A 72,089-nucleotide genomic window follows, 5' to 3' on the forward strand; every position below is an offset into this window, starting at 1 on the left:
GATAATGAAACAACTGGTTGGGAAGTGATTTCAGGCAAAGGCAATTCTTGAGAGCAAACTGCAGATGGAGCGTGGTCTATTTGCTAGGATGAGTGGGAATAGAAACAATAAGGAAAGGTGGAATCCAAGTGTTTAAGTTAGTGGAACTGGGATGAGAGAGAGTGTTGTGCAGGGAGGTGTATGGGAAAATTGTTTCATCAAAATTGAACATGGCGAGAAACATAGATTCTTGATGTAGAGGAGGGGTCAAGGTAGAGATAAAAACTTTGAGATAATGAGTACCCCAAGAAACACACACTATTTAGATCATTGACTAAGTTTGTGAGAGACATAGGGGTGAAGCCAAGGGTAATATAAACATTTGAAAACTCGGAGTTTAGAGTTATTGAGACTTTTTGTGGAAAATTAATTCATAGGGAGAGTAAAAAATTAGTGTAGTGGTTGGTAGTCTGTTAATTAGGTAGACAACAGTAGCAAAGGCTTGAGGCTAGAAGGTGGTTGGAAGAGAAGCATGAGAGAGTAAGGTGAGGCCGGTTTCAACAATATGGTGGTGTCGTCTTTCAAAGTAGCCATCGTGTTGAGGTGTATGTGGTGGAGTGGTTAAGTGGAAAATGCCATGGAGAGAAAGATAATCTTGAAGTGCCATATATTCTCCTCCATTATCAGAATAAAGAGTGATAATTTTATGAGAGAAATAATTTTCCACAATGACTTAGTAACGTATAAAGACTTTGTGAACTTCAAATTTTCTTTTAAGAGGGGGTAAAACCATATGTATTTGGTGAAATGATCAATGAAAGTAACATAATATATGAAACCATCTGGTGACACAATAAGAGAGGTCTATACACCGAAAAAAATTATTTGAAGTGGTTGTGTTGAGTTAAGAGATGAAATTGAGAAAGGTAGTTTATGACTTTTATTACTAAGACATGCATTACATGAGAAGCCTTTTGGTAAAGGTGAAGAGGAGGCTAATTGATAATTATAAATGACATGTTTTAAAATAGGAAAAGCTGGAGGTGATACCAATTTGATGATGTAGTTTTGACAAGAAAGAAGGCTAGAATTCAAGAAGATCCAGGTTGTGTGTGTAGTTGGCCACTCGTACACTCCATCCTTAATGATGCCCGTTAAAAGAATTGCCCCCGTGTGAATATCCTTCACATGAAAAGAAGATGAAAATAATTCAATAGAGGCATCATTAGTAGCATGAAATTGAGAAATAGAAATTAAGTTCTTTTTCGTGGTTGGGACGCATAGACCATCATCCAAGGTAAAGATAGTGGTTGATGTGGGAAGAGAAGCAAAACCAGTACGAGATATGGATAGACTTGTACCATCACCAATCATAACATCATATGAGCCACTATATGGTGTATAAAGAGATAGGTTGCTTAAGTCAATAGTGACATGATGAGAGTGGCTAGTGTTGGTTGGATGTGGACGCCAGCCTATGTAACTTATAAAAGAGAAGTGATTAGGACACTAGTTGGTGTTGGTCTTGTGTTGCCGCCAATTTGTGTTGATGATATTTGTCTTCTTTATAGGAATAACAAGGATATGAATATGTATTTTTGATTTGGTTGAGAGAGAGGCTTCAAAGGATAAGATTTTCTCATGCAGTTCATCAAAGGTTATTAATGTGTCACGAGCTTGAACAACATGAACAAGCTCGTTTTATTCATCATCTAGTCCATCCAAGATTTTTTATGTAAGATCTTCTTCATCCATTGGCACCCCTAGGATGGCCAGTTCATCTGCACAAGCTTTGATAGAGTAAAGAAAATCAGTGACAATTAGAGTGCCTTTGGTGATATTTTTGATAAGGTTCTTGGTTTGTTTGATGCATCTATAAGATGGTTTGACATATGCATTTGCTAGAATAGTCCATGCCTCACGAGAAGTCTTTGCTCAAGCAATGAATGAAATAATAGGGGGTGATAACGAACCGATGAGAGCATTGAGGATTAATTGATCTTGGCGAACCCAAATGTTATAGACAACATTTGGTGTGATAATATTGTTTGTAGTTAGAGTTTTGGGTGGACATGGTTTGGATCCATGAATATACCTAAGAAGATCATAATCATAAGAGTGTTTCAAATTGGATTTTCCATAAGAGATAGTTGGAGGATATAAGTTTAAGAAGATCTTGTGCAACTGTGTTGATTGTGAGAATTTAGGATTAATTGTTGTTGGGGAGAATGTGTGAGCTAGATGGGGTAGTCATCACAGTATGTGAGGAGGAAAAGAAAAGGAAAAAAAGAATTAACAGGATAAAGGAAGCAACTCTAATACCATATAGAAACTTATGTTTATGAATGAACAACTTCAGAATTTCCATTAAAGGGAAATAAATAATACAAAGAGTACAACAAAAGATAGGAACTAACACTTATATCCCAGCAAGGATAAAGTTAGCCTATCTTCTTTGAATTACATTCAAAATTCAAATATGATATACATCATATCGTAACAACTTCTATAGTCTAAAACCGACAATCATGAAAGCTTGGGTAGGACTTGTGAGAATCTCTCTTTTTTTTTTATAATAATTGAATTTTATAAATGATTACATAACTCCATTAAATATATAAAATTTTGCACGATAAAAACTTTGAAAGGAGACATGTAATACTTTGAAAGGAGACATGTAATAAAGAAAAATATTTACAAGGCAATAGGGAAGTTGGGCCTAAAAGGAAATAAAGAGTTTGTCCCTAATGAGCTAAAAGTTGGATGTCTTAAACAACAAGGAAAAGAACATACAATAATTAAAAGAACAAACAATAATTAGTTTTTGGCTTAATAGAGTGGTTTCATGCTTGCTTGAACTTAAATTTCTTCAAACACAAATAACAAGGAAAGAGAACGAAAGAAACACCATGATAGAGGAAATAGGTGAATTAAAAAAATCAGTACACATACCAATAGCTTAGTCGTTCATCCATTATCACATTTAACAGTTTTTTCTGATGAAAAATTATGTTGATGTTTGCACTAATATACCGTTGGTGATTATTTTACTGATAGATTCATGAACAGATACCAGTCGTCGAAAAAAACCTCATCGGTAATTTATAGTCCATCGGTAAATCCGTCGTTAATAAAAAAAAATTACCCATTTCTTTATACACAAACAATGCACGCCAAAACAAATACCCATTGAAATATACCGACAAAGTAATTTTGTTAGTGAGTTGTAGTGGCATTTGCAGTATTTCCTTTCCAACTCTGGAATATACCGATGGAATAATTATGTCGGTGATGTAACAATTATAGTGGTATTTGTAGTAATTTTTTTTCAATGCTCTAGAATATACCGATAGAATAAGTTTGTCAAAAACCCCGTCCGTAATAATTTAAAAAAATATATTTTTTTAAAATCTATTGAACATAAATATAAAATAATGAAAAAGAATTAAATTTGTATAAAATTCAAGTATTTAAAAATCAATTATCTTAATATAAAAGCCAAATATTTATTACAATGAAACTAGAACAAAGGCGACGTTAGAGAAGGAGGAGGAGGCTAGTCGTCCTTAGAACCATAAGGCCAATAAAGGGGTGCACATATACCACATATCTATGATTTAATATCCATGACCATTCAGTGGAGTTCTTCATAATCCGCATAGAGTCATTCATAATTTTCATTTAGATGGGATGTACGTTTTTACACTCCTTGATCTAACAAGGCCGGGAACTCCGGATACTAAGTGCTTGAGACCGATTGCAAGCTTCTAATGGTTGAAACACTATGGACCATCCATAAGTTATCGGTCATAGTGTTGGAGAGTTCGTACACCCGATTTCTATCAGGTCCATTGGACGATCCTGCCTCCAATCATAAATTCAAAACGAAATCCAGGTGGGTCAAAGGATCATCCTCGTATCTCTCCTTCAACTAGCTGTTATATGTCTCTTGGAAATAAAAAATTGAACAACCTCCACACGACCCCTAGATTTAGTTTTCAATACGGATAACTAATCAACTCTTGAACGATCCTTTCTAAAGGAAGGGTTATATTGTTAATAAACTTCCTGACATTGCTTGGCGAAAACAAAGACATTGTCGACATTGCGGGGTCTAGCTTTTGAATTAATTTCGACCAAATCATGATGGGGATCTACTCTGATTCCTCTGTCAATGGTGTTATACCAACATAAAAATACTTTATTCTGCTCACTATGATATTGCAATTTAATTACCTCTTTTAATTTCCTATAATTGTCAATTTCAAACTCATTAGAAGTCGATCCCTTAACACAAACTCCATTGTTATATGTCTTTTGTACCCTGCCCATATTCTTCAGTATGAAACACGTGTCCATTAACAAAATACTCATTGTAGCACTTCGACTTTCTTTTAGGACCTAGACTTAGTAAAGACAATGTAACACTAGCCTTCCAATTTATAAACCTAGTACATAAAGCACAACAATGAACAATTAACAAAAAATATGTAATGAAATTAAGTATCCTAATAGATAATGATAATTAAACAACACTTACATGTGTTCTGAACTACGTGAAAAATTATTCATCTTGTAATCAAAAGATTTGAGATTCAGTCAGCTGTGAGTTTTTAAATAATAAATATTGACGATGTTGTCTATGAGGTATTCAAAAATGTATGAGTTTGTGATATTACAATGGATAAATAGTCCATTTACAACAAAGTTTAAGTAGTATATATACTTACTGGATAAAAGGTTTCAGTTCATTACAGTTAAATATTATATAATTATGTGTTTGTCTGAATTCTATTCAGACAAATATCCTCCCCTGATAACATTTTTTGGTGAGGGTCACCCAGGATTGGAGAATATTGACAAGTTCTAACTCAAAAGCACTTCACCACCATCGTCATACCTTGAAACGTGATTGATTTTTGTTTTCAATTGAGACTCGAAATAATATGAGATAAATGTTGAAATCTCAATTGAGGAGATTGATCTTTCAATAAGAAAGCTCCTAGAAATACTTCACTTTCCCCAATTGTGGGTTAGACTAAAACCAAGAAACTTCTGCTTATCAGATTAGAAACCAAACACAATGTCACCGTACTCTGACACCACGTCATACAATTCTTCACCTAAAAGATACGACAATGCAACATCCTTTTCAACTCTACCAATAAAGAAGTCCTTTCTGTTCTTTATGTAGTTGTAATCCATTGGCAAGAACCGTTGGTGACAATAAAAAAAAAAGACATTTTACTATCGTTTATTAGCGTGAATGCCTTGTTATTTTCAATGTAGTATGGACATGCCAGTTTTCTATTCATGCTCCAACCAGAAATCATTCCATAAGCTGGAAAATTATTGATAATCAACATCAAAGCTGCTTTCATAAGAGAATTATTTTTCATCAATACATCATAAGTCAAAACCTCGAATGACCACAACTGCGTCAACTCATCAATCAACGATCGAAGACAAACATCTATATTTCATCCTGGACTATTTAGGACTAAGTATGACCGTAGATAAAAACATGAACTCTAGTTTCAAACACATCCCCGATGATAAGTTGTAAACAATGAGTATAACCGACCAACAAGAATAAGGAGCACCAAATGACTCAAATGGATTGAATCTGTCTGTGCATAACCCAAGATGCACATTCCTTGATTCAGCTGAAAAGTGAGGATGCGCACTATTAAAATGTTTTCATGCCTCACCGTCAGAAAGGTGCACCATCACTCCATCCACCATGTTATGTGTTCGGTGTCATGTCATGTGTTCAGCAGTCTTTGGTGACATGAATAATTTCTACAGTTTAGGTGTGATTAGAAAGCATCTATATTTTTCATGTGCGAATAGAGTCCCCCCCTACCAGTTCTGGGTTTATAACAGGAATGTCCACATGTTCTACACTCGGTCGGCTCAATATTTTCAAGGTAGTACAACATGCAGAAGTTTGGACACATGTTAATTTTTTTGTATCCTAGATCGAGGGGTTTCATCATGGACTTAATAGTATAGAAGTTTTCTTTCAGCCTATTCCCTTAAGGTAAAATGCTTCTTTCCTATTCAACAATTCTATCATAACTGGCTTCACTCAACCTATGATCCAACTTGATGATGAACACTTGTGCAACGGCCGATAATGTACTGTGATTTGTGCAACCATCATTTAATAGTTTGTCAGAATCTTTCAAAAAATAAAAAAATTTGGTTGCGTTTGCATTAAGTTCTTCATCTACGATTGGATAATGACCGGTATGACCTTGATTCATTATCATCGCATCCATAACCATATTCTTATAAGGATTATTATTGTCATCTACAACTCTATACACGCTGCTAGCACTAGAAGTTGATCTAACCATCCTTTCTATCATGGTTTTGTGAGGAACAAATGGTTCTTCGTGTGCATACCAACATAGGTATTCCTTCATAAACCTTTTTATATATAAAAGATGCATTCTTATAAAATCTAGAACGAAAAACATTTTTTTCTTACATCTCTTATATGGACACGTAATACCGCATCTGTAAACCCCGAGAATAAACTTTTATATAAAAAAATAAAAGGTGGGGATAAAATGTGTGGAGAAAATCAAATAAATTCAATTGCTAAGGGAGATTTTAAAAAAATGAGAAGAGGTACAACTCAAATTGTAAAGAAGAGGGAAAAATAGGCCAAAGTATAATTAAGAAAGAATACGACTATAAATACCCAATTCTCTCCTCCATGTGGCCGGCTGCATTGAGATGAAATGGAGGAGGAGATTACATATTTTCTTCCATCAAAATTGTTAGGGCTATACAAACTCTAGATTACTAAGTAGAGAAAACATCCTTTGGCAAAGGAATTAACAAAGAAACAAGTGAAGAAATTGTGAGGGAAAGAGAGGGAGAGGGTTAACTATATGCAAGGGGAGGAGCTAAAAATCTTCAACCAAATTAGAGTTGAGATCCAAATTTTCCTCCAGGTAAGGAGCCTAAACCTAATTGTGAAAACCAATTCAAATTCAATTAAGAATTGTGCTCCAATTTTGAAACTTGAAAATTAGGGTTCTTGAGTAAAATTTTGGGGAACGAAGTATTATAAGTTGACTTAACATGAAATGGTATGATGAGTGAGGGTAGGAAGTGTTATACAACCTTAACAATTATTTTGATCGACGATGTAAATCATAATTTCCAAAACAATGAAGATAAAGTGAAAAAATAACTAAATTATAGATGGGTTTCAGTATCTTTTTTCCTTAAATAAATCATTTACAAATAAATAAGTTTGACTCTTTCTTATTTCTAAGTTCGAAGAATATTTTTATTTGCATTTATCTCTTGGCTTCTCAATTTAATTTTTTATTTGCATAAACTTTTTAGTTCATAATAAAAAAATTTCTTCAAGCTAAAAACTTTATATGACTGTGCTTGTAAATTTGTTTTTTTAAAAATAATTTTTAATCCATCCGACAGCATATCAACAATAGATTTGCTAGCACTTGAGGGTCTAGCTCAGTGGTCAACAGGTGAGGCTTGCCTTGCCCCCCGTCCCGAGTTCAACCTTTCATGTGCATCCTGTCACCCCCGCGGTGTCTTACCTGTCTACTGGGCTTGCAAGATGTTTAGTAGACCCGGGGAATAGTCGTGGTGCGCGCAAGCTAGCCCGGACACCCCGGGTTATCAAAAAAAATAAAATTTGCTAGTTGATTTTTAAATCACATGGAGTTCGTCATAAGAAAAAAATAGCTAGACGAAATACACAATTGTCACGCACCATAACTCTTAAGAATATATATATTACTTTATATATTTATGAACTTGTGATCCAAATTCTAATGCATGCCCATATTAATCCAAATTAATTACATGTAATTATAATTTTTCTTAAATCCAACTCAAATAAAAACAAAAGATTTAATTACACTCTGTTTGCAAATATCCCGGGCGGGGCCTCACCTGTAAATGTTGTTTAATCATTTTCACAATTATCGTTTGCTTTTTTTTCTGGAGTGGTGGGTAAATGTATCATCCATTATTTTTTAAATTATTTTTATTTAAAAATATATAAAAATAATATTATTTTTATTTTTAATATTAGCATATTAAACTATTAAAAAATATTAAAAAATTAAATTTAAAAAAAAAAAATTATGTCAATTATTTGGCATCTTCGTTATGTACATACTCTATTTGTAATGCATTTCCAAACAGCTGTAATAAAGATGATCGTCTCTGCATATGAATATTTACTCTGTCAACGGAATTAAAGTTGGTGCCAGACCACAATAGTATAAAGAACCCCGAGGGCTAAAGCCTAATATACAGCAAAAGTTATTCAGGTTCTCCATCTCTCGATCGTTACCGAAAAGCAAAACGAAAACGATATGGTCTCGGAGAAAGAAGAAGACGCTTTAGAGCCCGTGAGTCCTACTGGACAGTACTTCAACAGCTCGGTTCTAAACGTCTCCGTTCTTGGTGTTTTGGAGACTGAAGTTCCCATTGATGACTCAAAAACTATCCCTTTCCTCATGGATGTTTTTCTCCCCATCAACCCACGTTTCTCTTCCATCATGGTACTCTCACTCTGTCAAGTGTATGAACATGTGTCTTATCACTTTTTTCTTTTTTCTTTTTTACGGAAAAAGCTGCAGTAGTATGTATCTTTTTCAACAAATAACAATCTCAGTCCTGTTCAAAGTCATGCTGCAGTACTATATGTTGGCCTACAGATCCAAGCTGTTCATTATGTTGCCGGGATCTCCTCACCTGTGTTAGGTCCTTTAACTATCTCAGTCGATTAATTGCACGGGATCCACGGGAGCCTAGTCATAAGCTTACTTCTTCAATCAATAGCTATCATCAATAATCAATAGCAAGTACACTATATATCTTATCCAGTACGGTGTCTACACTTGACATCTTATTTTATATTTGCTTTCTTAAACGCCTCATTCTAGTTTTCTTTACTATATAATATTTTTTCTGAATTTAAGTATTGAAAGATTTTTTATGGTAAAAGAAAATTTGTTTTTATAAAAAAAATGTGAAACAACTAAGCACAAACAGCTTATCAAAAAAGAAAAGAAAAACTAAGCACGAACACACGAGCCAAATGTCAAATGATATATAGTTCCTTGATCCACTAATTGGGCAGGTAAAAGTATGATATTTATTATTCTCTTTAAATTTTTTGGATCAATTAATGCATTATGCCTCAAATATATATGTTTCTCACTAGAAAACTGTGCTTTTTAATTTTTCTTCTTCTTCGGATAAGTAATCTTTGATTCAAATAGTGAAAGTGTGGATACAGGTTATTGATGAGAATGGAGAAAAAAGATGGAAGAAGGTGGAAGTGAAGTTCAAAGACCATGTTTATGTCCCCATTTTCCCAGCAGAAATGTCACCACAATTTTATGACAAGTACTTCGAAGATTACTTCTCAAAACTATCGTTGTCACAACTTCCACAAAGCCAACCCTTACGGGAAATTCATTTCATAAAATATCCCACAAGTAATGCAGCTGGCACTGTAATATTCAAGATCCACCATTCAATTGGAGATGGTTACTCTCTTGTGGGGGCTCTTCTTTCATGTCTACAAAGAGCTGATAACCCTTCTCTTCCCTTGACATTGCCTTCTGTCCAACCACGCGTAGACACATCTGGTGATCATGGTACCATCTTTAAGACTGTGCCCAAGATTTTCTCTTTGCTGTTCTACACCGTGTCTGATTTTTTGGGAAGCCTTATGAAGAGCAGTTTAGTTGAAGATGATCTGTCTCCAATCCGATCAGGAGATATTGGAATTGAGTTTCGTCCAATTGCTCTTGCCTCAATGACATTCTCTCTTGGTCAAATTAAACAAATTAAGGCTACTCTTGGTGTGGTGAGCTTACTTAATTTCAAGTACTATTTACTTGTTTTTTCTTCAAAAATAATAACATTTTGGCTAAGAAACCATTAGAGTTCTTAATGAATCGGCAACCACAGACAGTCAAATGGCTAAATTATAGTTTTCGAAAAACCAGATGAACTAATAAGTTATTATATCGATAAAAACATAAGGATTATATTGTTAAATCTCTTTTTTTTTTAACGGCTAGGGTATCAAATATTCATGTTATTTCATCCATTCAATTGAATTACATAATTTTAGATTGAGTTGCCTTTTGTTTTCTTCACATGAAAATCTTAGCTTATCCATGCATATATCATCCTATCTCCATACCAAATTACATGAGGATTTTTAGGCAGAATAAGTCCAAATTTTATTTTGTTCAAATTACATCCTATCTCCTTACCAAATCTTAGCTTATCCATGATAATTTTAACACAAGGGATGGCTAATGATTGAAGAGACACACTACAACATTATCCAGTTTTACCGACGGATTAATTCCGTCGGTGATAGCCATGAAATCCGTCGGTGAAAGAAATACCGACGGCTTCACCGACGGAATCTATCCGTCGGTGAACCAGTCGTCGGTAAATCTCATTTCCGTCGCTAATTCTGTCGCAAATAAAAAAACCATCCGCCGACGGAAACACCGACAGTAATACAGACGGATACGCGCGCCAACAAAAAATTCCTCGCGGGAAAATTACCGACGGCCAATCCGTCGGTAATTTTAAGGGTAATTACCGACGGCATCACCGACGGGTTCGCCGTCGGTATGTATGGCATGGCTTGTAATTTTGTTGCAACTCTCTGTGTAATACCGACGGATATTATCCGTCGGTAATCCCGTCGGAAGTTAATCACCGACGGATATTATCCGTCGGTGATGCCGTCGGTAAAGATGGCATGGATGGTAATTGTTCGGCAACTCTCTGTTAAATACCGACGGATATTATCCGTCGGTGATGCCGTCGGTAAAGATGGCATGGATGGTAATTGTTCGGCAACTCTCTGTTAAATACCGACGGATATTATCCGTCGGTATATCCGTCGGTATGTATTTGAAATATATAAAAAAAATAATTTATTAATTGTAAAAAACATTAATAAACAAATAAAAATGCATTAAACATTAAAAATCTAAAAGTAATAATATTCATTACAAATTTAATGTGTTTAAAAAACAAAATTAAACTAGAATAGCGGCGGAGCTGGAGGAGGAGGCGGAGGAGGAGGAGGCTGGTTGTTCCCGGGACCAAACGGCCAAAAAGAAGCTGCACAAGTATCGTCACCCATCTTTGATCTCATCTCCATGACTATTTGACGGAGCTCATCATAATTCGTCGAGAGTTGTTGATATTGTTGTTTCAACGCAATGAACTCCTCAGACTGGGTGTTCGATACTGATGGAGAGCTTCCAACAGTTGAGACACTACGAGTCAAACGCAAGTTGTCAGCCGTAGTGTTGGAGAGCCCGTAGACCCTGTTTTTATCGGGTCCACCAGACGATCCCGCCTCCATCCACAAATCTGGATCGAAATCTGGATGGGTCGACGGATTGTCCCCATATCTCTCCCTTAACCGGCTATTATAGGTCTCCTGAAAATTCCATCGGTAAAAAAATCATCAAATGCAATTCAAGATGCAATTCAAGAAAATAATAACTTACAAAATAAAATGAATGAACGAACATACCACGAAGTGCTGAGCACGGTTGTCCACGAACTGCTGCACCCCTTTTTGGCGGTCTTGACTCCGCACATGCGTCTCTAGAAACAGCTCCATTGGACTCGGTTCACGTCCAAGAGACGCAGCCTGTAAGGCAAAAATAGGTTGAAAGTTAAATATATTATAAGGAACGACAAATTAATTATCGATATATTTCAATAAAATTAATCTTACCATTCGCTTTGCATGTGCGCTGAATGGGACGGATCCGCCAGTGTGCGTGGTCACCGAACCATAAATTTGCCGGTTCCGGTTGTCGGCGCCAGACTGTGAGCGCCGTGAGAACCGCTCTGAGGTCACGTGCTCAATATATGCCATCCATATTTCCCCCGAGATGAATGGCGGTTTGAATTCCTGCCAAACCGCCACCTCATTCCATCCTTCAAGACCGTTATCCCTCACATGTTTTTTTGATTTTTTTTGGGTGTCATACCAAAAATCACGCAACCTACTTCCATAGTAACAAATTAGAATTTAAAACATTAAATTATAAAACAAAAATAAATATTATTTTTGATGTTACCTAGTTGCCGCGTGATTCTCCCATACCCTCCTCACAACATTGTTGTCCGCCCTATCCCACTCAAATTTGTTCTGTGTATATAAATAATTCATATAAAATAAAAATAGTACAAGATATAAAATTATAAAAATCATTTATTAAAAATAAGCTGGAAATTAAAAATTAACACCGACCTGAAATCGCTTAAACCATGCATCGATATTAGGTTTCCACTCAGGATGTTTGGAAACCTGGCTCCATTGAAACAATGGAATCTCCATCGACGATTTAAACGCCAATGTTATAGTCCTTGCAGCCTCAATGTTTGTAAACCTGAAATTAAATAAAAGTAGTAATTAATATTAATTAGTTGTTCATAAATTATGTTATAAGTATATAAAAAAAAATCTAAAACCTAAACGAACTTACATTGAGAGGTCATCCTTCCATTGTGCCTGGTACTTGCGGGTGAATTGACCCCGCTGTGAAGGCACACCGCTTCTGCGCTGTGAAACCGCGCTAGAAGAGGCAGTATCACAAGTTGGCGTAGATTCCTCGCCGTGATCAGCACCTAAGGATACGTCCTCCTCGCTGCTAGAAGAACTAGCTGCAACCGTCTTCTGACGACGTGCTGTAGATTTCTTTCTACGCATCTACACACATGTATACGAATAATTAACTTCAATTATTTAAAAAAAAAATTCGACAGAGTCTCCCCTGTACTGGGGGGTCCCAAGTTGTCGACAAAATCAAATTACACTTCCAATTTTATTTCACATCCCAATCCAATCATCCTGGATCTCAACCCAACTTATCATCATCAACACAACATTTTATTCAATAACATCATATAGAATTACAACTATGAACATTCATTTAATTATTTTATCCTAAATTAAGATAAACTAATAATTAAATGCAATTCTATATATATAAACTAACATTTTTAAAATAAATCAACAATAACAATTATATTTATAAACTAACATTTTTAACATAAATTCAACAATAACAATTATAGCAATACAAACAATAATATCCTAAATTAAGATAAACTAATAATTAAATGCAATTCTATATATATAAATTAACATTTTTAAAATAAATCAACAATAACAATTATATTTATAAACTAACATTTTTAAAATAAATCAACAATAACAATTATATTTATAAACTAATGGGATGAGTGTTTGCATAAACACATGGCAGTCATGACTCTTCATTCCATATAATCTGCATTCCTCCGTATTAACCAGCCTTGATATGTTCGAGGCATGTCCATCGGGGAAACGCAGACTCTTAAGCCATTTGTAGACTAGTAGTTGTGCGTTTTTCTCTAGCACGAAGCTTGCTCTTGGTTTTGCGACCCATGACCCATCACAAACCAACTCCATATTTTTACGGTTACAGAACAGCGCTACATCCAATCTAGCCTTGATGTTGTCCTTTGTCTTCCCCTTCACATCCATGACGGTGTTGAAAATGTTCTCAAACACGTTCTTTTCAATGTGCATGACGTCAAGGTTATGGCGGAGAAGATTGGTCTTCCAATAAGGAAGCTCCTAAAATATACTTCGCTTCACCCAATTATGGGTCAAACCAAAACCAGGAAACTTCTGCTTACCTGATTGGAGACCAAACACAATTTCACCGTACTCTGACACAACATCAAACAATTCTTCACCGGAAAGACGCGGGGGTGCAACATCATTTTCAACCCTGCCAACAAAGAAATCCTTTCTGTTCTTTCTGTACCTGTGGTTATGTGGCAAGAAACGACGGTGACAGTCAAAAAAAGAAGCTTTACCCCCGTTTGTTAGCGTGAATGCCTTGTTGTTCTCCATACAATATGGACATGCTAGCTTTCCATGCGTGCTCCAACCAGAAACCATTCCATAAGCTGGGAAATCATTGATAGTCCACATCAAAGCCGCTCTCATAACAAAATTTTGTTTCCTCGAGATGTCATAAGTCAAAGCTCCAGAGGACCACAACTGCGTCAACTCATCAATCAACGGACGAAGACAAACATCTATATTCCGCCCCGGACTGCTCGGACCTGGTATGACCATAGATAAAAACATGAACTCCGGCCTCATACACATCTCCGGTGGCAAGTTATAAACCGTCAGTATGACCGGCCAACAAGAATAAGGAGCAGCAAATGACCCGAATGGATTGAATCCGTCTGTACACAACCCAAGACGCACGTTCCTTGATTCAGCTGAAAAGGGAGGATGCATACTGTTAAAGTGTTTCCAGGCTTCACCGTCAGAAGGATGAACCATCACTCCATCAACCGCATGGTGTGATTGGTGCCATGTCATGTGTTCAGCAGTCCTTGGTGACATGAATAACCTCTGCAGTCTAGGTGTGATTGGGAAGTATCTAAGTTTTTTATATGCCACGAGAGTCTTCCCTCTACCAGTTCTGGGTTTGTAACGGGAATGCCCGCACGTCATGCACTCGGTCATCTCGGTATTTTCAAGGTAGTATAACATGCAGAAGTTAGGGCATATATCAATTTTCTGGTATCCTAAACCGAGGGGTTTCATCATGGACTTGGCAGCATAGAAGTTCTCTTTCAGCCTGTTCCCTTCAGGTAAAATGCTTCTCGCCCATTCAATAATCTTGTCATAACCGGCCTCACTCAACCCGTGATCTGACTTGATGGTGAACACCTGTGCTATGGCTGATAATTTACTGTGGTTCGTGCAGCCATCCCATAATGGTTCGTCAGAATCTCTCAACAGATCAAAAAACCTTGCTGCATCTGCATTAGGTTCTTCTTCTACGATTGGACATCCCCTGACATTATCTTCACTCATTCTCATTGCATCCATAACCATATTCCTGTAAGGATTACTGTTCTCATTTCCAACTTCATGCATGTTACTAGCACTAGAAGTTGACCCAACCACCTGTTCTTCCATGCTCTCATCAGGAACAAATAGTTCTCCGTGAGCATACCAACACAGGTAATCTTCCATGAACCCTTTGGTTAGAAGATGCATCGTTACAACATCTTGATGCAGAAACTTTAAATTTTTACACTTCCTGCATGGACACCTAATACCGCCATCAGTAAAATTCCTCGGAATAGATGTTGCGAAATTAATAAAACCCTGGACACCGTTACAATAATCCATCCTCCGCAATCCTTGGGGTGAGTTCCGATACATCCATGAACGATCATCCATGACTTCTATTGAACCTCTATAAAACATAACACAAATATTGGTTTTCCCCGACATTATCCAACAAGCTAAAACAACACTTATGTTAAATATTCATTATCAATTATCAACTATCAACGTTCATACATACAAATTTATACATATATAAATTTACAGAATTACTCACAACTTCGAAATATAATTGATAACAATTAAACAAGACACTTAAATAAGCTATTAATTATTTATTTCATCACAACGACACATTTAATTCGGTGTAATTCAAACAAAATTTCAACAATTTACAAACAAATAAAATTTGACAAAATCTAAAACAACCTATAACAACTACAAAATTATACATTCATACTACAAGTTTCTTTGACAAATAACAATTAAATAAGTACAAACGTTAACAAAATACATATACTAAAACAATAAAATTCACAATTAAATATTAAAACTAATTAAATAGGATAAATTTACTTACAAAAAATGATAAAATCTACAAGAAACGGATATTGTGAGTGCTCGTGTTGAGAATAGTGGAGAGTTTGGGATGGGTGTTTGGCTGCAGTTTGGGAGGAGTTTGGGAGGGGAGAGGTGGGATGGGAAAGAAGAAGAAGGAGAAACAGAGGATGAGAGTGTCGGCAGATGGGTGCATATAATGGTTTTTTCCGACGGTATCACCGACGGAAGTAATCCGTCGGTGATGCCGTCGGTGACAGCGCCACGTCACTGTACGGCTATCACAGTTTGAATCCCTCGGTACTTTCCGTCGGTAAAATCCCCTGACGTCACCATGCCGTTGCGTATTTCCAGACGAAATGTATATTCCGTCGGTGAAGTCGACGGTATATACCGACGGAATATTTCCGTCGGTAATTCCGTCGGTATATTCCGACGGAAATATTCCGTCGGTATATACCGACCGATTTGGAGACGGAATTATGTCCGTCGGTAATGATTACCGACGGAATATTTCCGTCGGTAATTCCGTTGCTTTTCTCCGGTTTTCTGGTAGTGACAATCCTTTCCTTTTATTTTGTTCTTATCTCTCTACGTACATCATCAAGTTCTTAATTTGGTTTTCTTGATATATATCAGACAATAAATGATGTTATTACTGGAGCAATTTTCTTGGGAACTCGGTTATACATGCAAGAAATGAGCAAAGGGTCAAGCAATCATTCAAATTGTACAGCATTAGTGCTGCTTAATACAAGAATGTTTCGTAGTTACCAGTCAATTAAAGAAATGGTAAAACCCAAAGCAGAATCACCATGGGGCAACCATTTTGCCTTCTTGCATGTCCAATTACCTGAGTTGGTGGCCAGCACTGAGTTAAATCCAATAGAATTTGTCAGGAAATCTCAGCAAATCATCAAGCGAAAGAGAAGCTCTTGGGCTGTCCATCTCACTGCTGCATTCGTTGAGACCGTGAAGAAATTAAAAGGACATGAGGTATGCTAGCTTATCTATAAGGTCTCTACAACAAAATTGAATTTTTTTACGAATATCATTAATATTATTGATTGAAGGCATGCTTGTAGGATGCTTGCTAAAATGATATTACGTAATCAACCATGTGCCTCAGGTAGCAGCCCAATGCATTCATAAAACACTGCTGAACGCAAGCGTGTTAATAACAAATATGATTGGCCCAGTGGAAAAGATGTGTTTGGCTAATCACCCAATCAAAGACATGTTCTTTGTCCTTGCTGGCAATCCTCAGGTAGGTTAATTAAATTTGTCCATTCAACAAGAAATTAATCACTTATCAAATTTCAACAAAACAGTATATAACATGTGCAGAGTCTTACCATAACAATTGTAAGCTATATGGACAATCTAAGGGTTACAGTGGGAGCTGAGAAGGGCTTCGTAGATGTCCAAAAGTTGAAGTCATGCATAGAGGAAGCTTTCCAGATGATACTCAAATCTGCTGCCGGTGAAATTCAGCAAATGAAATAAGAGGGAATCAAATCATATAACAATTTCGTTTCCAAAACTCTTACTATTTATTTTTCTTGTCATTTGAATTATAATGTTAATGGGAGCTACCTAGTTTGATTAAGGATGGATATTTGCCGAGTTAATTATATATAAATCATATATTTTATCTCTTTGCTAATTTCAATTGAACTCTTTTCTAATGAGTTAATTATATGGATATTTTTATTCATTGCAGAGCCTAAAAGTGTCCAAAAGCACAGAAACGGTAGCGTTAGAAGTGAAATTCTACTGATGCTTATTTTTAACTATATTGTCACACCCGATATTACGGTGATCTTTTAAAATTAAGTAAAAAAAACAGATATCTAGTATTTTATTCTTAGAAGGGAAAAATATCTGGTCACTAGGAACCCTAACTAATCAACAAAAATTATATGATATGAGACTAATTACGCAAAAGAAAAGATACTATCACCCCTTAAACATCTTACCTGAGGTAGACTGCATTGCTGATTTTTTCTTAAAATTGCTAAGAATTTGTTGTTTTTTGCTTTCGATGGCCTGCCTATAATATTACTGACTTTGGTGTTATTTGAATATTCAACTACAAATACTTTTAACCGTGACGTTGGTAAATATTGCATAAAAAAATATGGTATTCCTGATTTTGGCGTCGGTAAATATTGGGGTTTAGAATAATTTCTAATTCTAGTATTTGATTTATAATTATGGCATTAGTAGACATAGAATGCATTCCTAATTCTGACATTAGTGAATATGGATGTTCCTGACTCTGACGCTAATGCATAAACAAGTAAAATTTTGAATTAAAAGCAAAACATATTTTTTTTGTATATTTGCATTGATGGAGCCTTCTTTTTTTAAAAAAAGAAAAGAGAAAAAAAAAGAAGACAAGTATATATTTTATACCAGTTCACATTTCACAATATAAGTTTACAACCCAATACTAAGTAAAGTCATCAAAAAACATGTGAGGGACCCACAAAAAAATCAAAAGGGTCCCCAAATTTTTTGGAATTTTCTAATATCTTAAAAAAGTTGTTTAGTTAGATATTAAAATAAAAAAGAGAAAAAAAAATGGACAGGAGGATATGTTTTCCAAAACCATCAACCAAAAAAAGAGGTAAGTTGGGCCTAAGACATAGGCCCAAGCTTATCTTAACAAATACAACCTTAGTAAAAAAAAATAGGCCGACTAGATCTAAGATCTAGGCCCAAGCTGATCTTAATAGTTATTTTTCTTTTTTAAGTTGGATCTAACCCAGCCATACAGACTTAGCTTAATACAGCCGATCCAGCTTGGTTATTTGCCCAACCTAATGACCAAGCTAGCCATTGTCAGCAAGTATGCGTGAATTATTCATGCATGCTAGCAATAATCGCATGGTATGGAAGAAGACTTGACTGGTGTGCTGTTGCAAAAAGCGAAGCTGATGGCAATGGTGTGTCTGGTTGATCGAGTGGCGCCTCTGCGATGACCCTCCTATCCTTCTCTCTCTTTCTTCTGTGTGTTTTTTTTGTTCTCCCTACCTCTCTCCATCACCCTCTCTAGTTCTCTTGGATTTTGTTTTGGTCTTCTGACTCTATGTTTTTTTTGGCTAAGCCCTAATTTTTCTACATGAAATTCATCCCTTATCTCTTAGGATGACGATCTCGTGAATGAATATGATTGTGGGTTAGGTTTGGCCCATGTTTGGATAGGATGAGAACATCAACAATCCTGCCATTATTAGACTGTTGGAGCTGAATTTTCTTTGGGTCAAAGGAGAGTTGTGGGGCGAGGGAAACTAAACCAACTACCTAAATAGGTGATGGACGTCTTGGGCATTGAAATGGATCTGATTTGGTGTGAAGTTGGTGAGGGAATCATGCTTACTCGAAGCTATTTTTTGGCGACCTTTTCATGCGAGTTTCTGCTTCTAAAGGACGACAAGGATGAACAATCACCTTCACTCATGTATCTGTCATATCGTAAAGGAAGGAAATATATTTTAGAGATGTACAATCCTCATCGTTTTGCTTGGTATCATGCGTTTAGACAAGGACTTCTAGGTACTCATGTCCTTCCATCATATTATATTGATTCATCCTCTTTGTACCACGCTTCGCTTTCTCTTACAAGACAAGGGAGTGGTGCAACATTTCATGTCCTAAAAGTTAACAACTCGATATCCTCAGACATTGATCCAAGCTATATAGCTTGGTGGGATAAAAAAAATGTTTCCTCAATTCATCAATATCCCTATAAGAGTCCTTTCTCAAAGTGAAAATAGTAATTTTTCTTTGAATTTAAGTAAAAAGACTAGACCAATATCGAGAGGGAAGGAAAAGGCTTCCACCAACGTAGTTCTACCTCCACCTTCCTTTCAAAAGCATGGTCGTCCTGAGCTACAACACCAGTCCTTTACAAAACAAACTTGGGAAAATAGCTCTTCACTTTATGCCTCCATTCAACATAAGACAAATAGCAAAAACAAAGGTTCAAATCCCCTCCCTCCACCTTATAGTCCTAGAGAGGTGGATAATTCTTCTAATAAGACACCTATTATAGACCTTGATAACACTCCTCCTCAAATTTCTGCTTACCCTGAGCATGATATTGAGGATAAGGATTTTAAGCTACTTTCTCCACTATTTTCTCCTAAAGAGGTGGTTGGTTTTTCCATAGTTGTTTTGGCATTTAAGCTACTTTCTCCACTTTAGGTCTTTCTCTTTTTGTTTTTATGTATATTTTATACTTATCTTAACTAATTTCAACCTTTTTTAATTGTTTCAGATATTCAGGATTCAAATCTTCCAAGTAGGTTGGATAATATCCTTGAGGTGATTGCAACACTTATAGAGTCTTCTGCCATACCTTCAACTCTTTATGAGGGTTATCCTAACAACATTGATGGGGTGTTTTGGATTCAAATTATATTGCCAATGAAACTAACGATGACGGCGAAGAAAAGGTTACTTTTAGGCCTCATACACATGATGTTGTGTCTCAAAAGCTTGCATCTACTTCTAAACTTGAGTCAATGCCTATTTTTTCTCTCGTGTCTAACCTACTTATGCCTTCTCTTATTTTTGATGATGTTATAAGATCTATCATTTTAGTTGGATTATCAGAGTTTTTGAAGAAATAATTTAAACATGCTTTACTAAGTGGATTGTTCTCTCTTAGAGGTTGGTGGATCTTTAAGTCATCCAAGCTTATTGAAAACTTGAAGTACTTTCATGTTGATCCTTCTCCTTTGATGGATATGATGGGGATGTTTTTGAAGGATGTGGATTCTTGTTTGTCACATCGTCAAGAAGTTAGCCAAATAAAAGTGATGCATAAAAGGATGAGAAAATCACTATTTATAGAGATCATATATCCTTGTTTAAAGGTAAAGGTGATTTTTTGCAACTCAAATGTCGCAAGGTCACGCTGCGATGACAGAGGCTTTTGTCGTGCCTCCTAATGAGGTGTGATGTGTTGGGAATGTTTTTTGGATTTAATCATAAAATTATGATTAATGTTTAGGAGTCGCCACCTAGTATTATGGTCACTAGGAACCTATGGTCTACGAGAGTTGGGTAAGGGACTGGTTGTGCAAAGGGAAGATACATCACCCCCAGTGCACCCTACCGAAGGTAAGCTGCATTGTTGTTTGATTATTTTTCTAAGTCTGGTTTCTATTTGTTGGTCACGTCTATGGTTCAAGGTAGATCTCTCTTCATGAGAGAGTCTCTACCTTATTGGGTTAAATCCTAACCGTTCTAAAGTCTAAATTTTAACATCGCATTTATTTACACCTTGTATCTTTAATACTTGAGGTTGTACTTTATCGTGTAATTTTACACCCTACAAATATTAAAGTCTACATCTGAATCCTAGAAAAAAGATTGGAAAAAGGTTTTTGATATCTTGGCCAAACCCTAATGGATGATCATAAACTGACTACGATATCTATTTTGCATTTTAAAACATGAGAAATATACAATTTTTGTTCTTATGAAGATATGCTTGGGAAAATTTTAGGGTTTGGCCGTATGCATGGAAAAAAAAACATTTTTTTTTGTTTTCTGAAAGGGGAAATTAATTTAAAATAATTAACATTTTTTAAAAAAATTGTTTTGAAATTTTTTGGAAATTTTTTGGAGAAAGCAGAGTATTTTAATACTGGATTTGTATTTTATAGTGTAAATATATAATCCGATTTTATGCAAAATTGGTAGGAAAAATATTTGAGAAAGTCGCAATTCTTTTGAAATGATTTTTGAATTTTTTTTCCTTTTTTTTAAATAAACATAATATCATAATATAATATATATTATATAATACTAAATATATGGGTTGGGCCGAAATCGACCCAACAAAACCAACTCTTTTAAGGGGTAGGTCGGGCTGGAACAGGTCCAGCCCACCCCCAAAGTTAATTATTTGCAGAACGTGAACAGTAGTTCACGTTCTGCATGCAACCAAAATGGTTGCAGAAAATGGAGGTTGACGAAGGAGGGACTCACTTGACGAAGGAGTCTCGACCATGATCAGGAGGTTGAGCTGATGGTTTGGGCGGCATTGCTGGGAGGAGCGGTGGCCGGAGTCATTCACGGGGAGAAGAGGAAGACTCCTGCAGAAGTGAGAGAAAGGAACAAACGGTGGCTATTTCAGGTATGGGGGTGGCCGACTGGTGGTTAGGCTAGCTACATGTGGTGGTGCTGGTGGTGGAGAAGATGGTGGTGGCTTTGGTTGGTGGCTGGAACGGCGGAAAGAGAGAGAGGGAGAGAAAAAAATTGTAGAAATGAGGGGTAGAGGAGCTTGTTTTTAGCCGACTTTGAAACCCGATTTTCTTTCTACTCAAGCCATGAAATCCACCCCTATTTATAAGGGTGGAAGAGGGTAATCTTGTCTTTCCAGGGGAAAAATTTCAGCCCTTGATTCGGTTGGTAAGGATCCCAACTGTTGGTTCAAAGTAAGCACCATGAATAGTCAAATCTGACAGTTCAAGGCTGCCTGAGTTATCTACTTTAGATCGACGTCGGGGTTGTTTTGATGATAATATGCCTGAACGGACCATACTCGGGGATAGAGGGATGTCAGATGAATATTTTGGTTCATGTGTTGTTAATTTTGGTGAACATATAAGGCATTAAATGCACCTGAAAATTAGCCACCCGGGCAGCCTTCTCGGGTAAAATTAGGGAAGACAATGAACAGTGACCAGACGACTCGTCGTCTGGTCAGCTCTTTTGGTTTAAATAAGGGATGTTTTTCAAACTTCAATGGAGTCCTTCAGCTTTCACATTTGTTTAATTGCACACCTATTTAACCCTAAAATTTTTGGAACGCGGTTTACATCGCGTTCCCAAACACACCCATAATTGCTTTCTAAACCTTAGCTTTATAAAAAAAACTAAAATAATCTGCTTTTTATTTTTTTGCATACAAAAATCTATCTCATAATAATTTAACTAAATAAATATTTTTTAAAACCTATTTTTTTTAAATCATAACTTTAAAAGTTACAATAATGTCAAACACAAACTAATATGGATAAGATGATAATTGATGGAATTATTCAATGTCAACAATATATGTATAATTACTCAAGTCTTATTCAAAACAAATATACTCATAAAGATTGTCATAACCTAATTTTGGGTCTCCTAAAATTCTTTATGTAAACTTTTTTGAAATTTTAAAAAAAAATTGAAAACATAAAAAGTTCAAAAGTTAGAAAAAGAAATATATATATATATATATATATATATATATATATATATATATATATATATATAATGGTCATAAATGGGTGAGCAATTTAAAGTTGGCAAAAAATGGGATAAAGAGGGACTTAATCACACAATGAGAAATTGGGATCAAATGTAAAAAAGATATTAAAGATTGGGACAAACTTGTAAAACAATTAAGTTTGAGGACTTAATTGAACTTTTGATGGGCTTAATTGATTTATTCGAGGGCTTAATCAAAAGAAAAATTAAGTTTGAAAGTCACTCAATTCAGCCAAAATTGAAAGAACTAATTAAGTTCAAAGACTTAATTAAACTCTTAATGGTTTAATTGACTTAATTAAATGACTTAATTGAAATAAAAACTATGTTTGAAAACCTAATATGGGTTTAAATTGTAAGAACTAGAAGTTTTGGGGACTAATTTTGAATTTTAATAAGTTAATTAGTCAATTCAAAGGTTTAATTGCCAAGAAAAGAAAGTTTAAATGTCAACTAAGAGCTTAACTAAAAAAATTTAAAACCAAAGACTAAGATACCAAAAGCATGTATATTTAGGGATTAAAATTGACTAAATCAGAAGTCAAATTAAGACAAGTTAAAAGTTCAATGGTCAATTGAAGACCAGATTGCACAATTTGGAAACCAAAGATCAATTTATAAAAGGCATATGAATTAGAGGATGCCAATAAATATTGTTAGGGATGGGATTGCATGAAATGAAAAGTTTTTGGGTTAATTGAAGGTATGTGTGCAAAAATTAGAAATTCAGGGACTAGAATGAATTCCTAAAACCCTAATTTTTAGGGATTCAATATAGGTGACTTTTCATTTAGGTTTTAATGAATAGAAAAGCGATACATTATTTAGACATTATTCTTCTTCATCTTCATCTTCTTCTTCTTCTTCAATCTAGAGGGTTGATTGAGGGACCACTGTCAGTGAATGAATGTGGTGTTTTCGACCACTTCAGGAGCTCTAATTAGCACCAAATATCTGAGAAACACTTTCTTTTTTTTTATGATCGGTCATCCTCATCAAATATTTATATAATATTTGTCTCGAAGAACTTGACAACATCTTGTCCCTAATCAGTCTCGCATACCTTAACAGATTTAAGTTGATTAATGGTTAATCTTTCAAGCAATGAATGTGGAGTTCTAAACCTCCAAGTTGAATGTGGTTTGTTCATAGTGATAGATTTATATCTCATCTACATGTTTTTGGTCCTTTGATAACATGCTACATGATTAATTCTTTGCATAAAAGAGTATACTACCTAATTAACCTTGATTGAAGAAGAGGATCACCTATAAAAGAGCCAACTTTAAGATTGTTCTCTCTTGGTAAAGTTTATTGCATAAAATAAAAAAGGAAACTAAACATCATAACTCAGAAGGCTATAAAAGAAAGAGAGGGAGGGAGGGATAATCTTTCAAAAAATAACCTATCCTTGAAAAACCAGCATGAAAATGGTGAGTGGTTTTGTAAATTCTTGAATTTGCTTTAGCCTATAAAAAAGGTATATTTCTAGAGAAGATGGGGGAATTAAGAAAACATAGTTCAAGAAAGAAAAAAAAGGAAAAAGAGTAAAGGAACAAAGGGTTGAAAGGGAGATGGAAACAAAAAGAAAATAAGCAATAATATATAAAAAAAGCTATTTTTTTACTGCATTTCATGAGTTGATGTAGTTTAATGGGCACACCCCTCTTTAATGCCTTTTGAATCCTTAAATGATATTGTTCATCCTTTATTTATAATTAGTCATTAGTTTAATATGCAATATATGTGTTTTAATATATCAAATCATGTTTTGAAGTAATATTCATGCTTTGAAATGTATGTTAAAAATGGTATTGGATGCATAGTTTGATGTTTTAGGATAATTAAGGTTATAATAAGAGTTTGTTTAAATGGCAGCCAAGTTAGTTTTGATGTTTAGGTTAGTCATTGGATTTTGTTTTGATTACATGTGTTGATAAGTGATTTATCAAAATTATGATGATAGGTTGTTTCTAGTTAGATGTTGTGTTTAATCAAGCCATGTTCATGATAATGTTGATTGAAAACAAATGTTATAATCAATGTGACGGTGTTTAGAAATACATTTTTAAAGTTTTTTTATTTGTCTAAATTAGTTGTTGCATTGCTTCTTCTGTTTATTTTCTTGAGTTTTGTTCTATAGTTCAAGCAAGTCAGTAAGGGTATGTTTAAGCTAAATTTAATGAGTTTAGGTTATTATTATAGAATTTTGGTCAGTTTTAGGTTTAAAGCCTTTTATGGATTTTTTCTACATTTCCGAGTTAGTGTTCATAAGCTACCACTTTGATTTCCTTACAAACCAAAGTTTTTGGCATGTTTGTGTGCTTTGATCAAACCCACATACATGATTGTTCTATACTCAAAATTAGTCATTTTATGGCCTACTTTGGATCAATTAATCGTTTAACCATTATGAAGACTTGAGTTTAGGTTTAAACAGTTTGGATTGGTTCAAGAAATATTTGACATATTTGATCCCATTCAATACGTCTTTCTGCTATAATTTACATGTTCTATGTGCCTTTGGTTTGATGTAGTTTGGTCCTTTACATCTGATTTGGTTTGTGTTTTTAGCTATGTTTTCCATGTTATTGAGATGTTTAACCAAAAATCCTTGTTTGATCTTTGTAATTTTTGTTTTGACCTTGTGTTTTGTTTATGTGTTTGGACCAAGCCATGAAGCCCAATCCACTTGATTGGGTTGTGAGCCTTCAGGTTTTGGGTCAAGCTAGGAAACCTAGTTCACATGACTAGATCGATCATTGTAAAGCCTAAGGTCATGTTTGGCAAAGCCAAGATCCATAAAAAAAAAAAAAAAACGTTTTTGGCTTGTTAAAGCGTGTTTGGCAAACACGTCCTCAAGATAATTTTTAAGCTTATGATTTTTAGCTAAGAGTGTGTTTGTCAAACACGCTCTATTGTTTTTTCACAACTTTTGTTTTGTGTTTTGCCAAACACCCTCTAGTTTAATTTTAATTATTTTTCATATATTGTTTTAAGAAAAGGTACTATTTTGTGATTAACTTGGGTCTTTTATACTATTTTTTTTTTTTTAATATTTGAGATTATAAACTTATACGTAAGACACTTTTCATGTATTATATAAATTATTTTTTTTAAAACAATAAAAAATCCTTTTTTCACACACACACACACACACACACACAGATATATATATATATATATATATATATATATATATATATATATATATATATATATATTAAATTGCATATGGCCAAGTTTCTTCAAAAAAAATTGTTTACATTTCTTAATAAAAAAATACAAGAATATGAAGGAAAAAAAGAGAAAAAAGAACAAAAATACATTGCATGATTTAACATTACTTAAAAATACTACAAACATTAAAAAAAATACTTTTTATATTTTACTTGCATCATGGATTTATTAACTAGTTTATTAAACTCGTGGTGGCCTTGACCTAAATTTAAAAAAATATACAAGAAAAACCAATTTATTTTTTTAATATCAAGAATTACAAACTTATACATAAAATGTATTCTTAATATTAAAAGAAAAAAAATTAGTTTTAGAATTACTAGATTTGATCCATATAGCCATAATCTACCTTCCTGAAGTGAATTTGTTTTAACCGATAGACAGACTAATATTTAGAAAAAACATAAAAAAATCTTAATAATAAAAAAAAATAGAATTTATCTTAGATATGATGTATTAAAAATAATATTATCTTTCCTATACATAATTAATTTTCTTATCCAAACCTTCTACATTAATTAAAAATTTCAATAAAAAAATATTATACAGCAAGATTTACAAACAATAAAAAAAAATTATTTATCGTTTTTATAGTACAAAATACAATCCAGAAGAATAATCATCCCACACGTGCGGCAAAGCTTTGTACACTTAAAGTAAGGACGTGATGGTAAAGTGAAGACTTGCAAGGCCTTTGATTCCATAACGCTGAAGACATTCCTTTTGTGAAATTTCCACGAACCTTCTTACATTTGAAACCAAGAAAAACGTTTTGCTGGAGGAGGAGGCCTGTTCAAACTCACCAGTCAAGTTACAGTAAACCTGTTCGGTAATAAATATATAATATCAAAGTGACTTCAAACCACACGATGTCTCTTGTCATCAGTTCACTTTTTCTTGTTTTTATTCACTTGTGTTCGTCCCTCTTCAATGATTAGATTGCTTTCCCTGTAAGGCTAAGCCCAAATGTGGTTCAATTTCTAGCAATTTATGGTTGGAGAAGCAGATCAGGTGAAGAATATCCGATTAATAGTCCTTTCTTGTCTTTCAGCTCATATGATCTAGAGAATTTCACCCTACAGCCTTGTGCAATTTTTTGATCTCATGGCTTCTTCTTCTTCTTCAGAGGGGAAGGCACCCGTGTTGGTTTTACCAGCCACCTTCATGCAGCTTTGGAACGGAAAAAACATCCTTTTTTTTTTTTTATGATCAAATGTAAGAAACGGAAAAAACATCCTTACTTTCATAGATAATGACCTTAGGCGAGGAGAAGAAATTTCTCCATCACTTGTAAAAGCAATTGAAGACTCCATGCTCTCTGTTATCATTTTTTCCCAAAACTATGCATCTTCCAAATGGTGCTTAGATGAGCTATTGAAGATTCTTGAAAGCTGAAAAATTAGAGGGCAGATTGCTATTCCAGTATTCTACGAGGTTGATCCTTCTGATGTAAGAAAGCAAAGTGGAAGCTCTGGAGATGCATTTGCGCAACTTGTAAAGAGGAAAGCTTTGGAGATGGAGGAGGAGCAATGTTTCAGAGCTGCTTTGAACGAAGCTGTCAACATATCTGGCCATGACTCAAGGAAGATCGAGTAAGCTTTCTTTAATGTATAATATTGGTTGATTCATTTATATATAGAGGGTTTTGATTGCATGTAGATTTTGGTTTTCTATTCTAATACATCTATTGATTTGATAATTTGATGTTTAAATAACTTTTTTTATTTCAATGCTCTGAAAATGAAATTGTTTGTATCCAAAATAAACATCTTCAAAACAATTATGAATAATTGGACTAAATTGAAAGGCTTTTATCAATAAGAACTAAATCAGATGCTTCAAGCAATTCAAGGAAAATCCAATTAAAATGGTTGGCTTCGACATATTATGTGAAGACAAGCAAAATTCAATTCAAATATTTTGTTTTTTCATTAAGAAACAAGGCTAAAGCCCAAAATTACATGAAAGCATAGTTATATGATTAACTTGCTGGTAGATTTGGTTCAAGATTTGGGTTGTAAGTGGGCAATTTAATTTATGATTTTTTAAAAAAAGGTTTTATGAGTTTTTTTTTTTAATCAAAACCCATGTTATTTTGAATATTTTGAATTAAAAGACACACAAATATTATTTTAATAAAAAAATCAATTTAAAGTAAAACTCAACCTAAATTAACTAAATCAGGTTGATTTTTATAATCATGGATACAAGAAAAATCCAAATATGTTAAAGCCACTGCTCCTCAAAAACCACAAATGTTAAATCAAAAGGTATTAAATATATGCATTTCATAAATGATCACTTAACAACACCAGTTCTTAAACATGATAAAAATTATATTAAAGAGAAAATACAATTTTTTTTACAACTTCTCAAAACTATTAATAATGAATGTTTAATAACAAATAAAAAATCTCATTTATAAAACATAAATCATTCAGCTCAGCTAACAACTTAAACTAGTAAGGTAAACTCCATAGCTCAAAACTCGCTACACCTCTTCTTTAATCCTCTACACATCTAGAGAGAGAAAATAAAAGGGTAAGTTAACCACAACTTAGCAAGTAAAGCTTCACACACTACCATAAAATATATTTGACTGATAAAAGGTCCAATTGGTAAAAATATTTTTATTTAGGGTAACAAAATAAAAATTTAGATAGTTAATGACTTACTGAGAATTTTAAAATGCTTAATTAATTATTTTGAGGAATTGATTGCAAGGAAAATCAATTTTTGAAGTCAATTTGGGTGTTAATTGAAAGAAATTAAAGTTTCGGGATTGAAATTAGACTTTGAAATGTTTAATTGGTCAAATCAGGGGCTTAATTATGAAAAAATTAAATTTTGAAGGCCAATTAAAGATTTAATTGTAGATTCCCAAGACTAAGGAACAACCTGTAAGTGGCGTGCAATTTTAGGGGTAGAAATTCGTCAAATCAGAGGCCAAATTGAAAGGAATTGAAATTTTAGTGGTCAATTAATGATGAAATAAAACAAATTGAAAATCAAGGACTCATTTGTAAAAGGCGCTGGACTTTGGAGCTAATAATTGAATATGGTAGGGGTGCAATGGAATGCAATTAAAAGTTGGTAGACAATTACGGGTGCAATTAAAAGGAATTGGAAGAGCAAGGGCCTAATAAAAATTAGCCAAATACCTAATTAAAAAATTTTCATTTCTAGGGTTTAACCAAGACAACATGTTGTTCACCACTATTCATCTCTTTTCTTGGCAATTTTAGATGATTGAGTGAGCATGTTGAGGCGAATGAATGTTTCGTCCCAGACCAACTCAGGGGTTGTAACCATCATCATTCAACTGGAAAACACCCTCTTTACAAACCCATGCCCATAAAATTGGATGTTTATACCTGAATTCTTCCATAGAAATCTCCAACATCTTATCCCTGATCAACTTTCCTTGCATTTTCAAATTATGGGTTGATCGAGTTGACACCTTTGAATGAATGAATGTGAAGCTATAGATCTCCAAATTGAACAAAGTTGGATTCAAAAGAAAGATGTGCATCTCTTCTACCAACTTCAGGTGGTTTTCGATGACGTTTATATCGAAGTTTCTCTAGGAAAGCCTCGAAAGTGGTCAACCCAGGCTTGACTATGACATTTATTTTTCAAAAACCACCATTTTTTTTCATATGTTCACATTTAAAAGCCTCTTAGAGGGTTCTTATCAAGGGCTTTAAACCTCCCTCTCAAAATTAAAAGGCCAAAAATGGCTTTCTGCCCTCCAAGTCTAGCAAAACCACCAAGGACCAAAACCACCATGGCAAAACCAGCCTAGTACATGAGCTTCTAATAGTTAACTTTTGTCTAGAACCTTCTCATTTTGATCAAATGGAAAAGCTTGATCAATCTTTGATGGAATCCACCAAAAAACCCTAGAAAAACCCTATAAATATCCCTTGAAAAATCAGAAAAACAGATAAGGAAAAGGGGTAGAAAAAAAAGAAGAAAAATATAAGGAAATACTCTATTAATAGACCTTATTGTGAAGGGTTCAAGAGCCTAACATAGAATGTCTAACAATCATTGAAAAGAAAGAGAGTGAAAAGGAAAAGAAAAAAAAAGGAAGAAAAAGAGAAGGAAAAACAACTACCTATAGTCAGTAAGCTTGAAGAAGGTATAACCATGTAAAAAACTTAAAGGTGGAGTCCATGTGGCCTACCCATTCATGTTTTCTTAATGTTTAATGACATTTTAGGCTTGTTTTGATGTCATATGATGTGAAGCTTTAATGTTGTTTATTGCATGAAAATGTAGTTTTTCATTGCTTGATATTGCTTTAAGTGAGTTGTTTATGTTTTCTGGATGTTTATGAAACATTTGGGTGTTGTTTCTGTTAAGATATAATGGTTTTTGTAATTTTTCAAAAGTGATAGTGGTTGTTTGGTGCTTATTTCTGGATTGTTAGTTCATGTTCTTGGTTCTTGAGCTTGGTTTTTGTCCCAAAGAGTCAGTTTAAGATGTAAATTTAATGCATTGGTTGGATGTCAATAGGGCTGCAATTTTGTTTTAGGAGTTTCATGCATGTATTTCATGGTTTTTTATTTGTGACTGTTTGTTTTGATTAAAACATATATGAATATGGGATTATGGTTTGTTAAGATAAAAAAAAAAAAAAAAACAGAAGTTTAAAACTCCAAATGGGCGATTCTGGGTTTGGCAACAACTTAAGTATTTATGGGTTTTTTTATTTTGAATGTTCTTCATGTTCACCTGAAAAACATTGTCTTGAGTACTAGTTTTAGATTTGATTTTGATTTGATTTTGGTTTTAGTATGTTTTTATGATTTTTTTTAATCGATAATCTAGGGTTTTCATGCATTAATAACATTTTTTTGTGGATTTTTAAGGGTTTTAATTTTGAAGTGAAATCTATTTTGACAAAATAATGTTGATTCTTTGATAATCGAAGTGAATGGATGCTTGATTATTAGTCCATGCATGATTGCGAACAAAACCCTCTCTTTGATTGCTTGAAAAATTTTCTGGATTGAGATTTGTGTTACTGGGTTTGATTTGAATGTTCATCTGTGTTTCTTTATGTTTTTTTTATTTTTTCTAGGTTTTGATTTGTTTTGAAAAATAATATTTGAGTTTTTGTGTTTATTTCAAGTCTGATTTATTTTGGTTTCTGGATTAAGTTTTGGTTTGTTTTCGAGTCAAACCAGTGGTTTTTGATTTGATTTATGGTTAAACCAAGAGTTCCGAGTCAAACCATGGTTTCCAGGTCATGTATATTGAATTAAGATTAATAAAACTTGAACTTAAAATAATTCAAAACGATGTTAACAATTGAGAGTTCATAAAACATGCCATAAAATAAGTCATCAATACATATTTTTACTTGGCATTCAATTCCATAAACATGACCTTAATCTCAGCTCAAATTGTTCAACCACATTATACTCGTGACAAGGTCATTAGTCGACTATTCCTAACCAAGTTTTGTAACCTGTTGGCAAGGGCCATCGCCAATTATTTAACCCTTTGTTGGGCCATTAAAAATGATTCTAATATTGATAACCCCACTTACTAGAGGTCATTACTTCATTCATGATCATCTGAGAGCTATTATGCAACTATTTGCAAATCCATTCTAAAACACTTTCTTTTATAAAGTAGTTTATGAAACATTCTTATAAAAATTTTATATCGTGCATTTATAAACAAAACATATAAGCAGATAAATTTAAACATAGCAACTACTTGATTTTATTTTAAAGAATGTAATACATATAGGAGAGGGAAAATGCAAAATTAAGAAAAAAATATTTATTTTGTTTTAAAGTAATAGAGTGTGTGAAGATTTACTTATCTCTTTTGATTAAAAAATCAAAGTCCAAAATATGAGCCTAAACAACTTATTCACAAACATATAGTCAATCAAAGCTCCTGCTATCATATAATTAAAATAATCTGTCAATTGCAGTTTGTCTAATAAGCTAGCCATTACTTCTAGAAAATTCAGAATTCAATTCTCCTTTCTGGGTTGTAAACTAGTCTCAATTACTTTTTCATCCATATATGATTCACTTACTAATTCCTTTTATATAATTTATAATTAGACCCAAAATAATTTTTGAACATTGTTGCCAAATAACATGTGCATCCTTTATTATTTTTACCATAACAATCTCTACAAAAATTGGATTAATACAATGTTTATGGTGTTAGAAACTATCCATAATAAGCTTTTTATATACATAAAATTTGGCTTAAAACATTCATCTTCTAATACATTGTTGTGGGTTGAACAGAAACCTCCATCAAACACTTTAACTAACAACATCTCACTTTTATATCTAATTATTAATCTAATACTTTTAGACCATTAAGCACTCTTAATCCATCTTACAATATTGTAGAAACAATTATATTTATTGCATATATTCATTCATATAAATACCATTTTAATTCCTTAACTTTATAGAGAGAGAGAAAATCTCAATCAATCCAAAACCTTCCTAATAAAATGGATTCATAATTATTACCTTGAAATCAAGAAAATAGAATGAAAATTAAACCTTTTAAGGTCAATCCACTTCACTCCTTTTCTTTTCACCTATCAAAGAACAAGTGACTCATGATTTGTTCTTTCTAAACTATTATGAAGTTTGTAAAACTAGGACAAATAAACTTCATGATTTCATATATATATATATATATATATAAAAGCCTATAGCCTATCTTTTTTCCTACGTAGTCCAAAATAAAATTATTTATAAATTTGGACCTTATAATACTCTAGCCCAAAACATATTTGGGTTAGGGTGTTACATGAAAAGCATTGGGTTAAACATATTTTGTGTCATGTGAAAACATACTTTAGATCATGGTCTCTATTTTTTTTTTGTTGATTCTCCTTTTGTTCTGCAAGCCTACACATATTTCGACTGCTCAAGTAATATGGATGATAGAAATATGCCATCTTTTTTTAAAATAACTTAATAATATCTTGAAAATTAGTGAATCAAAAGATTGTAGCTTGTTTTCTACATAATTACAGTATAAAGCTCTAACTAATGGAACAATTAAGCTTTTATGGATGTGTTCTTTACTTTAAAAGTTGAATATTTCTCTTTTATGTACTTCATTACTTTGGTGTGATAATATAGGTGCAACCTATTTAAGTCACAACATAGTTTTTCATGAAAAGATTGATATTCATTTTATTATTTTTCATGAGAAAGTTATTAGGAAGGATATGAAGGTTCAGCTTATTTGTTCTGCTGGTCACATAGCTCATGTGTTCACTAATTTTAACATCTCAGTTTCTCTCCTAAAAAACAAGCTTCATATTGAAACTTAACCTATGAGCTTAAAATGGGTGTTATTGTGGAAATTGATCAAATTACTTTTAGCTTAATAATGAAGTTAGAATATTGTGCCATGATGTTAATCATAACTTGTGTTAATTTGCATGAAATTTTGCAATAATTTTTTGATTAGACACACTATCAAAAAATTCTCAAATACAAACAAAAATATTGATGGAAAAAACTCGTCAGTCAATTACAGTGATATTTACTGATGTAATATTTCTTCGCTATTTTCATTGGTATTCACCAATGAAAATATTTCATTGGTGAATACTAATAGAATTATAGTTGTAAATAAAGAAGAAAAATAACATCTCATTATTACAGACTGAATTACTAGGAAAATATGTCCATTGATAATACTCGTCGGTGAATCGATTGGTAATATTTAAATTACAATTTGACAGACGACCCCTCTCTCTCTCACTTCTCCATTTCTTTTTCTTCTTTTTACAGAAAACAACACTTAACACCCCCACAAATAAAAAATAAACAACAATGGATAATTTTTGAAGAATTAAATTCAATGAACAAATTGAATTTCAGGTTTACAAATGTGGAGGTTGCTCACATGATAACATCGGCGATGAAATCATCGATGAAAGTGTCATTGTTGAAGTGAAATCAAGTTCTCAAAAATCTTGAATGGAAGCTTATGATGATTGATACATAGTTCGGAAAGTTCAAGGTCAGTATATATATAAACAATTTTTTAATTATTATTTTAATTTTAATGGACTAGTTATTTTATAAAATTGACGTGTAAGGAAGAATTTCACTGGGATTAGTCCGACAACGCTGTTGCGAGGAGGGTGTGAGAGAATCACAACGCCATTATGTAAGATTGAATTCAAAATGTTCTATTTTTTTAAATGTTCAAATTTTATATTTTGTTATCTTAACCAATAATTTATTTCTACCATATAGGTTGTGTGATTCATGGTATGAGACGTAAAAATATCAAAGAAATACATGGACGATCCTGCAACCCTTCTAGAACTTGATCTGGATTTGTGGTTATAGATTGGATCGACCGATGGACTCGATAGAAATCGGGTTTACAGTATCTTAAACACTATGATCGAGGATATACAGAAGAGTAGTGTATCGACCGTTGGTTCCTCGCAATCGAGTTTGAGCTCCCAATCTCCAGCAGTCCAAGTGATTGTACAAGAACAAGTTGAAGCTTAGATGACCCGACTTAGTGTTGACATGACCTAACTTAGGTCCAAAACGACCAAACTTAGGCGATTGTACAAGGAATTGTTTTCAAACCTCGATGCTACATGTAGTTTACCTCATCACCCACATGGTCCTAATAAAGATCCACATTTGTCTCCTCCTTCACCTTCAGCTTTTGTCATCTAGATAAATTGTATTCAAACTTACATTTTTTAAATTAGTGATAAATATTTAATTTTTTTATCTTAGTTTTGTTTCTTTTAATTTTTTTTCTATTTTTCTATTTTAATTTTTTAAAATATTTTAGTCATATGTAGATTCTTTTTTAAAAAAAAAAAACTTCTCGTAGATATTCAATGCAAATAAAATTTATATTTTGTTATTATATATGCATATATTTTTTTTAAATAAATTCATGTTAAAATTATCGATTTTTTATTTATTAAAACTTGTTTTTAAAATTATGATAAGTTGTTATTTAAAAAAAAACAATAATTCTTATAAAGAGACATGTTTTTAATAAATTCATGTTAAAATTATCGATTCATAATTTTTTATTTATTAAAACTTTCTTTTGGATTAGTTGTTCAAAAAACATGCAAGGCTAAACTCTTTTTCTTGATTGCAAGGATACAAGAACCTTCGGATTTCAAAAACTGTGAGATTTATTCTACCTTTTCTTTTCAGTTTATATGATGAATGAATATGCTTGTTCTCCATGCTTATTTTCTATTATTGTTTATTTTAATCGCTATGGCGGACTCTAAGTTATTATTATGAACAATCTATTGCTAAGTTTGTTATCAAAATCAGAGTTGTTGTATATAAACTTGTGAAGCAACTGAGATTAATAAGTATAGCGGATCCAGATTAGCAATCTTAGGGAGAGCATTCGATTGATCAAATCAAACATGGACTACAGATAATTATGTTGTCTAGATTAATCAACTCATCTAGTTCTTAAGGCTGCCATTAAATTAAATTACTCGTGCGGACACTGTGGTTGTTTGATTGTTAAGATTAGTTATATAGTGGATCTGTTAACTAAACAACATAAGAAAAGATAGATATTCATAGTATAAATTGATATTTCGTTTCTATGATCAGTTTTGATTTTTGTAGGTGGATGTTTACTTGCGACCAAGGTTTATTCTCTTGATAATTTTTGATTTTATTTAATTTCACTTGATAGTTTTCTGTTTTCTTTTGCTTTAGCCTAGATAACGTCTAACCCCCCTAAATTGCATATCATCTAGCATAAAAATTTGACTTGAACCTTCCTTGTGGGATCAACCCCTTGCTTGCTCTATATTATCTTGTGTGTTGTGTTTTAAGCTAGGGTAATTAATTTGTGAAACCGTGACATCGCAACACTGGAATTACCTAAATCAGAGTTGTAGAACCCTAGATATAGGTCAACACCCGAAGACAAGTCAAACTAGAAAATTTGGACATAATGTGTATCAGATCTTAAACTGAAAATTTAGATTTACAACTGAGAACATTTGGGGTAAATGTTTTCATGAAGAATTTGTTCAATGATGTTAACTTTTACAGGGAACAAACCTTACTGCATTTGGAGTTCTATAACTCTAGATATAGATAAAACACTATAGAAGGGTCAGGTTGTGTGTTACAGGACAAACCCGCATGCCATAGTATTTCAACGAATTTAAACATGTAAACAACAGAATTGGGTTTAACCCTCTTCATCTAAGTTGTGTATTTGTGTCTTAACTTACTAAATAAATAAACTCTAAATAAAAATGAGTTCTGTAACTCTAGTGGGGAGAGAAACACTAAGCAGTGTCCTAGTGCATTGTCATGTATTGTTGAACATAATGAGTTTTGATATGAAGTTAAAAGAAGTATTTCTTGTATAAAGAACGAGTATGTAAATTTTTAAAGAATGTACTGATAAAAAAAATTCTTATGGTCCAGAGGGAACACTAGAAACATGATCTTCTATCGATGAAGCTCACTCGACTTGAGAAGGAGGTATGTAAAATGTCGTCTACAACTTATAAAGTTAAATCTGAATTTTGGATTAATTATGAATGCTAAGCATGAAAGTAATGTGGATGAATTATAAATATGATGTGAAGTTAATGTAATTGAATTGCTTTTGCAATGAGTGAAAGCCAATGTTGGGATTATTTCTGAAGCTATTAGAAACCAAAAAATTTGAATTGCCTATAACTCATGAAGTCAAAAATGAATTTTGAATTTATTATGAATGCTAAGTATGAAAGAAATGTGGATGAATTATGAATATGATGAGAATTTAATGTAATTGAATTGCTTTTGCAATGAGTGAAAGTCATTGTTTCTGAAGTTATCAGAAACCAAAGAATTTGAATAGCCTATAACTCATGAAGTTAAATCTGAATTTTGGATTTATTATGAATGCTAAGTATGAAAGTAATGTGGATGAATTATGAATATGATGTGAAGTCAATGTAATTGAAATGCTTTCGCAATGAGCGAAAGCCAATATTAGGATTGTTTCCGAAGTATTCAGAAACCAATGAATTTAAGTTGCTTCCACAATGAGCGAAAGCCAATGTTGGAATTGTTTTCAAAGTTTTTTGGAAACCAATGAATTTGAGTTTCTTTCGCAATGAGCGAAAGCCAACGTTGAGATTGTTTCTAAAATTTTTGAAAACTATTGAATTTAAATTGTTATCCATAATGGGCGAAAGCCAATGTTGAGACTTTTTCAAAGTTTTTCAGAAAACTAATGTAATGAAGTTGCTTTCGAAATGAGCGGAAGCCAATATTGGGATCATTAACAAATTTTTCAAAAACTAAATGTTTGGAATGTCTTCCCTATATTGGTAGATGTAACTAAGGGGAGAGATGGGTTGTTGATATAAAAATAGTATGGTGAAGTCTTCATAAAATTTTTGTGATTGCGCTTGTTAGTAAATTTACAAATGTGTGCAATGCATGTTCTATGTATTTATTGTGAAAATGTAACCATTATTCATGAAAGCTTCTCTAAGATTTGATAGGAATAATGAGCACTCTCATTATCATTTGCATTTAAAAGTACAATTGTGTTCGTAATATGAAATTATGCTTAATTAATCTTAGTTGCAGGACCTTCGTATATTGGTGGACCAAGTAATTAGGCGATAGATGAACTCCAAGACATCCAGAACTTTTGTTGTACATGTAATTAATTTTGTAACCTAAACAAAAAAAATAACTCTTTTTTTTTGTAATGATGTTATCCTATCTATGTTTGTTTTATGCAATGAAGTCTTTAAATAAATACCTTATGTAAAATGATAATCATGTATTTTCTATAACAAATTTCTATGTGTGCTTATATTATATATATATATATATATATATATATATATATATATATATATATATATATATATATATCAAGATCAATATGTATAAGTGATTTAACAAGTTCCTTTCCTAGCAATTATTTATAGTTATATTTTTGTGAATGCATATTATGTTGTTACTGAAAGGTGAAATGTATATATGATGTTGAGAATGATTTGTGGTTGAGATGACATGTAATGAGTTCTAAGGTGAATGATCCATGTGGTTATAAAAATTGTGAAATAAAGGCAATTGTTGATAACTTAATATGCCCATTTATAGAGGAAACTCTATCAAAATTTCATTCGGATTGACTATTAATAAAGGAACATGATGATGTGTATGAATACAAAAAAATAATAAGTTTGACCATGAAAAGAAGTCATAAAGATTACGCATACTTAGTTTAATAATGTGAATTTATCGTAGTATTTCATATTTAACCTCTTTCTGAAGGATGGGGGTGTTGCACATGTCATATGCTCAACAATTTTTGATAACATGAATAACCTCTGCAGTCTAGGTGTGATTGAGAAGTATTTATGTTTTCTGTGTGTGATAAAAGTCCTTCAACTAATTTCAAGGTAGTACAATATATAAATTTTTGGACACATGCCAATTTTTTGGTATCTTAGACCGAGGAATTTCATTATGGACTTAACAACATAAAAGTTCTCTTTTAGTATGTTCTCTTAAGATAAAATGCTTCTTGCCCATTCAATAATTTTTTCATAACTGGCCTCATTCAACCCATGATCTGACTTCATGGTGAACACATGTGCAATGACCGATAATTAACTGTGATTTGGGCAACCATCCCATAATGGTTCGTCAAAATATTTCAAAAGATCAAAAAATTTAGTCACGTCTGCATTAGGTTCCTCATCTATGATTGAATATTGACCGCCATGACCCTGATTCATTCTCATCGCATCCATAACTATATTCCTACAAGGATTACTATTATCATTTACAACTCCAAGCACATTGCTAGAATTAGAAGTTGACACAATCATCATTTCTACCATGGTATCGTAAGTAACATATGGTTCTCCATATGCATACCAATATAGATATTTGTTCATAAATCTTTTTTGTAGAAGACGCTTCATTATAAAATCTAGATCGAAAAACTTTTTATTTTTACACCTTTTGTATGAACATCTAATACCCTCTCCACTAATATTTCTTGAATTAGATAGTGTGTAATTATAAAACCCTGAACCTCATTATAATAGTCCATCATATGCAACTTTTGGGGTGAATCTCTATATCTCCATGAACGATCATCCATTAGTTATATCAAACTTATATAAAATAATGATGACAACATGTATTAATTAACTATGGTAACTGAATAAATTTGCAAGAAATATCGATTTATCTCAAACTTATTCAATCTATTTTAATAGTACTCTTAATTTATTATCAATTATCTATATAAATTCAAATTTCTACACAATTACCAAAAATTTCAACTCGACAATAAAATTGACAAAATATAAAACGGACCCGTTAAATAAGCCATTATTTATGTCATTACAAAACACCTACATCAAAAATTCGACATAAGTTTCATCAATTTATAAACAAATACAATTTTACCAAATCTAAAATAAAACCCTAACATGTACAAATCATAAATCCATAAAACAAATTTGTATGAGAAAAAACTATAAAACAAGTAAACACCCAAACAAATTACATATACTACAAAAATATGCAAAAAAAATAACATTTTAAAATTGAGTTCAAATAAAAAAAAAAAGGTAGATTTGCTTACTTAAAGTGGAGAATCCTCAATAAAATTTGAATCAGAACACAGATGCTAACAAACTGAGTGTTGTGGTGGCCGGATTTGTTGTGGGAGGTTGAATTGTGTTGAGATTAGGAGGGAAGGGGTGGTTGTTTGTTGCAGAAAAAAATACATAAGGAAGAAGAAGAAATGGAGAAGGGGGAGAGGAGGGTCGATCGCAAGGTCATAAAAAAATTACCGACGGCATTACTAACGAAATCTGTCAGTAACTCTGTCAGTAAAAATGTCACATCATATATGATTTGCCTTTTTTGAATCCCACTGTAATACTCTTCATAATTCCCTCGATATATACTGAGAAAGGTTTTCCGTCAACATATTTATAAATGTACTTTACCGTCGGGTTAATTTCATCGATAGTGCCATCTATAAAAGTTACACGCCATCGTATTGTTTGGTTGAGGGAATGGAAAGAAGGAACGAGGACCAAAATTAACAAGACAAAACAAGTTATCAAAAAAGCATTAAAAGAAGAATAAATAGCAATAGAATCAAAATTGATACAAATACAAATTGACATGACATATTTAATTTTTGAAATAGTATGCGTAAAACCCAAGGTGGGGATATGGAAAAAGGAATGAGAGCAAAAATAGGTTGTTGAAGCAACATTTTTGGTCTTTAGTTGACATGCGCTCGAAGAGGTGCTCCCAATGCCACAGTAGAAGCCGATGTTTTGCTGCTAGGCGACGTTTCACGCGCCTCCTAAAGAGTGAGCGACATATCCCATATGTGACACGTACAATAATTTTGGTTTTAAAATTATATTTTATATTTATTAAAATACCAAATTACCTTTCAACCAACTTGATTATAACAAAAAAAAAATCAGGTTGAAAATAAAAAAAACCCATAGACATCAGTTAATTAAATTTTGCTTTTAAAGGTAATTAAATTATCATTGTGCTCTATGAATCTGAAAAGATAGAGTTACTCTTTATCAATTTAATAATGACTAATGGATTTAAAAAAAAAAAGACAATATTATCCCCAATAGTGAGTTTATTGATTTTTTTTAGTACTGTAAATTCATCATTATGTTGTTTCAACCTATAGTGTATTGAATTGGATCTTCAGGCAAACACCGAGTCTTTTTGGTTTTTTTTTTTGTGTTAGTGCTAGTGCTACTGTTAATGCTAATTGTTAATTTTAATTTGTTGATGTTAATCTTAATATTAATTGTTAATATAATCCCTCAGTTTCATATCCGCACCAAACAGTCTGACTTATTATTTTATACTGTTCTGTTTTGTCTTAGATATTAATGGTACTTGGTGGATATATGTGGCAAATTTTGAGCCTGAAACCTCAAGAACAAGTGGCCAACCCAAGTGCAGTGCATATCTTCAGATCACAAACCTTATCCATAAAATCACAAAATTATATCGTACACAGAAAAACAAAAGAACAGGCTCCATATTTAATTCAAACCAACACCACATGCACTAGAAAACAGAATGGAAAGAGATGAATGCTTCTGTTTCCTCTGCTCTTGCAGCCTCCTCGACTACTTCCCTTGCCACTCCTGGTAGCTTTCACCGCCAATGCTGCCGAAGTAGTAATCGTTTTATCTTCACCTGCAGGCCTTTTACATCCTCTCTTCACCACCCCTTTATACTAAGAGGTACATAGCCTTAATTCTCTTTCCTCTTTAATTTCCTGGCAAGAAAAAGCTCACACAAACACATGCATAAATATGTATGAAGAAAAAAGGATTGATTTTCTTACTGATCAACAAATTAAACTCAATAATGTCTACATGCAGTAACAAATGATTCTAGTAGGACTGAACCGTCTCCAGCTGAGCCTGCCAATGAAAGCTCTGAAGCTGATAGGATAGTTAATGGAATGGACTTTGGTCAGCTTTGCAATGAGTTCGAGTGCATTAGTAGCCCACTGGTGGAATCGACAGCCAGACAGCTTGTACGTGATATCCTCCAACTACGTGAAGGCAATCGTGCCCTTGGAACCTTCGCAGTTTCTGTCAGATATAAGGTATTCTTTCACTTTTTTGTATCAAGAAAAAAGAAAGACGGTTTTGCCAGAGCTTGGTGGAGTCTTGATTGTAATGTTGGCATGGCTTATGAATTTAAAGTTATTTTTTACTTTGAGTGATAACCAAAAAAGAAAAATAATTTCCATAAGTTGCTTTTAGTTTGATGCATAATATGTAAAATAAGAATACTGTAACCTTAGTTACTGCAATTTCAAAGGTTGACAGAAGTAGTAATGCTAAACGTAGGCCTAATTGGTTCGTTTGCCAAAAGAGACCCAAATCACAAGAAAACTGCTCTTGAGAGTTGAGTTATATTTGAAATGGAACACTCCAAGCTGCAAATGCAACCATCGCAGAGAAAAGCACAGTATTATAGTCATATGGTTGTGATTGCAGTTGGTTACAGAGCAGTCTGCCATTAGGGAATGAGATATGACTTCCAAACCAGAGCAGAATTTTAACTGAAGACAAGAAATAATTCAGTCAATTCATATGAAAATCACTGAATACATGGGTTATTAATTATGTCTTTCATATTGGCTCGTAAGTGATCTCATTCTGGCATTCAATAACTATTTGTAATACATAACATTTTATTTCAATAGAACAACACATAATAAATCTACAAATGTTCTTGTTTATAAATAGCTAGAAATGTACATTTTCTTCATGTGGGATGGTGGGATATTGCATTCTCAAACATAATTTCTTGCGATTCTTTTGCTTATAGTAAATTGGAACTTTTATTTTATTAGTAATTGCAGGATCCAGTCAGAAGTTTTACTGGTCGTGAGAAATACAAGAGACCACTCTGGGCAACTGGTGCTCTAGATAACCCTTCTGTGGTGAGAGTGCTTCTCTATTGCAAATTCGGAACGTTTCATTCATTATATCACACACTGTTATATTTACAATAGTAATACGGCATAGCATTCAGGACTCTTCTGTTTTCACTATAGCGCATAGGTGTCCGTTCAGGTGCACAGGCATACACATGCAGGCTCACCTGTCGTCTGTTCGGGGCCTGCCTTATCATTTACAACTATCCCATGTACATGGTCACCATTTTCTTAAAGTCACTGCTCGAAGACTCCTTTTTCTACATTTTTTCAAACATGGTAGTATGCATAAATATATCAGACTGAGAGCAACATTTACATGCTTGGCTTCATCTGCATTCTTCCAAAAACACAATTAAATAGACAACACAAACAACTTCATCGGGAAACAGATTGCTGATTTGTTTATAATCATAACGTTTTACCATTTACAACTGTCCCATGTCCATCTTACATTTCTGACTAGCCATTACACGTTCTAAAATTGTATGATTCTGTACTGTTTTCCCTTTAATTTATGTAAGTTCTACATGCTTTGACTGTCGTAGACTGTACAAGAAATGATAATGCTGTCAACAAGTATCCTGAGTATCAAGTGGACAATAACAGGAAAGCCCAAATCTTTTATTGCTGGTGTGGGGGGAGATTTGATAGTTAAAGTGCATTCCAAATTCACTTTAAACCAGATCAGTGGCCAAGTGATTGAGCACGAAGAGTTCTGGGATTTGTCAGCCTCTTCAGTTGTTGATCAGGCTTTTTTCTGGACTTCTCGTAGATTATTTGCTACAATTGAAAATGGAAAGGATTTATCTGATCTTGTGAAAAGCTTGACAAACCGTCCTTCGTCCAAAAAAGAGAACATGGAGATATATCCTGACCCTTCTGGTGATCCAACAAAGGTAAGTGTTCCTATTAGCTTCGAGAAAAAACAGCTTTTAAAAATTACTTGTCCAGTCTCCTCATATCTGATGACAAAAGAATGCATTAGGGATTGTGCGGATTATGAAAATACAATTACTAGAAACTAATTCCACATAATCAAACAAAATGTTATTGATAATTTCTGGAAAACTGTTCCCCGCGAGTACGTTAAAATTTGAACATGCATAGTATTTGTCGTCTCCTAGTCCAGTATTCTTAATTAAGTTGTCATATAATCTGTTTGGATATACAGTTCTTTCAAAGGGATGACAGCTTCCAAAGAGATGCATACCAGATTGCGCTATTTCTGGCAGTCCTATATTTTGTGGTACAGTTCTTGAGGACAACCTTGTAAGACCTGCCTCGCCTATGTTCCTCTATTAATCGCTGTAGATCAAACCTGTGTTGTATAGTGTGCCAATCTGCCAATGATTACTGCCTTATAACCACATTGAAAGTTGTCCTCCACCTTGGGTGCCTATATATATGTTTTTTGTTCCTTCAGTTCTGTTCCAAGATACCTGCAGCTTGGCTTTAATATATATTGTATTTATTTTATACTCAATTTATTTGACATATTAGGTATGTTAGAAGTTATACTCCTCATTCCCAAAACAAAACGGGGCTCATCATGGATCCACTATTTGTAAGAGAGAGGAGTACAATTCCCAATATGCTGAATAATTCCTTATTCGACAAGTTTTGAGAATTCAAAACATGAGAACCAGATAATCCTAGTATCGAGTAGTGTTTTTTGAAACTTCATATGGTCTGCTTGCAAGGCCAGGAGATTAAATCAGTAAAGGGACAGAGATGCATGGCAACATAGCAAAATAAGAACCCACTAAATAGTATTACGCCAGAGCATTACTGTTGATCATTACAATGTAAATTTGTTCATCTATAGCTGATCATTTGCATGGCAACATAGCAAAATAACAAAATCAATATGCTTCTAAATTAATTAGCTTTTCATTTTTGGAGAGAAGATGAAAAGCTTAAATGCATTACTTAGAGTTACAAGAACTGACATGCTAATTAATTTAGTTCAATACAATGATTAATATTTAGCTTTTCATCTTCTCTCCAAAAATCCCTAATTTTATATGCAAAAACTACAATAATCAACAATGACATCTTATAGCTATGCACAATCAAGATCTTCCCTAATCACTTGTTACCCATAATCACTTGTGACCCAAATCTCAATGATTGAGTTCAACTAGGTAATCATGAGCAAAGCCTTAAAATGTATGATTGAGGAATATTTAGGGCCTAACAAGAAAAAAATTATTCTTGAAGGGATCAAACTCTTCTCTCTAGACATTAGAGAAAAAGACTTTTACTTCAAGATGATCATGTTGACCTAAATATCATAAATAAGTAAATTTTAATATGACGTGGTGTTGCTCTTGCTGATTACAACAACTAGTTTAATATAATGCATCAACATTTTGATAAAGAATGGGAATTCCATATGATCTATAACATCATTCAATCGTCTAGAACTCCCACCAAGTCGAACAAATAAATGATGTTTGCTCTTTTTCTTTTCTGATTGAAATCAAACAATGTATTTAAACTATTATCCTTTACAATTTGGTCATGATAGGGGGCTTATACCCAGGTGGTTAGGGAACTTTGTGTCTCCTCACAAATCCTAATGGCTCAATTCAAAGACATTTTAGTATACAACCTAGATATACACTCTATTAAAAAGTGAATAAAAAATGAAACTTTCCAACCCGACATAATCATATAACCTTCCTTTTACACTGGTTTTTAGATGTTAGATTTTTTCTAGGTCAGAAAGCTTACTAAGACCTATTTAAGGATAATAATGGCCTTAGTTGAGGGTAGAGCCATAGCTTTAGACCATTTATTCTTGGTTATGTAAACAAGGCATTAAAGAAATATCGGGCTGAAGCTTGTTTACACCGAAAATAAAGATATATTTGTCAGACATAAAGAATAATGATTGTTCATGATAAAATAAGGGAAGAAAGCTGGAGTCGATCGTGAATCAACAAAATTGACCAAGTTGGAAGAGTCATTGATTGACTAGAAAAGTTGAAAAAGTAGTCGACCAATCAACCAAGCGACTAGAACTTATTATCAATAAAGAGAAAGTAATTGATTGATAGAGATTAAATGCATGTGGATAAACTAAATATACAATTCTATTTAGAGTGGAAGTCCTCAACATAATAATTAATCAAAATTCATAGATTAGCCTAGGAATCATTAAAGTTTCAATTGAAAAGTGTTTTGTTTGTATTAGGATTTAATAAACATCTTTATTTGATATTGATATTTATATGAAATTAGAATTTCCTATGTAAATAAGATTCAAACTCTATAAAAATATAAATGAGGCCTATACTACTTTAAATAATGGTCAACCCTACATATTCAATTTCTACTATTTAATTTATTTATCTTTTGCACCATACGCTTTTTCTTGTTTTGATTTATACTTTTTCTTTTTAGTATATTTAAACTCCTACAATTTATTTCCCTAAACTCCTAATCTTTTTACATGGATGTGCTTCTTGAAAGAGACATCCCTTTCTTAGAGTTTGAGGTCAAGAATCCTACTTCTTGTTTGATTAAAGTAGTTGTTTCCATATTACAGCTAAATTCTAAGTAAAATTCAATTGACAACATATAGATTGGCATGCCTAGTAAGACAATATTTAATAAATATTCTAGAAATCATTAAATTTATCTTTAAAGAAAAACATACATAAAATCATACTTACTACACTAGATAAATAGTTAATACAAGCAATGGAGAAGCGTTACATTTTTTTTGGCATGAAGAGCCTGATAATCCACCATCTCCATAGATTCCATCATATCAACCATTATTACTTGTTTCTAGAGATGGGTTTGCATAATTAAAACACAAAATTGTGTCTAGACACACCTTTAATATTCCTATATAGTCACTTAAATTTTCCATCAATACGAATGAGGTTAGCCCACCAAACATAGACTTATTGAATAAAAATATTCAATAGCAAAATTTTAAATTAGAATTTCTATGTAATTCCTTTTCAGCATAATTATATGCTCTTATGGTGGTTGTTTTTCTTGTGTTGGTTCCATCTGTGTCATATTTATATTGAACATAGAATCAAATCAAATTGGTAAAGAGGCAATATGGTTTGAAAACAAAACACGAAGCAATTAAACAAAGATATGTCTAAAACATATATAAGAAAGAATTTGCAAATCACCTTAAAATAAAATAGGATTGATTTTGAAAATGAAATAAAGAAGAAATAAAATCAAATTGCATCAATTTAAATTCATATCTCTAGAACTTATACATCAAAAAAGTAGAAGAAGAAGAAGCTAGTGATAACTTGAAACAAGCAAACTGGTGATAGTTTAAGGAATTAAATTCGCAACCAACTTGTTTAAAACAAGCAAAAACAATTCAACAACTAATTTATTAATCATTCGAAAACTTCATTCGAAATAAACAGAGCTAAGCCAGGAATGACTTAAAAACAATTTAAAACTCTACTTGAAAACAAATAGAACAACTTAGCGATGAATTAAAAAAATCAATTGAAAACTCTACTCGACAATTTAAGACCCTGCTTAAAAGAAAAAAAAAAGCAATTTTATAACAAATAACTTTGTACAAAAATGAACAAGATCAGGTCAATAATGATCATAAAAATAGTTAAAAACTCTTCTTGAAAAACAAGCAAGAACATTTCAGCAATGAATTAAAATCATTTGAAAACTCTGCTAAAAAATAAACATGACCAGGTCATTAACAATCATAAAAATAGTTCAGAACTCTACTTGAAAACAAGAGAAAACATTTTAGCAATGACATGAAAAAAAAAACTAATGCACAACGTGGAGAATCAAATCGAGAATGATTTCATAAACCACTTAAACAATTTTCTCACAACAAGAAAAAATCAAATTGATAACAATTTAAGAAATAATTTTAAGAAATCCTCATGGAGGAAAATCATATCTGTAATGATTTGGGAAATCATTTCAATGAAATCAACAAAAAACATATTATCAAACAATCAACACATCAACCATGGATACAACAACACAATAAAGATAAATTTCACACTAAAAAAAAACCTTTACATCCTAAATAAATCAAATAAATTCTAAAACCTTGCTACTACTTTCTTTGCAAAATTATTAACCACTAATCTTACATCACTCTAACAAGCTCCTCGACAACATTATACCCTTCGGTTATTACATAATGGTATGACCACAGCACTTCAATATTAAATAAAATTAAAAAAAACCATGATGAAAATTACCTAAAGAATTATAAATGAAATTTAGAAGGAGACAAACATACTAGAAATGAGAACTAGAGTAGGCACGAGAGCTTATAGGCAATGACAAGTGGACTTGGTGGAGGCGCTTGACCGCACTTGTCGATGGTTGTTGGTGTGTGTGTTTAGGCTGAACATATGCCTCTTGACCTCTTCAACAATCACTTAAGGTGGTGTCAATCATCATCAATTGATGAGGAAGATCGAGATGTATCTTTATCACTTTTTTTTTTCTCTTAACTAAAGTTGTTGCTACTAGCGATGATTACGCCTAGGGGTGTTTATGGATATAGCTAGGTCGGGTTTGGATCCAAAATAATATTCAACCCATCTTCTGATATTTTACAACTTGTAAACTTGACCCATTTGAATTTGTTTTATCCAAGCGGGTTGGATATATTAGGTTAGGCTAATTTAATTTTTTTTATAAATATTACAAATATTCACAAGTTAGGCTAATTTTTTTATAAATATTACAAATATTCACGGATTAGGCTTATATTAATCATTTTCATGGGATTGCATTTAGAGGCAAACCCACAACATGGACTATAGGTGTCATGACACCCCTAATGTTAGGTCTAATTTTCATACCTTCACTACTATTAAATTCTAGTTACTGCCCTCCCCTCTTACAAAGAGACAAGCTTTTTTTTTGTTACGTTAAAGAAATCTAATAGAAAATCTATTAATAAAAAATTTTAGAACCAAAATATTTCTGAATAAAATAAAAATAAATATTTAATCCATAAACTATCAAATATAAAAATAAAAGAAGTATAAAGTATATGGGTTAGGTTGGGTTGAGCAAGTTTTTAAAATCCCGACTCATAATATCTATTTCATATAGGTTTTTTTTACTCACTATCATTTATAATATTTATATTATTTTATTTTAACCAGATCAAATAATATAAATATTACAAATATATTGATTTATTAAGCAATTGTGTAGGTGTGGAGACAAGAGATTCACTATAACTCAAGTTGCTTTGTCACTAGCGAGGAAAACATGGATTGTCAAGAGGAGAGATGAGATGTTAGGAAATAAAAGGAGAGTAAATGGATTTATTATATGTAGGTTTATTTTTAATTTTTTTTTTTTAGTTTAACGTGAGTATCCGGACTAGTTTGCGCACCTCTCTTTTATATAAATGCACATGTATTGATTTTTTAGCTAGATTCTTTCATCATTTAAAATCATTGGATTAACCTTTGAATTAAATCCAAATTATACAAGTTTGGATAAGATTAAACAAAATAAAAATGAGTTCAACATTTTTGCTTTTTTTTTTTTTTTCCTTCTTCAGCCAATCTTTTATTTATTTATTTTTTAACTTGAAACTCACAAAAATATTAAAAAGCATGAAAACACGTAGAAATGGCTAAAATTCTAAAAATGAAAAAAAAATCACAAAAAATGTAATTTTTTTCTTAAAACAAATTAGGGTACAAAATTGGGCTATAGATCATAAGTCTTCCAGACAATTTCCATCTCAGATTAGGCAAAATTGGTTGGAAGCAAAATAACGTTGCTTTGCTTTATCCCCACAGCTAAAAAAAAACCAATAAAATAGAAACCCGCAAGAAGAGAGGTGAAATCTTGAATCTTCTCCAAGAAGAAGAGTCCATTTCTGAATATGATTAAAAAAAGAAATTCAAACTTTGAGAGAATGGCCCTAACAATCTTTTCCCCTTCTGTAGAAAACCTAACATTAACAGAAATTAATTGATAAATCCAATATATATATATACACCCCTTCTTCCTTCTGTCATTTCCGAGTCTTTGCCTCTCCTGCGGCCTTCTTCCCCTCTTTTCCTGGCACAAACCTTGGTAGATTCAACATGGTGTTAACACGAGAGACTCCTTCGAGAGCAGACCACTCTATTCCACATTCTAATTGCAATTCATCTTGTTTTGTGGAATCTTCCTCTGCATTTCCTCCTGCGTGGTCCAGACAGGTTAGACTGGGGAGATCATCCTCTTTCTGCCTGCCATTGTCAGCTTGGTCCACTGAAGCAAGCTGTTCATTCGCCTTGATATTGGAAGCAGTAGATAAATCATTCGATTCGAGGAAGAGGCAAACTACAGCGCAGTCATCAATCTTGGAGGTTGGATACTTGTACCTCCAGGCTCGAACTGCTGACTCGACCAAGGCTCTCGCAGCAGAGGAACGTGACGACACTGATGCAACAATGTCCACCACCTCTTTATTCGAGAGCACATCCCAAATCTAAAACAAATCAAAACAGCAAAAGATCCCATTGATGAGAGATAGAAGGCTAATTTCATAGACTATACAGTAAACGGAGAATGATCTAAGAATAAGAACGGCTCTTACCCCATCTGTTGCCAACACTATAAATTCATCCTTCTCAGTTAAGTGCCAATAAGATATATCAGGCACAGAGATGAGACCAAAATCCTTTAGGCAAAAATCTCCAAAAGCCCGTGCCATGGCCAGGCCAGGGGAGTCATTATTCGGTAGCCAGACTCTAGCTACCTCAGGTTCATCCTGAAGAGCAAAAACCCGCCCTTTACACTTTCTAATTCTTTCTGCTTCCGCTGTAGGAGACCAAAAAAAAAAAAGGATAGTAAAAACTACGAGATTTGATTACAGCACAGTTTTCAATTGCAGATGCAGCCACAGTAGTGGTGCCACAGAGCACAGATTTACATACTGATAACAGAAAACAATGCTCTGTAGTTAGCAGAATGAAACATATTATTGTTGAAATTCAGATACAAGACTGTGCAGATATTGAAAACCATGGATTACAGCCCCTGGGCTCTCTCTATCGCCTTGGTTTAGGGATTTGGGCAATGAAACCATAGACCCATATAGCAAGTAAACACATGTTCCAAAACAGTAGCCAACAAAAATGGAAGACACTAGCGGCAAACATGCTAACACAGCCCTATTTGGCAAACATTTGTCCAGTTGACAACCATTCATGTATTGCTATCGAGACAATTTGATAGTTTTTATGCAGGAAGATTTGAGATTGCAACTGTCTATAAAGAAAAGAGGGGACTAGAAATTAGGATACATGTTGACCACTCAAATGACATCCTTTAAGCCTTACGCCGTCTGTCCTTTTAGTAATTTACCTGCCAATCAATTATGGTTGGACTAATGCAGTTACAGTATATATTCAAGATCATTTAGTTCTTCCTTGTCCTGCCCGTTATACAACCTTCACTTGCAATTTATACCACACATATGCTTGATCTCTGCCATTGTTGGCACCATTTTTCTCTTACAACAAAAGTATTCTTTGCATAGGATATCTTAGGTCATCAATCATCATGCTCCCTCAGCTTTTCTCTTGATCATATTTAGTTAAATAGAACAAAATGTGATTCAATGTCAATCAAATTTTGAAAACATAAATTGCCAGTGTTCTGCTTCAGAAATGGACCACAGATCAAACACACAAATCAATCAGCAATGCTATCTAGATCATCAAGGAATATTGGTAACATTTGAACTATGTATCAGAATATGCAAGCCTATAATCCATGTTAGAGCATAGGATTTTGTACTCTACTGCATGTCTTGATTTTCCTTGTACCAATGGAGATAGAAAAAGGAAAGCTATATCAATATATATGACATAAGAATTTGCCACTTCTCTCCTTCAACAACATCAACTGTAAGTGAGGGACAAACCATTCCGGCCTAATAAAACTCCTGACCTCACAGCACACCAACAGCATACACAATAATAATAATAAAATAAAAGATACAATTGAAAAGATTCATTATGGACAGATAATGAAGATGGGAGCTACCTGGAAGATTTGGTTTGAGATCCACAGTCAACTGAACAGCAACAAGAGAATCATCCTTGTCCCTTGTACCAAGTACAGCTCTTGAGTCCCCAACATTTCCTAGGACAAGATATTGACCCTACACAAACATCAGACAATTATAATCAAGAAGTAAGCCACGAAATTTTAAGATCCTAAGTATGCTATATGTCATTAAGGTCTTCATGAGTAGAAACCTGCTTGACTAAAGTAACTGCTGTTGTCCCACTGCAAAAGCAATCAATATTAGCATGCACCCTCAGTTCCCTGTCCATGACTTTGAACGCCTTCAGAAATGACTCTTTCAGAGTCTGAAAATTTTCCGGGTGCTTCTCGGCATCCTCGAGATCAACAGAGGCTCTAGGTTCTTCATCAGCAGATATAAAGGAAGTGTCTTCAGAGTTCATGCTCCCTGTGGTATTAAGGCTGATCTCCTTGAGAACAGCTTCACTGGTTGCATTCATTTCCCAATAAGCAGTCAGTTTCAGGGGGAGAGAATCCCTCACTCTTTTAGCAACCATATGACCGTAAGGTCCATGGCCATCAAAAACACCACAAAAAACTGCATCTGTCCTAGAGCCAAAATTCTGGAAGTGTACAAAGCTTCAAAGAGTGAGATTTATTTTCAAAGGGTGTGATTTATTTTCATTTATAATTATTATTCTCTTTATTGTTTTCTCTTTGATTTCAGGTTAAAGCACAGAGAATAAATAACATTGTACTTCTAATACAGAGAAGAGACCAGCAATATTGCATGGCAGAGATAATATTAGCAGTTCTTAATCTGAAATACTTAGATGACATTGAAGAAACAACAAACAAATAGAGTTTGCATAATAGCCAGGCTCCAAAAAATATAGATAGCTTGTACAATTATCCAAGTTAAGAAGGAAAAATATTTAATGTATGGCAATGACAACAAATTTATAAACTATACCAAAAATAAGCCCATTACAACACAAGAATGAAGATCTATTCAATCTCATCGTATGATTTTAATTACCAGATAAACATTAAAGTTTCCATCATAGTGCGTACAGACATAACCCTGCAGAGATTGTCATGCTCCCAGAACTGATGATAGTGTTTCACTACAATTAATCCAGACCAACCAGAAGCAGGATATGCTTCATTTTCAATATAGACACATCACATGAAAGTAAGAAATAGTCACAACAAGGAAACAATTGATTGATTGATTACCTACCTTACAGGAACAAACCCTTGTCCAATAAGGATAATAGGATGATGGTATGATAGATCAAAACAAATAGAGAGTTTCTGAACTCAGCGGAATCGATAACGAATGGGATCAGCGGAATCTTTTGTTTCTGAACTCAGGCTCAACATGGTAAATGCAGGTAGATAGAGGGTGTCAAGTTTTTTGTTTTTTATTTTTATCATTGATGCAAAATTTCATGAAACAACTCAATGATTCGCTACTATACTGAAAGAAAGACACTAGAGAAGCTACAAGTAATTACTTCTTAAAAAAAGAATGACAGACTGACTTGTAAGTGGAATAATTAATTAACTACCATTGCGTTGACTGCACAAGCAACTACATCGAGATAGCAACAATGCATTCAAGAAAATAACAAACTATAATTATTTTGTAGAGGTAAGAAGCGAAATATTAAGGTGATTAAAATATATTGCAAATTTCTATTATTATTATGAGCATTTCAATGAGAATAATCCTTTAATGAACAGAAGAATGTGAAGAAAGAACTAACCTCCCAAACAATCATAGCATCCTGATTAGTTCCCTTCTTGCCTTGCTGGGTAAACAATGAAGCGATATCACTAGACCCATTTAAGAACAACCTTCCTGGAATCCTATGAAGTGGTTCTTCCCTCCTAAAATCAAACGAGGAATTCCGAGACCCCGGACGCTTTTTAGATTTCTTCCTCTTCCTGACGCCAAAGGCAGGAGAGGAAGGCGTACCAGGGCGAGGGCTCCTGCTTTCTGCAGACAAGCAGGACCCCATCCTGAGGGCCCTGATGATATTTGATATGCACTCCAGACCAGCTAGACAATCACAACCACTATTTTCAGAAGAAGGATCCGTAAGAACTGATTGGTGAAGATCCTAAAAACTGTTTTAGGAATGGTTGGATTAATCAACCAAATTCACCTGGATAGTAAACCTCAGAAAAAGAAAACCCTTTGGAATTCTATAGCCTAAATACCGAAATAAAGCTTTAGATTTGACTTGAAACAAGGAGCACTTGATTAAGCAATCCACCAAAACAGAATGAAGAATCCAAATAGAAGGGAAATCCAAAGCTTTCTACTTACCCGCACACAAGGAAAAGGTGTTTTTTTATTGACCCTTTTTGGTGTTGACGAAGCACTAGAGATAAGGGATAAGAATCTTCACTCCCGTCCTTTCCATTTTATATTAAAAAATACTACAAAAGGGCATATATTTCATAAAGAACAGATCTATGTTAGAAGATCTATCATATGAGAATATATATGTTTTACTCAATGCAAAGTTGATAAAATTGAGCTTCAAATCTTCCCTAAACCACCCATAAAGTGCAATATTTGACCAGATCAAGTTGTGTTTTTTTTAATCAAGACAGGCCCAGGAAAAAGACAAAAAAAAAAAAAAAAACTATTTGGGCAGCAACAAAATTTCAAAAGAGTAAAGAAGCATTGATGGGCACAAAAAGACTACATTCATAGAGGTAAGACCATCCCAAGAAAAATGGACAGATAGAGAGAGATTGAATGTTTAGAGAGAGGGAGTGTATGTGTATATGTATCTAATGTCTAAATAACCATAAATGGAAAGCAGGATTGGATTAGCAGAAATAATAGCGACCACTAACAACACAGAAGAGAAGAAAAACGACACAAATTTCGCTCTTCATAAAAGGAGAGGGAGAGGCAATTTCTAGAGAAAGATGTTCTTCAAAGAGACATTATGGGTCGGGTTTTTACTCATATTTAAATTTAATTTTTAATATATTACAAAATATAAATCTAATCTATTTAAAAGTTTTTTTAATCCGAATAGGTTAGATATATTAAATTGGGCTAAAATCCTTGTGGATATTATAGATATACATAAATTAAAAAGTTAATTCTCTTATTCTTCTATGATTCCAAAACAATATTGAGTTGTAATTGTTGGAACTAGACAAAACCTTTAAAATATATGTATTAAGTAATGTTTGGTTACTATCTCAAGACAAAAAAGACAGACATAATGGAAACAAGATTAAAAAAAAGACTGAGACAGACTTGTATTTGGTAGCGATATACAAGATAAAGTGATTGTCTTTGTATCCTATTTGGTTATAGTAAATAAAAAAAATATAAAAAAGTTTGTTTTACCTTTAATATGTATTGTTATCAAGCTAAAATATTTAAAAAACAATTGATATTTTTTTTACTTTAGTTATATCAAGTGTTAAAATTAATAATATTATAATAATCCTAGTTATAAAACCAAGACTGACTTGACGAGTTAATCTAGGGCCTAAACTTGTTCGAGTTTAAGAAGAAATAGAGAAATGATTGACTTCACCTAGTCCAATTAAAAACTCAAGTCAACTTGGGATAAAACATGGGTCAAAAATCCATTGAATTTTTTGAATAAAAAATTAAAAATTTTAGGTAGCCAAGTTGACCCTCCCGACTCATGACCTAAACCTTACCTTGGATTTTTTTAAACTATGATAATAACTACTTTTATCCTTACATTGACCCTCTTGATTCGTGATCGAAGCCTTGCCCCGGGTTAACTCCCGAATCAAGTTTTTAAAACTATGATAATAACCACTTTTATTTTATATTGACATAGGTTAACTCAGGTTGATCTTCCTAACATATGACATGGATCTTACCCCGAGTCTACCCTCAAGTTGAGTTTTAAAACTATGATAATAATCATTTTTATTTTTATGTTTACCGAGGTCAATGGTGAACTCTACTTATGACTCGAGCATTGTCCCGGATCGATCCTCGAATCGGATTTTAAGACTATAATAATAATCATTTTTATTTTTAAGCTAACTCTGGTCAACCGTTCTCTTAATCTTAAAGACCCATTTATTTTTTTATAAATTTTTATCCACGTAGAAGATGAAGTACTTCCATATATTATTCTTAGTCATTGAACTCATTTCCTCCCTTATGGATGCCATCCATTTTTCATATACAGGTGGAGTTATGGCTTCCTCAAAAGAAGATAGTTTATCCTCATATATAAAAATACATACATGAAAGTCTCCTCTTCAATCTCAAAATGATGATGAGGAAAGGTCCTATATGTACTTGTACGTACATTAAGACTGTGAGAATCTACCTCTAATGATACACTCCTATAAAAAAAGAATCACTCCCACTATCTATACCAATTATTTATGAAGTTCAGAAACATTTTTTTAGTATAAGATCATGAAGAACCTTCATAAAAATTCTTATCACCCATCATATTAAAGATTTTTTTTTTTTTAACTTCACCAATACTTGAAGAATCGTTTCTAGGAAATTCACATTACAAGGTTTTATATTAGTTATTCCTCCATTAGAATATTCTCCATACATAACATAGATCTTAGAGTATTTAGAGTATCTAATAAAGATTTGTTTACAATTCTAGGAATTAATTTTACATATTTATGGAAAGAGTTATGAATTTATCATATTGATTTATATGGGTGCAAACCTTCCAAATTAGGCTTTTGATCATTCTAAAGTTCAAAAAGAGTAGAAGGAATAGATTTTAAGGGTATAAGATAAGTATATAAGTAGTAGTTAGTAGTGCATCCCTTCAAGAAATTAATTCATAAGTTAGTTTGCATCATCATTGACCTAACCATATCTAAAAGTGTGTGATTCTTTTTTTATACAACATCATTTTGTTATACAGTGCAAGGAATTATCAATTGCTTACGTACTTCTTTTTCCTCACGTGGTTCTTTGAATTGTTCTAATAAATAATTTTGGCCTTTATTAGAGTAAAGAACTTTTAAATTTCTCTTTTTTTTTTATTTTTGATTCTCAGCATCTGTTACAAAGCATTTGAAATAACATAAAGGCCTTAATTGCTGAGATAACAAATACATAACATCATACTATGAGTAATTATTTATGAAAGTTAGGAAAAAAAAAAGCTCTAGTATGGCCTCACATTTATAGGTCCACCAATATCTAAACGGACTAACTCTAATGTGTAATTTGTCCTCTTAGCCTTACTAAAAGGCTTTTTATTACTATTTTCTATTAAACATGGATCATACATATAGGCTTATTTTAGCAAGTGAGTTTTAAATTCGTTATTTAGTTAGTATAGTTAACATTTCTTGTCCTATATATCCCAATCTTGGATACCATTTAATTAAATTAGACATGATATTAGAAGAGATGAAAAAATTAATTAAAGCAATATTATTATTCTAATACAAGAAAAATCAGGTAACTAATTAAATCTATAAAACTCATCACCTAAATAAATATTTAATTTAGTGCCTTCTAAATAAAAATAAAACCCTAAATATAGCAAAGCTAAAATTGATAACACTTGGTTTGTCTACCAACTCTTTGCGCAAAATTTGCAGTATCATCAATTATCTACCAACTCTTTTGTTGTCCTTTTTATATAGGCCTAAATGCCTTATGTTATCTAGCTTGGGCTACAAAAAAAGTAGTGTGGCTCATCTTTATGTACTCTACTTCAAGCTCAAAATGTCTTTGAATATTATTAAAGATTCTGAAACCCTCATTATGCATTACCATCATTTTTATACGGCTCCAAAAGGATTAAATAGGAGCTTAATAAAAATATAAATTATTGTTAATCAATAAGGTTATAACTAATCTCTTATAACACTCTAATTATTACGGGCATTACCCTAATGTGTTTTGCCATAAAAAAATTTTGGGTATATCATATATTGATTAAATTTAAGGACCATGGCTTACAACACAATTGCTATTATGTCTATTAAAATGGAGAATATCACACTCACCTAAAAGAACACATTATGAGTCTTATTTTAAAATGATATAATTTTGTGTTTATATAACAATTGCACATCAAGAAAATTATATATCAATCATACATGTTGAATATACCTTTAAAAATAACAATTATATAATTCTCAATTATCATGCCAGATGTTGTTACTAATTGTTGACCCCACAAAAAAATCAAAAAAAGAAAAACAATAGAAAAACAAAATCCAAAAAATACAATAGTAAACATGAGAAGACAACAAAGCATCAAGAATTAGATCCTGACAACTCTTTAACAGATTATAAATCACAACAGCCCAGTTAGCTTAATGAAAAAAAAAAAACAAAAAGGATTGGGCGCAAAAGCAAAGTGACCCAATCTAAGCAAACAACAGAACACATCATCATTAAAATGGAAAAAAAATTAAGAAAATGGCAAAGAAAGTCAAGATGATAGAAGAAAAGGGAGACAATGGAGTACAAAAGGGGGGGAAATAACAGCAAAGATGCCCAAAGGAGAGCAAAATGTAAAAAAAAAGGCAAAGTTCCAAAACAAATCCTAGCCCGTGCAAGTGTGCAAAAACCTGCACAGGTGATGGGCATCCTCCAGGCACATAAACAAAACACCTGAAATAATTTTGAAGACCAACGCGCATAGCATACCAGATATTAATTGAAAATCAATGTTATAACTTGGCATGATAACAAGTGCATGTTGTGGGTTGTATGTTTTTCTATAAAAGGGTTGAAAATATAACTTAAGATCCTGGGGTCTGAATCTAGCCATTGGTCCTCTATTGAAAAGGTTGTGAGTTTCAATAATTCGGTCGATAACAGATGGAAAGAATACATAGAAACAACGCAAATGACCAATCAAGCTAGCCAAAGTAAGTTATATGATCTAAAATATTGTGATGGTGTTACCAGCTGAGCTGAAGAGGGAGAAGAAAAAGAAGGTTACCTTTCAAATTCAAATTAAGTTATTGTTATAAGCTTACACACCATTTCATTATTTTCTTAAGATGCACTGTTTTGTTATTTTCTTAAGACGCATCGTTTTGTTTAGAAAGAAATCTTCCACATTCCTATAGGTGCTGGGGGAATTGTTCTAGAATTGTTATTCAGTTATATAAGTGTAACAAACTGTATAGGAGAAGGCAGGAAAAGAAATGAGAAATGAATGACACTCCTGGAATTCAGGAAGACCAAGAAATCACCTTTCCTGCTAACTACCACCCATAACCTCCATAGCTAAACACTGAACCTTATTGTCTCTCTCACGATTCCGTTCAACCTTCACCATTGTTGGACTGAATCCAGATTGGTTCCTTAAGTATCCCATGCATAACAGATGGCTTAATCGAATCCAGATTTAGTAGTTCAATACACACAAGCCTGAAATAAACCTGGTTGTCCATGATATTGAAAGGTGAAATAGCCTTCTAGGCCTAGTAAGGGAAATTAATAATATCTCAGTTAACCACAAGACCCTAGCAAATGGAATGTGGTGGTTATATAATCTTTTTTTGTAAGAAATTTCCAGCAAAACAAAGATCAAACCTTCATGGTGTTAACCGTAATGCCAGAATACCCTTGGACAGTTGAGCTAATATCTGATGAAAGCAAATGCTTTTGAAGCTACAGATGATCATTGCCAACCATCGATTTGTCTTTCCTATGCCACTTATCAGCCTCCCAAGTGCACTTAGACTTCACAACCTTGCCAAATTATAATTTCCTTTTAAGAGAAACTAAATAAGAATCAAGATTCCATAAAGCAATAATCCTAGAAAGCACATCTATAGCAACATAAGAAGTTGTAATCTCCCCATAAAATGTATCTTCTTCCTTGTCAACCCCCATTAACTTTTTAAACATGTGACCTCGTTCATTAGACCGAAAACACTATACATCAAAAAACCATAAAGCTCAATCTCTAACAAATCAAACGCTAAATGAAGTATTCAAGAAAAAAAAAATCAATTATACAAAAGGATATAATTTTTTTTTAAAATAGCAATTAAAAGAATGTGAATGAAAAAAAAATTCGAGGGCAACTACAAAGTTTTGATTGGAGAGTTTAAATTGAAAAGAAAATTACTTCAACAAAAGAATAAAAAAAATCAAAAGAATGATAACCAAATTAGAAAAATAATATACTATAAATTTAGATTGAATGATATAATTGAAAACCAATAAAACTTTTACAAAATGGCCAATGAAGAAAATTAAAAAAAAAAATCAAAAGAAATTGGGAAAATAATATATGAAAAATTAGGATTGAATGATGAAATTGAAAATAAATAAAATTTTTATAAAAAGACCAAGAACAATAATCAGAAATCAAAAGAATAAGTATTGAAGTTAAAATATTAAAAACAAAAAGGACAAACTTGTAATTCTTAAGGGATGAGAGAGAGAATAAGAAAAAGAAAAGAAAAGAAAAGTCCACTAGCAGCAAATCGTCTCACCGCCTCCAACACACGTCATATCAATAGGAAAAGAACACGATGACGCTTTCAATGACACAACAAAAGAGCATTTTCTGTCATTGAGAGTCGCCATACGAGTCGCCTAAAATACATGGACGCCTCCCACATGATGGTGCGACACGTGCCAACAATTTTCTCCATTTAATTAATAATTAATTTCTATAAAAAGATCAAATCTTCCTCCATGAAACTGGCAATAACAAAAAAAAAAACATCAATGTGAAAAGATCAAAAGACGACTGGACGCATGGTTTAGTTACTTTGATTTCAAGGGTAAACATGTCATTTTACTATATTTTAAAAAATGAAAAAAAAAACATAGATTATTTTACCATGCTATAACAAATTGAAAAGACATTCATATTTTCTTGTAAATTCTTTAATGACTAATGATCTATGTAAAAAAACTAAAATACCTCAAACACCAAGGTTATTGGGTTTTTTTGAGAAGGGAAAAATCCTAATTATATGTGTGTAATGAAAATGCCTACAGTTTTAGCTTTTTTATTTTTTACTATATTAAGACAAAAAAAAAAGACCTTCTAAATATAAAACAGAGAGTACAGGGATTATATGAAAACATTAACTCTATGATTTAATATTTATTTTAAAATGAAATCCAGGCCGAAGAAATAGCTCTTTACTGTGTAATTTAACAATTTGTGACATAAAAATAAAAAACAAATGTTAATAACATGTATTGGGAGATGATTAACAGCCAAAAAAAACCCTTGTTTTTTTTTTTTTTTTGATGATAAGGGTTCTCTACCAAAATTAAGTTATTTTTAGTATAAACCCTAAAAATCAAAGAAGGAACCAACCTCCTTAAATACCAAATTAATTCCTTAGAGTTACTAATACAAAACTTTACATCCTTTTATAGACATCTATAATTGTAGATTAAAACCATGAATATGATGGCATGCCATGCATTCATTTCACACTACAGGTCTGATGCTGGAAAGCTTCAACTGTGCAAAATGCAAAGAGAAGAAGAACATCTCTCCCTGTATCCGCATATGTGTGAAAATGACTTGAATGAATTAGGACCGTACCTCTAAGAGTGTGTTTGTGGATATTTTTCAAATAACTTTTCGTACCAAAATGCATGTCAATGATGTTTTTTCATTTTTTAAAAATCATTTTTGACATCAGCACATCAAAACGATCCAAAACATACAAACCATATTAAATTTTAACAAAAAAAAAATTCAAATTTTTAGGAACGCGGGTTGAACCGCGTTCCCAAACACTTCCTAAATATCACTCCCTTTGTTGCAAGTTTTTTCTCTAGATTAGCACAATATAAAAAAATATTTTTTCAAATTAACATAGGCACATGTAAAACATGCACAGCTATGTGGCAACTAATAAATTTCATTTCAAGTTTTTGCTCTCTCAAATAATTTACTTATACAAGAGTCAACATATTTTTTTAGCATGAAATAAATTAAAATAATATAATAACTAGAAAGAAAAGAGGACATGGTAAAAAGATAAGATAGAATAAAATAATAATAAATAGGATAAAAAGTCAAAACACACCGGAGCTTCAGCAATAAAATTTCAAATACCACTACAAAACTTTCAAATTTCAGGAAGCATGAAGCCTATGAATTTATTTTCGTGTATGATCAAATTCTAGCTTCATGTTGACTTTGGACGGGCTTGAACTCCAAAATTTTGAATTATTTTTAAATAAAATTTATTTTATATTTTCAAAGCTTCGAATAATTGAGTCCATGCAAATTACTCTCCTCGGTTCGACATGACCCTAACTGGTCAGCATCAGCACACCACCACAAATCCAGAGTTCCAATCCCTCCCACCAACCCAAAACTGAAAGAATACCAATCAGTATGCAACTTCTTCAATAAACATCTTCTTTCCAGGGGATTTGCTACTACAAGTTACAACTAATTGCATGTGGCACAGGTTCCTCACGCAATCTAATGACAGAAAAAATACGGCTAATTCCCTTCAAGTCATTGCACAAACAAGGATGCAAATTGGCCGGTGGCTCAACCTACGAGGTCTAGTTCAAGAACTCACATTAAACGATCACATCAGCAGGAAAAGAGGAGAGCATATAAAGCAGCACTTAATTACTGCAATTATCATAGCCATAAATGGTTGTCATTGTCATCGTGAACAACAGAACAGGCACACCAAGTTTTATGAAAGCTGGAAATTTATGAGTAATTATCATCTCAGGAATGGATAGATAGCTAAGAAAAGCATAAAAGGAGGTGAACAACATTTGATCCAGCTGCCCTTATTCCTCTTCCTCGGCCTCTTCCAACCAATTAACGAAGGGCTCCAGGGCCTTCACAAAGGTTTGTCTACAAATTTCCCAAGAACAAGAGAGAGATTAGCTTCATTAATGCAGCACAAAATGTCAAATTAAGAATATAATAAGCTAAACTCATGTTAAATATAAAGAAGACCAGACCAAACACGCAATGTATATAGAATTGGTATGAAACCAAGCCACTCTGCCTTTCCATGTCATAATGGAAGGTTAAATAATGCATTTTCAACTCGTAAGAAAGATGTTATACCAGGTTTTCTGTTTTTTATTTCTAATTATTATTGCGCTACAAATGAAGAATTCATCCCACTGTATGCCTTATTGATCCCCTCAGATTTTAATGAGAACAAAGTGATTTAAAGAATATAGAGCTTAATGCCAGTACAAGATGCCAAAAGTGAAGAAACTTGATGGAATGAAGTGAATTACACAGCACACCTCCAGAGAATTTTATTTTTTTTTCTAATTCAGTTAATAATGAGCCTTGTTTGTTTTTATGTTGCCTGATAGAGTTTATGAATTAAGCTTGCATACCTGCCCTTGGGGTTTGTTCCTTTGCGGAACCAATGCAGAATGGTGTCTTCTGCAAGCACATCCTGATCATAGAGAGACCTCACTATCTCAGGAAATAGCTTCATCAACTTAGCATCCTCATAGCATTGCATCTGGACTTTATACACGAGTTCCAACTCAAGTTTTCCATTGGTGCAGAATGTATTTAAGAGTTGAGCCCATGTCTTTACCTGCTTGATGAAAAGAAAACCCGTCACAAAGACAACATTATTTCATTAAAATTACAACTGGTGACCTATTCAATAAAATGAAATGTAGTTGCCACAAGTTGACAGGGAACTTCACACTTAAATAAATGTATCCAGGTAACACGCAAGATCTTTAAAATCCAGCTCTCCTTTTCTTCACATATATACAATTAGTCCACCAAACTACATGCTGAAATAAGGTAGCCTTGACATGAAATGTGAAAGCACTCGAAAGTTCACAAAAATATTGCCCCGGTAACCATAAGAAATTCAAGGCAAAAGGTAAACAAGAATGGCTACCCTAGGATTTGAGATTTCACTGTAACTTGAAACTCAAACCAATTGATCAATAGAAGAAAAAAAAACAAAAAAGTCCTATGAAATTTAATTTTTTTCTTAAACAACTCTGGACAAGACAACCCACTTAGGAAAAAAAATATCAATAGGCTAAGCCTTCCTACCATGTCATGCACTCAGTAATCAGCACGTTATGAAAAAAGAGAAATTCTCCGCATGAACCAACATTACAATTGTACACAAGAACCAGTTAACAAGAAACTTGGTGTCTCTAGGTAAAGACCAGCATAAAACAAGCTTCTAAATGATCTCATGGAACTTAAAATAAAATGTGATCAGCAAATGAAAACTACTTGCAAGTATAACAAGTACAAAGAAAAAATAGGATCAAATCTAGTTATGCAAACAACAAAAGATGCAAAATTATTGTATTTTTGTGGACAAGGGTATTTCTGTCATTTCCAGATTTGTTAATAATCTGTATAATTCTCTAGGTCTGGGTTTTATTTGTATTTTATTAGCTCTAAAGTAATTAGCTTTACTAGGTTTTTCCTTTCCTAAATAAAACCATTAGTATTTCTTAAATAGGATAATAAATCCTTGTTGGAACAGACAGAGCCTTTATGAATAAAATTTCCAGCAGTTTGCTTTTGATCGAGCAACTCAATCTTCTCTTAGGTTGCTTCCTATGAATACTAGGTGTGAAATCACATTCCAGGAGAAAACACAACACGCATCAATAATCACTAAACAGCCTCCCAAAAATACCTAATCAACCCTACAACAATTACCCATCAAAGTAAAATCCCCTAAAACTCAATTATATTACTGTTCAAACAGCACCTAAATTCAGACCCAAACATCCCCCTAAGTTGTCCTGCATCTAGTCAATTTTCCTTTCCAACTGAAGAGAATTCCATTCATTTGCGTCAACCTGAGGTCATTTTCCATTTTCCATAGATTAAATGGAAAATGACCTCAATGTTGTTCATAAAATGAGTTAAAAACAAGGTTGTGCTTAAGCCATACCTGGCGCAAAGCTGAATTGGCATTCTGCTGCTGATTCTTGCCAGACCATTGAACAGCATCCATTAATACATCCCACAAAATACGCACAATTTCGATGTCTGGTAGCTTAGCATCTTTAACTCGTTGTTTCACAGTGTCTATGACTTCAGATATGTCAGCTTCCTCTGCTATCTGAGTTGTTAATGCAGATTTCATTTCCTTCAACTTCACCTCAAATATTTTCTTTTCATTATATTCAACCAGAGGTATCAGTCCTTCCTTGCTGAAAATCAACAATGATTAGATATAGACAAGTTCCAGATTATAAGTAAAAAAAAAAAACAGTAACAATGAAAGAAAATGCATGCCAAAACAAGTGCTAGGGAAGCACAAAGACTATAGATTTGCACATGCTTTGAGAACAAGAGAGTTTTAGATGGACAAGTTATCATGCAATTGTATATACAATTCATTTGTGCATAATTTATCTTCCTTGAACTCTTATAATCATTTCCATCTAAGTGAAGATTTTGAGTGCATCATTGGAACATATAAGCCAAAGAACTTAAATTGACAAAATTGTACAAAAAGTCAATTGGGAAAAATTAGTATCTCAAAATCTAAACATGGAAAAAATTATCACGGAGTTAATTCACTAAACAATAAAGAGAAAAGCTACTTGTATCAAAACTTGCCTACCACATATCATGACCAAAACCAAACAGCATCACACCAATTATTTCACAGCAAACATTTTAGTTATCTTTTTCTTTGGCAAATTTCATTGAGCATAGAAACTACCACTACTTTTCTGCTTTAAGCTACAACTATGTTTTAGTTAATGTTTTGTCAAGGGAGATCAACTGACTAACATTTTCATCAAAACTTCTCAAGACATACAACGCACCCAAAAATACACAAATCACCAAATCTCACCACACCTGCACAATACCAATGTTGGGCCCAAATATTTGTTAGATCGAACATCTATAAATTACCTTTGTTATCTCAGCGAAAAGTTTTTCCACCGAAATAATTAATAATGATTAAATGAGTAAAACCATTCAACTCCAATCAGAAAAGCTGAAACATGTCAGGCTCTATTCCATTCCCAGATAATGAAGCAACACACCATTGATCACAAATGTATTCGCCAATTTCCAAATTCAACCACCAAAATTGTATTTATTTATTTATTTCCAAAACAATGAGATCTTACTATTTGCAAATGACAAGAATACAGTCCATTTCTGGAAATGACCAAGGAGGAAGCCGTCATCCAAAGACACATCACAAATTCCATTGTAATCGGGCAGTTAAACAGGTGACGAACTGAACCACAATTCTCCACATGAAACAACTAACAAGAAAAAGACTAAAAAATTGAGCAGAATCCACATGTACCAAAAATTCATGTATTGTTTCCATGGCCATGAAACATTATATATCCTATCTGCAACACAAAATCAAAGGGTTTAAAAGGCTAAATCCACAAATGCAATAAAGACCCACAACAATTTCATCAACCAGCATTACAAAGTGTAGATTTGCATTTAGAAATACAAAAAAGTTTAAAAATTGCAAGAAAATTATAAATTATCTCAAAAAGGATTTCATTCTGCTATCAAGGAGGGAGTGAGGGAAAACTCACGCGAAATGCTCAGAGAAACCTTCAGCAGATCGCTTTGCGGATGGGAAGAACTCCAGAAGGTTTTCCTCCATTTTTCCCCGTTTCAGAATTGAAATCAGATCATCAAGGCTATTATCAACCAGATACACCTTGAAGAAGTCTGTTATAAATGAAAGAACTATCCCTTTGGACACAAGGTTATCCTTAAGCAAAGGCTGGAAAACAGTCTCTGGTGGCAGCCCAGATAATTTCTGGGAGAATGCAAGTGCCGTGAAAATGGCCAGCTTCTTCCTTTCATTTTCTTCAAAAAGTTCCAGCGACTGCAGGAATCTTCGCATAACATTTTCAAGGTTCTTTATGAGAAATGGCCTGCGCCTCAGAATTTTCTGTATGTAGATTACAGATGGTAAAATGACTTCCCGTGTAGGCTCACAATCTATTATAGAGTAAGGATGGCGCTCCCCTTCATCAGGTTTTGTTGTGCCAGGTTGTGTGCGGCCTCCTGTGAAAACAACCTGCATGTATATATGATAAATTAGATTGGCTGAGAATTTAAGAATTCACTTCAGGTGAAAATATAAGGACACTGTTATTAACATATTTCCATATATTGCATAGATTAGCATCTTCATTACTAATGTTGAGCTGATGCATTTTAGCTCTCAACAACATTTCCTTTGGCATTTAGAAAAGAGAAATCAAGTTAAAAAACAATTGAACTTGGAACTCGAAGGTAACTTGTAGAATTAGTATAGCATGATTCTATAAAACACCCCATTTCCTGCAAAAGTAATCCCATGCTTGCAAATCCAAAGTATTTGACCCTGCATTTTTTAGCAAGATGCTGCTTTTATGTTCTACAAATAGACCACCGGCAAGTATATGCAAAAAGATATAACTTCCCTTAAATCAATTTTTTTCACTAGGATCAACATTCTTGAATCCAAAAAAAAAAACCAATAAAACTAGCAATGAAATGTTCCCTTCGATAAAAGTAGATTTATAATAAATGGAGAGCTTGCCTCAAAAAAGGTGTCACCGTATCTTGAGAAGTTAAGGTCTGAGGATTCAATGCTCTTAGCAACAAGTTCCTGCACATAGGGAATATCAATAAGAGCCAAGAACATGAACCAGTCATGCATACTCAGACAACAAAAAAGAAAAGGCGGTTAATGTATATAAGATTTAGAAACAACAAGAGAAAAGGAAGGCAAGAAAGAAAGAAAAAGGAAATTACCAAATCACCAGCATTATCCAAGTATATCTGGACCACTGCATCAGCAAATGCTGCAGGGTCCAGTGGTGCAGCGATATTCCGTTTGCGGGTCTTAATCCGCGTGCCACTGAAAGCAGGAAGGTTGAGTCAAGAGGTATTACATAAAACAAATATATGAAAATCAAGACATCCAAAACAAGAACAGACACGATAAATTTTTTAACATATACTGGGTCCATAAACAAGCAGCATAAACTAAAAACTAGAAGTGTGATAAACCTATTTCAAATCTGAATTTGAAGACTGAAATTTGATCAGTATCGGTACTAAATCATTCAACAAAATGATAAACAATTAAAAAAAAAAAAAAAAACCAATTCACTGACTAGGACCCAGGAACCGGAACTCTCCCACTGATTATTGCATGTTTGTCTTAGAATACATGATCATATCCTATAATTTAATTGGGAAATAGCCAAAGCCAAAAATAACCCCCCCCCAAAGAAAAAAAAAACTTACCCAAGAGTGGGTCTCTCCTTCGAGCTGTGAATAAGAAAAAATAAAACCTATCAGGAATATTAAAAATAAAATATATAAAAAGCCATCTCAATTTTCTATTACAAATTCAACAACCCAAAAGAAAAGAAACAAATATCATCACACATTATAAAGGAGAAACAACATGTAAAAAAAGAATTAACATGTAAAATAATCAAGAAGATATCCCAAATCTAAAAACCCTAAAAGTAAAAGAAACAGAAAAAAATAGAAAATGATGTTTTGAAGGAAACGGCGAAGAAAAGAAACAGATCGGTAAGTAAATATGAATATTTACAGATTGAGAGAAAGACGTATGTACCTCATAAACCAAGATGAGAGAGGGATCGGGGAAGCAGAGAGGATCTCTGAGATTTGGGAGTGAGATTTTAGAGAGACTTTTTTTTTTTTTTTTTGGTAAGGCAGAGTATGGACAGTGATAGTGTCACTCTTTTCTTTTATCTCTTTACCAACGCCATGCAACAAAACATCTTCACAACCTATTTTTATTTAATTTTAAATTTATTAAAATAAATATTTATAAAAATTCAAATTAATTAAATCATAAAATAAAAAAGAAAATTCAATCAAGTTTCATTATTTATATGTTTTTTATTTGACAAAGTCATGATTTTTTATTAACAATATTGTTTTAATAAAAAACTTAGAGCAACTAAAAATACTACAAAAATTGAGATGATTTAAAATTTAAAAGAAAAGGGTATTTTTTATTAAAAAGTTTATAAAAAATTTATTAGAAGGATGACTTTTTGTATAAAAACTTATCATGTAAAAAAGTTTTTAACCAAAAAAATATCTTAATGTATATATGATTGTATGAAAAAATAAAAGAATAATTAATTACAAAAAATAATATAAAAAATAATATATATATATATATATAATTATTTTTGAAAAATTGTAAATCTTTAGAAACAAAATAATCAAAAAACTGAACCAAGAAAAAAATTCAAATAACCCATTTTAGTTTTACAAGTTTAAAACTAATTACTCCGAACTAAACTGAACCAAATCATTTTTATGTGCTGATGTCAAAAATAATTTTTAAAAAATAAAAAAATATTATTTTAATGCATTTTCCGAGTGAAAAGTACTTTGAAAAGCAACCGCAACCACATTTTCAAACATACCAGCTTTCTCTCAATCTTTGTTACTCTCCAAGATTTCTCATTTGTCTCTCATTCTCTCTTCTATATCCTTCATTGTCATTGTCGGTATCTCTCTCTCTATCCTCCATCAATGTCGCCTATCTCTATCTTTAAGAAGGTATTTAAGAGTTGTTGTATGTCTCTGTCTTTAAAAAGGTATTTAAAAGTGTGATAGCGGTTGATTTTCAAAATGTTTTTCATTCTAAAATACATTAAAATAATATTTTTTATATTTTAAAAAATTATTTTTTATATCAGCACATCAAAATAATTTAAAAACATTAAAAACATATTGATTTAAAATAAAAAAAAACATTAAAAAAATTTTAAAATTCTTAAAAACATTTTCAAAACACAATGTCATACAAGAATAACTTCTTCTCTTTTTTGTACTTGTTTTTTATCACCTGTGTTTGATATTTACATGCTAACTGGACATTAGTTAGTCTAGATAAAGAGAGATTTTTTTTTTTTTGACAACTCGGGGTGTCCGGGCCAGCTTGCGCGCACCACGACTATTCTCCGGGTCTACTAAACATCCTGCAAGCCCAGTAAACAGGTAAGGCACCGCGGGGATAACAGACGTGCACATAAAAGATCGAACTCGGGACGGGGCCAAAGCAAGCCTCACCTGTTGACCATTGAGCTATACCCTCAAGTGCAATCATGGGTCAAAGACACAGTTAAATCTGCTTTTATCTATTACCCGTGTTTCATTTGTCTCGATCTATAAGTGGTTCCTCATGGTTTTAATCAATGTTAAGTTTTCCATAATTTATCACTTGTCACGATTCTCCACGTAATATTTTAGTTCCTAGCTATGTATGTTTATTCGATTTTTGTCTTCTGTCCTTTCAAGATATATATATATATATATAAAATGGTTCATAAATCGCCTTCCAGCCCGCCAAATTACCTTGAGTCAAAGTAGTTAACATTATAAATTTATTAACGCTGTGTATGTTTTTGAAAAATTATTTTTTAAATTTTCTTGTGTTTGTTTGCCGTTAGAAAAGTTGGTTAACAGAAAATACTTTTCAGTCAAAGAAAAATTTAGCTTGATTTCCAGAAAAATATTTTCCTGAAAAATTTGGGCAGAAAACACTTTCTGGAAGTGGTAAAAAATTTAGAAATGTCATATTATTTGCTGATTATATCAAATTTAATCCTCAAAATTTTGATTGCTATGTATATTTGTTTTGAATATTTATTTTTTAATTTCATCTCTTAAAATTTAATTTTTATATTAACTTTAATCCTTATTTTTATAATTGTTATTTGTTTTTCCCCTATTATTTTTTTATTGAAATTTTTTATCTATTAAATTTGGTCCTCATTCTTTTGATTGTTACTTATTTTATTTGAAATAATTTATGAAATGTTAATTATTATTATTTTAATTTCTTCAGCTTTTATTTTTTTTATTTTTTAGATTTGATCTCTATTATTTTGATTATTATTTATTTTATTTGAGATAATTTATGAAATTATATTTTTTTTCAATTTCATTCTCATTCAACTTTTTAATTTGTAAGATTTGTTTCTTATTATTTTAATAAACTTGAGAAAAACAAAACATTAATAAGTTATTTTACAGCTCCTTTTCCATGACATAACCAAACACTGGAAAGTGTTTTCCAACTTATTTTTCATTACACTACCAAACATCAGAAAATAATTCACTTTCCCGGAATTCACTTTCCAAAAAAAACTACTTTTCAGCAAATAAACGGGGCCTAACTTCTTCAACTTTGTTTTGACAGTGGCATACCATCCCTTCGTCTCCTTGCCTTCCTTGGCTTTTCACATTTAATTAAACTGAGTTGAGTTGGCTTGATGAATCAGTGTGTTTTTTATTAGGAGACTGTAATTTATTTGGTGGTTATTGTTTGTATTATTATGTTTGTTCATGTGACAAAACTATAAAAAGCATGATGGATTGATATTGTGAATAGCTCCTCCAAAAGAATTTGGGTAATAGGTTTTTTACATCAATTAAAAGTGTTTTAAAAGCCCATCAAAAGTCACAAACAAATTCAATTAAAAGACAAAAAAAATTTAGGCAATTACAACATATTTTTTTACATCGATTAATAGCTTTTAAAATGCCTAAAATAATGCTCAAAAAATTAGGTTTTTCTAGTTTTTAACATAAGTTAACCAAATCAAACTGAACTAAAAAATATTGGTTTGAACTGGTATTGTTCGATTTCGGTCCTGAATTTTAAAAAAATTGATTTGATTATTTTTTAAGTAAAAACCGAACAGAAAATACTCACCATAATTTTATATATAATTAGAAAAAAATATAAATATCACCATAAAAAGATCAAATCCTATGATATAATTGAATAATTTTTTAAATATCATTGTAATTATTTATTTAAATTGGATTTTATTTTAAAATATACAAAATTTTAAAAAAAAAAGATAAAAAAGATGAATACCAATAGAATCAAGTTTAGACATTAGGCCATCAAGCTAAAGCATGTGAACCTAAACTTAAAAAAAAATATAAAGGCCTTGGAGTTTAGACCCTAGACACCCACTCTAAAAGTGTTTGGCTAGAAAATCAATGTTTGAGTTCTTCATCTTTAAAAAACTTAGCCCCGTTTGTTTGCTGGAAAGTAGTTTCCTTTTGGAAAGTGAATTTCGGGGAAAGTTAATTTCGGGGAAAGTGAATTCCGGAAAAGTATTTTCCGATGTTTGGTAGTGTAATGGAAAATAAGTTGGAAAACATTTTCTAGTGTTTGGTTATGTCATGGAAAATGAGCTAAAAATAACTTATTAATTTTTATTTTTCTCAAGTTTATTAAAATAATGAGGAACAAATCTTACAAATTA

General features: G+C 32.7%; 4 protein-coding genes and 1 long non-coding RNA gene across 6 annotated transcripts; 3 read left to right on the plus strand and 2 right to left on the minus strand.

Annotated features, from left to right (window-relative positions):
- Nucleotides 1-8,210: 8,210 nt before the first annotated feature.
- On the plus strand, nt 8,211-17,441 carry LOC7465646 (wax ester synthase/diacylglycerol acyltransferase 4). The gene is made up of 5 exons (XM_024582958.2): nt 8,211-8,540; nt 9,281-9,856; nt 16,385-16,741; nt 16,875-17,012; nt 17,093-17,441. The coding sequence occupies exons 1-5, from the start codon at nt 8,352-8,354 to the stop codon at nt 17,249-17,251; spliced, it is 1,419 nt and encodes a 472-aa protein (XP_024438726.2). The 5' UTR covers nt 8,211-8,351; the 3' UTR covers nt 17,252-17,441.
- A 9,535-nt stretch (nt 17,442-26,976) lies between these two features.
- LOC112323831 (uncharacterized) lies at nt 26,977-35,030 on the plus strand. Of its 2 annotated transcripts, none has more exons than XR_008057049.1 (4): nt 26,977-27,852; nt 34,153-34,294; nt 34,374-34,444; nt 34,534-35,030. It is a non-coding gene; the product is annotated as an uncharacterized LOC112323831 (long non-coding RNA). The 2 variants fall into 2 exon arrangements; XR_002977312.2 differs by having other exon boundaries at nt 34,378-34,444.
- Nucleotides 35,031-41,336: 6,306 nt separating this feature from the next.
- Nucleotides 41,337-44,270, plus strand: LOC7493921 (uncharacterized). Its single transcript, XM_024583262.2, has 5 exons — nt 41,337-41,573; nt 41,715-41,944; nt 42,710-42,790; nt 43,333-43,683; nt 43,959-44,270. The coding sequence occupies exons 1-5, from the start codon at nt 41,417-41,419 to the stop codon at nt 44,058-44,060; spliced, it is 921 nt and encodes a 306-aa protein (XP_024439030.2). The 5' UTR covers nt 41,337-41,416; the 3' UTR covers nt 44,061-44,270.
- A 5,362-nt stretch (nt 44,271-49,632) lies between these two features.
- Nucleotides 49,633-54,746, minus strand: LOC7493923 (probable protein phosphatase 2C 33). The gene is made up of 5 exons (XM_002319232.4): nt 53,587-54,746; nt 52,048-52,437; nt 51,833-51,950; nt 50,379-50,602; nt 49,633-50,270 (listed from the first exon to the last, which is right to left on the minus strand). The coding sequence occupies exons 1-5, from the start codon at nt 53,839-53,841 to the stop codon at nt 49,809-49,811; spliced, it is 1,449 nt and encodes a 482-aa protein (XP_002319268.3). The 5' UTR covers nt 53,842-54,746; the 3' UTR covers nt 49,633-49,808.
- Nucleotides 54,747-62,404: 7,658 nt separating this feature from the next.
- On the minus strand, nt 62,405-68,542 carry LOC18104231 (uncharacterized). The gene is made up of 8 exons (XM_006375982.3): nt 68,399-68,542; nt 68,059-68,082; nt 67,561-67,666; nt 67,346-67,414; nt 66,345-66,838; nt 64,715-64,976; nt 63,162-63,370; nt 62,405-62,658 (listed from the first exon to the last, which is right to left on the minus strand). Exons 1-8 carry the CDS (start codon nt 68,401-68,403, stop codon nt 62,592-62,594), a joined length of 1,236 nt encoding a protein of 411 aa, XP_006376044.1. The 5' UTR covers nt 68,404-68,542; the 3' UTR covers nt 62,405-62,591.
- Between the last annotated feature and the right edge of the window lie 3,547 nt (nt 68,543-72,089).

Source organism: Populus trichocarpa, chromosome 13 (genome assembly GCF_000002775.5).
Source record: "Populus trichocarpa isolate Nisqually-1 chromosome 13, P.trichocarpa_v4.1, whole genome shotgun sequence".
NCBI classification, from domain to species: Eukaryota; Viridiplantae; Streptophyta; class Magnoliopsida; order Malpighiales; family Salicaceae; genus Populus; species Populus trichocarpa.

Bases quoted from the DNA above. Each gene is read 5' to 3' on its own strand.
- LOC7465646 (XM_024582958.2), top strand. From the start codon at position 8,352: ATGGTCTCGGAGAAAGAAGAAGACGCTTTAGAGCCCGTGAGTCCTACT. The intron at 8,541-9,280 runs GTACTCTCACTC...GTGTGGATACAG, and splicing joins CACGTTTCTCTTCCATCATG to GTTATTGATGAGAATGGAGA. The intron at 17,013-17,092 runs GTAGGTTAATTA...TAACATGTGCAG, and splicing joins TCCTTGCTGGCAATCCTCAG to AGTCTTACCATAACAATTGT.
- LOC7493921 (XM_024583262.2), top strand. From the start codon at position 41,417: ATGAATGCTTCTGTTTCCTCTGCTCTTGCAGCCTCCTCGACTACTTCC. The intron at 41,574-41,714 runs GTACATAGCCTT...GTCTACATGCAG, and splicing joins CCACCCCTTTATACTAAGAG to TAACAAATGATTCTAGTAGG. The intron at 43,684-43,958 runs GTAAGTGTTCCT...TTGGATATACAG, and splicing joins CTTCTGGTGATCCAACAAAG to TTCTTTCAAAGGGATGACAG.
- LOC7493923 (XM_002319232.4), bottom strand. From the start codon at position 53,841: ATGGGGTCCTGCTTGTCTGCAGAAAGCAGGAGCCCTCGCCCTGGTACG. The intron at 52,438-53,586 runs GTTAGTTCTTTC...GTACACTTCCAG, and splicing joins ATGCTATGATTGTTTGGGAG to AATTTTGGCTCTAGGACAGA. The intron at 50,603-51,832 runs GTAGCTCCCATC...GGTCTCCTACAG, and splicing joins TCTCAAACCAAATCTTCCAG to CGGAAGCAGAAAGAATTAGA.
- LOC18104231 (XM_006375982.3), bottom strand. The intron at 66,839-67,345 runs GCAAGCTCTCCA...ATATACATGCAG, and splicing joins ACGGTGACACCTTTTTTGAG to GTTGTTTTCACAGGAGGCCG. The intron at 63,371-64,714 runs GTATGGCTTAAG...TTCATCAAGCAG, and splicing joins CCAATTCAGCTTTGCGCCAG to GTAAAGACATGGGCTCAACT.